This window comes from Lampetra fluviatilis, chromosome 11, assembly GCF_964198595.1.
Source record: "Lampetra fluviatilis chromosome 11, kcLamFluv1.1, whole genome shotgun sequence".
NCBI classification, from domain to species: Eukaryota; Metazoa; Chordata; class Hyperoartia; order Petromyzontiformes; family Petromyzontidae; genus Lampetra; species Lampetra fluviatilis.
Genome location: NC_136285.1, coordinates 14,631,358 through 14,696,643, shown reverse-complemented (window position 1 = coordinate 14,696,643; position 65,286 = coordinate 14,631,358). Strand labels below are relative to the sequence as shown.

Below are 65,286 nucleotides of genomic sequence, written 5' to 3'. Positions count from 1 at the left end.
CACCTGTGTGGGGGGGGGGGGGACACGGTGGAACCCGCTGCATGTACGTGACACACAAAGCTCCGCACAGATAGAGTCAAGAATCCGTCCCGCAGCTGGTCGTGCGTGTGGCGCCCGCTTGCGAGGTTAACATTTTGGAGGCGGGGGTTGGTGGGTCACGCGAAGGAGGTAAACGTGTGCTGGTGACCAGTAAAAGTCAGTACAGCAAGTAGGCTTGTGGCAGCTGCATGGATAGACTGCATTGTTGGGGCTTCCTCCGATATGCCAAAACAAAAATATCCAAAAATTTACTGACCCAAAATTCTTATACAAGGACCCTCTTGAGAATGTGTCTTGAGACTCAGTGAGGCGAGGCTGGGTATGATAATTATTAAGGGTGTATATATGTTTGCCATTGTGTGTGTCTTGTGTGTGTGTGGCGGTTTGCAGACTGCACTATGAACCCGGGCATTCTTGAGTTCAGTTCCCGACGACAGCGAGCACGAGAGACACGTGATTACTAAACTCCTGCCCCACTCACCCCACCACTCCTTACCGGATTGGTGAAGTGTCATGAAAACGGCTTGAGGCGTCCATCCAGCAATGAATCGACAAAGGGATGTAAATGACCATTGTGCCAGGGTGTGCGTGTGGCTGCGTGCATGTATTTGTGGGGAGCGGTACTCCACCAACACCAGTGACGATTATCCGATCCTGGGCTTCCCCTAGGTGTGTAAACTTCAGCACTGGGGAGACAAAGACGGCCGGGCGTGGTGCTGCTTCTCGCTAACAGCACTTGCCCGAACAGTCTGGTCAGGCTATACGGGGATCTTTGTGTCATTAATTATTTATTTCCTGTGCCCTGCGTCGCTGTGGAGTGGATGTGCGCGTGCGTGGAGGAGACGGTGTCCTCAATTGACCCTGCATGCACACTCACATACAAAGACAAATATCCCCCGAATAGCCTTAACAGACTGTTGGGTCAAGTGCTGTTAGCGAGCACCTATGAAGGCCGGCACGGCACACGAGGGGGTGGGTGGCCAACACCACGCCCGGCCGCCTTTGTCACTCTAGTAGCGATGTTTACACACCGCATCAGGGTACTCATTTGAGGCTAAATCAACCTAGGGGTGGCCCAAGACCAGTTCAGATAATCGTTGGCCTTGAGCGGGAATCGAGTTTGTTGCGCAGTGTGCTAACCGCTGCTCGACCACTTCCCATAGTACACACACACACGTGCCCCGATAAATCAATACATGCCTACACAGACACGCACACCTAGACGTATACATAATCCACCGCTGGATGAAGGCCTCCCCAAACCGTCACCATCTCTCACTGTCAGACGACGCACCAATCCGTCCGGGTGCTGCACACGGTCTGATTTCGTCACTCCGACGCCCTCTTGGGCGCGTTTCCCGCCTGTAGCTGCCACTCCTTCGCTCGTCCTGCGCAGTCCCCACTTCCTTTTCTCGAGGGTCAACATGATACCCGTGATTTACATGTGCTCTCTGGTCCATGTGTTCTCTGGTCCACGTGTTCTCTGGTCCATGTGTTCTCTGGTCCATGTGTTCCCTGGTCCATGTGTTATCTGGTCCATGTGTTCCCTGGTCCATGTGTTCCCTGGTCCATGTGTTCCCTGGTTCATGTGTTCTCTGGTCCATGTGTTCTCTGGTCCATGTGTTCTCTGGTCCATGTGTTCCCTGGTCCATGTGTTCCCTGGTCCATGTGTTCCCTGGTCCACGTGTTCCCTGGTCCACGTGTTCTCTGGTCCATGTGTTCTCTGGTCCATGTGTCCCCTGGTCCATGTGTTCTCTGGTCCATGTGTTCTCTGGTCCATGTGTTCTCTGGTCCATGTGTTCCCTGGTCCATGTGTTCTCTGGTCAATGTGTTCCCTGGTCCATGTGTTCTCTGGTCCATGTGTTCTCTGGTCCATGTGTTCTCTGGTCCATGTGTCCCCTGGCCCATGTGTTCCCTGGTCCATGTGTTCCCTGATCCATGTGTTCCTCTTCCCGTCTCAAGTACACGTGCCGGCACGCTCCCCTCGACGCTTTTTTGCGAATTTTAAAGATTTAGTTCCATTGTATTTGTTCCGGGTGGTGGTGGTAGTGGCTACGCTGCACGTGGCTGCCTGTAATCCAGCTCTGTAGAGGCAGCAGCGAGGGGTTGGTGGATCACACACAAAGATGTTGTGACACTCCCTTCCCGTGGGCGTCGAGGAGGCGTCATACTTAGCTTGCCAGGAGAAGTTCCAGATGTTCAACCTGACGGAGTCTGCTGCCCATCGCACGATGACAGATGCAGATGGTGCACCTGAGGACATCATCAGAGATGCGAGACCAGTTATTGCAAAAAGATTAGTGGAGCCGCTTAATAAACATTTATGCAGAACTAGTGTGCCACAATCATGTAATGATGCCTCAGTCATTTGTAGAATTCGGAATTTTTAGACAACTCGAGCGTGAGTATCTCCAGACTCGTGATTATAATTGTTGCGCTTATTTACCCAGACAGGCCTGGTCACGGTGGCAAGGTGTTAACTAGCTCGCCTCGGTAGACAGGAGGTCGTGGATTCAATTCCGACCCCGGCGCCTGTATAAGTAGGAGTTTCCATGTTCTCTCCGTGATTGCGTGGATTTTTCTCCAGGTCCTCCGGTTTTTTCCTCCATATTTAGAATCAACATGCGTTTAGAGTATTTGGCTGCTATGTATTTCCACGTGATAAGCCACTTCATTGGGCTATCACTTGTGGCCAGGTAGCTCTTGAAAATAGCTATGTAGCTCAGTGGGCCTTACCTGGTAAAATAAAATTAAAAAGTTTAGTTCAAATAGTTTTAACTTAGGCCTCACCGAGTCTCACGACGGTTTTACGGGCAATATCGCTACACGTGCGATCGCAACGGAGAAACAGCCAGGTAATTGTTTCTCAACATTGGCATCTTGTTCAGTCAATACCGGTTATATTGTATATTGCATAGCTGTGGCAATAGGCTACAGCAAATCCATGCAGATTAGGGGGGGGAGCATACCAACTGCACACAAGAGAGTCACCCGACTCGAGAATGGAACCCAGGCCCTTCTTGCTGCGAGCCACGAGTTGTAACCACTGCTCTGCCGCCTACCCTGCCACCCCCTTATCATATTTGTGGGTCGTTCACGGGGGTCGTTGGGATCAGCAGAATGGGGAACACGCGGGGGGGGGTGTAGATCGAGCACCCGAGCAAGCCTGGTTTAGGGATTGGGTTTTCCCTCCACATGCAGCCTCTTAATCAGATTGCGAATGAGATAACGCCACATCAGCGCCATGGCGTCCGTCCTGTGTAGACTTTACAAAAGGCATTTGACTCGGTGGAAGTGGATGCGGTCATCCAAATTCTCAAACTCCCGAGGACACACATACAAATTAGCAATGGCAAAAGAACACAACTGTTATGTTTACGAAAATGGAACAGGCAGCGCTGAGATGTCATCTAGTGACAACAGGAGGGGAGTCGTAACACCCTAAACAATAGCAGTGACGTCATCACGCTGCTTGTGCCAGGCTCAGTGCACTTTGTGGCCAGGTGAAATTTCGAAAAGCGCGCTGGCAGGAGGATGCGGTGTAGACTCGGGTGGCATGGGTGAGATGAGTGGCAGGTGCAGCAACTGCACTTCCCACTGCTCCAACAACCTATGCATATTCTGTATACCGATACACACACACGTCAATACATCGCCTTATTAGACTCATTGGGCAAGTGCTGTTAGCGAGCAGCCCATAAGAAGGCCAGCACGGCACATGAGGGGGTGGGTGGCCAACACCACGCCCGGACGTCTTTGTCTTCCCAGTGCTAATGTTTACACACTACAAGAGATACGAAATGTAATACTAAGTAGACCTAGGGGAAGCCCGGGACAGGTTCAGCCACCGATTTGCTGTTGGCTGTGGCTGGGAATCAAAATTAGGTCATTGGGCGCGTACCCACTGCACCATAGCCTCCTCACGCACACAGTCGTCAGCATTCGTAAGACAAAGACCCCCCCCCCCATGTAGACTAACAAGTGCTGTTAGCTACCACCTGTCGAGGTCGGCCCTGCGCACGAGGTGATGGCATGGCCATTATCCAGTCCATTTGTCTCCCCAGTGCTGGTCGTGTGTTCAAGTCGCACCAGGTACTCGTTTAATGCCGAGTCAACCTAGGGGAGGCCCGTGACCCGTTCAGATATTCGCCGCTGATTTTGGCCGTGAGCAGGAATCGAACTGTTGTCGTGGTGTCCGTGGTGCACATAAAGCACTCCACCACCGCTCTCCCACAAGCATTGAGACAAAGATCCTCAGCAGATCGTTGGGGCAGGTGCTGCAGGCGAGCCACTCATGAAGGTCCGCAAGGCTACACACACACAGAGACACACGTGAACCCTACCTGGACACCACGTGTACCCTACCTGGACACCACGTGCTCCCTACCTGGACACCACGTGCTCCCTACCTGGACACCACGTGCTCACAGAGGGAGGGAGCAGGCGCCGGGGGGTAGGGGAGGGGCGGGGGCGACGGGGGATGCAGTTGGGGGGATGGGTATCGACCAAAACAAATATTCTAATTGGTTAATTAATGATTGCGCCGAGAAGCACGTAAACACGCGCATTCCATGTCAATGCTGCCCGGGTTTTGTGGGAGATTGATTTTATTTTTTTCGTTTTAATTCCACGAATTCGCGGCGGCGGCGCTCAGAGTCTGGGATCGAGAGCTGCAGCGGCGCGTCCTGCCACGACCCCGGGCATCGATTCCAACTACACACACCCCCACCGACTCACACACACACATACTGACTCACACACAAACACACTGACTAACACACACACACACTGACTCACACACACACACCGACGCTCTCACACACACACCGACTCGCACGCACACCCACCGACTCACACACACCAACCCTCACACACCAACTCTCTCACACACACACCGACTCACACACACACCGACTCACACACACACCGACTCGCACGCACACCGACTCACACACAGACTCACACACACACCGACTCACACACACCAACACTCTCACACACACCGACTCACACACACACACACACACCGACTCACACACACCAACTCTCTCACACACACCAACTCTCTCACACACACCAACTCTCACACACATACACACCGACTCACACACACCGACTCTCTCACACACACCGACGCTCTCACACACACCAATTCTCACAACAACAACAACCGCCATTCGCCACTAAGTGGCGGTGACGTCACCACGACGCTTGTGCCAGGCCATGTGCACCTTGAGGCCACGTGAAGTGTCGAACGCCCGCTGGCAGGAGGTCACGGGGCAGACCCAGGTGCCACGGGTCGACTGACCGAGATGACCGAGATGACTGGCTGATGCACCACCTGTGCCCCCTACTGTGCCAACTTGCTGTGCTTTAGCCACCCGGCGCTCCGCTCGTTGTTGTGAGCGTCGCTCCTCCGCCCTCCGTTGTTGTTGGAGGGCGACTGCCTCCAACTGCCCAGTAGCGTCCTTCACGAGCCTCCTCCACTGAGGCCGATCTTGACACCGCTGGTACCAGTCATCGGCAAGTCCACTCAGCTCCACGTCCTCCTGTACCACATCACTCCATCTCTTCTCTAGCCCGTGCCGCGCCCGTTTAGCCCCCTCGATCCGGCCGAACAAAAGCTGTTTAGGCATGCGGTGGCTGGGCATGCGGGCTACATGACCCAGCCAACGCAGCCTTGCCTGCCGGAGGAGCTCACTGATGGGACTTTGCCCAGATCTTTCAAGGACTTGTGAGCTCCTCACACAATCCAGCCTGGTTAAACCCAGGATGGATCGTAGGCAGGCCAGCCTAAATGTTTCCAACCGGCGAAGATGCTCCACTAGGGGGGTCCACGTTTCGCAAGCATAGAGAAGGGAGGGAATGACCGTGGCCGAGAAGACCTGAAGCTTCGTGCGGAGCGACAGACCAGGTAGCTTCCACACAGCGTTACGCAACCGATGAAAAGATATTGCCGCTCGACTGATTCGGAGTGAGACCTCTGCTGATAAACTGGAGCCGGTCATGAGCACACTGCCCAGGTATGGGAAACTCTCTACTCTCTCCACAACTGCCCCATCACCGATTGGGAGTTGTGGGGGCGGAGTGCCCGATGGTACAAAATACCCAGGCAGGTGCTTAGTTTTGGTGGGGCTGATGGTAAGGCCCCACCTCTTAGTGGCACGCTCCAGTCTCAGCAGCAGCGTCTCCAACTCCTCTTCTGAATGAGCAGCTATTACCAAATCATCGGCATACATAACGTGGTTGACCAATAGGGAGCCATCCCTTGATCGCACCCGGGCGTCGATCAGCCTCCCATTGTATCTGTACCAAATGGTAATTCCCCCGGTACAGCTATTGAAGGCTTCACGAACTACGCAGTCGAAATAGATGTTAAATAATGTGGGAGCCAGAGGACATCCCTGTCGCACCCCAAGGTGTACAGGGAAAGGCTCCGACTCCCGGCCACGTAGTTTTACCCGGGCCCGCTCACCATCATGAAGGTCCTTAATGATCGTGAGCAGAGGGTCAGGGACTCCGAAAGCACGAAGAACAACCCAGAGCCCAGTCCTACTGATGGTATCATAGGCCTTGACCAGGTCAATAAAGCAGAGATGTAGGTCTTTTTGGAATTCCCTACACCTCTGCTGTAGCAGACGGACAGAAAATATGGCATCTGTGCAGGACCGCCCTTTCCTGAAACCACATTGGGGCTCCGCAAGCCTCTCCTCAGCATGCCTAGCAAGGCGATGTTGAATAATCCTTGCCAGGACCTTACCCGGCACACTGAGGAGTGAGATGCCCCTGTAGTTGTTACAGTCGGTACGGTCCCCCTTCTTAAAGAGGGGGACCACCAGGGCATCCTTCCAGTCCTGCGGAACCCGTCCAGTGGTCCAGACTGTTGTTATGATGTCATATAGGGCAGTCTGTGCACAAACACACACGGACTCACACACACACCGATTCTCAGACACGCACGCCGACTCTCGTACACCAGTCCTGGGCCTCCCCCAGACCGACTCAGCCTCAAAGGAGAACCTGGTGCCGTGTCTAATAAGCATCGCCACATGGGAGACAAAGACGGCCGGTCGTGGCGCTGGCCACTCAGTCGGCGCGCTACTGGCTAGCGACCCTTGCCCCAGAGTGTGTCCAGGCTCCGCGTCTCTCCGCGTCTCCGTGCAGAGACACCGACAGGGGTGGCCAGCGGAGGCCGATGAGGAGGCGCTGTGACCTGAGATCACTCCACGTGAAACGCAGCACTCCCGTGCCAGACACACAAAGACAGACACACTCCGCTGCCAGGTAGCAGCAGCATCTGTTTCAACAGCATTGGCATCAGCGGAATGGGTATCAGCATTATTCAAATCAGCAGCAGGATCTGAATTATGAGCAAGAAGTACAGTATCTTTATGATCAGCAGCAACAGAAATATCTTCATCATCAACAGCTGTAGTAGTAACAGCATGAGTTTCAGAATTTGTATCATCAGTAGCAGTATCTGTATCAGCAGCATCTGTATCTTCATCAACGGTATGCAGTATCAGCATTAGCATCCACATTAGTATCATCGTCGTCAATTAGCATAATCACACACACACTTGTTATCAGCAACGTGAAGAGCAAGCATGAATTATTGTCGTCAGTAAATAAGATCGTGAGCAGCAGCAGCATCATCATCAGCGCGTAATGGAGCACTGCGCACTTAAAATGTCGCAGCTCGCACACTACAGAGACGAAGATCCCCCGTGTAGCCTACACACGCTGCTGGGGCAAGTGCTGTTAGCGAGCACCTATGAAGGTCGGAACAACGCACCATGATAGGGGGTGATGTGGCATCAACCACGATAGCGGTGGTGTGGCCTGGCACCACGCCCGGCTGATATTCATACTTTGCCCAAGGTACTGATTTGAGCCCGAGTCGACCTAGGAGAGGGCCGGCTTCACGGTTCAGTGCGCCAACCACTGCACCACCGCTCCCCAGCCACAGACGCGCGCGCAGGCGAATAAACCCGCGTGAACCCTCCCCAGTTTTACCCCCCCCCTCTCGACCGCGCGTCTCCCCACACCCCCGCTCCTCACTCCCCATACTCCCGCCCCTCACCCCCATACCCCCGTCCCTCACCCCCATACCCCCGCCCCTCACCCCCATACCCCCGCCCCTCACCCCCCATACTCCCCCCTCCCAGAGCCTCCTCCCCCTCTCGCCTCTTACTCCGAGAAAGAATTAGCCGCCTTCCAGACTCCGAGAAAGAATTAGCCGCCTTCCAGGAATTGCCCGAGTAGATGGCGTATTGTTACTGGCAGCTTCGCATCCTGCTGCTGCTGCTACTAAAACGACACACACACACAGCCTCAGTCCACTGAGGCTGTGTGTGTGTGTGCGTCATGGGAGCTATTTGACCATACTCACCACGCTGGTCATTGCCAGTCGGCGCAGGAGCGTAGAAGTACGGTCCAACAGTGTGGATTGCGGTGCACTACCCTGAGCTGCCCACCACACAGTGGCTCTGGAACAACCTGTTTGTGCGCTCTGGTCTCGAAACGGGGCTTGATTGCTCACCAGATATGTGATCTGGCTCGCTGGTAGACGAGTCCTAATGAGGACAGCGGCTGTCGATCACATTCGCCCGAAATGTATTCCGACCTCGGAGAGCGCTTTTGATTTCACGTCACGGCGCGTGTCATTTGGAGCTCGCCGTGGCCTGCAGTTGGTGGCACGTGGCCAGCAAAACCCATCCAGGCACTATCCAGGCTCAACCTCTGCTTAGCTTCTGACCGAGATGGGGCGTGTTCCGCGTGTATTTGGATATCTGCTGATCGCACGATGCACTTAGCCTGGCACGGTGGCGAATAGCGGGGATAAGAGTTCACGAGAGATGTCGACGCTGGGACGCGTTTTATGCTATTGCAGTGTATTATGACCGGATTATTACTCAGTTTAACACGTCGTAGGCTTTCGCGACCAATATCATGTGTGGCATTCATTCACAAAGCCGCACCAAGCCGCACTGAGCAGAGCGGTGGTCAAACAACTCCCACGACTTGGGGGGGGGGAGAGGCTTTCACCCGTGATTGCTCAGGGTTATCCGTCATGAAACGAGTGGCGTTACTAAGGCAGTGTTAATGATGATGGGTGTAGGCCGTGTAGGGGGTTACGATCAGGGCTGATGACCGACCTCACTCCATCAGAGGGCGCTGCTGCGCGGGTGTGGCGAGCGCGTTGTGCCACTTTGTGTGCGCGTGCGAGGGGGGAGCGGTGGCGCAGCGGTGGCGCAGTGGTTAGTGCGCTGCGCCACCGCGTTCATGGCCAACAGCAGTGACGATTGTATGAACCGGTCCTGGACCTCCCCTAGGTCGACTCAGGCTCAAATAAATACCTGGTGCGGCGTGTGAAACATCGCCACTAGGCAGACAACGGCGGCCGGGCGCGGTCCCGGCCACCCAACCCCTCGTGCGCCGCAACAATCAGCGTGGGGGTTGTGGGTACATCGCGCGCTGAGGTCACGTGTTCTTTAAGCAAATGAACATTGTGGTGAACGTAGCGGCCACTCGGGGCTGCGGGATTTCACGTGAACCCACAGCATCGCACACAACAGAGACAAAGATCACCCGTATAGCCTTCCACAGATTGTTGGGGCAAGTGCTGTTAGCGAGCACCGATGAAGGCCGGAACGGCACACGACCAGGACCACGCCCGGCCGCCTTTGTCTCCCTGGTGGCGATGTTTAACACCGCACCCGGTACTGTTTTGAGGCTGAGTCGACCTAGGGGAGGCCCAGGACCGATACAGATAGTCGTCGCTGGTGTTGGGCGTGGGTGGGAATCGAACTCGGTGGGCCGGGACGCCGGGTTCGTAGCGCAGTGCGCTAACCGCTCCGCCACCGCTCCCCACACAACGCACAGACACGCGCACCCGGCCCAGAACAATGTGCTTGCTTGACGCTGCTGCGTGGGCAGTGAGTGGTGCACAACCATCACAACAATCCTCACAGGCGGCAAGAACATCGCTGCCTTAAAATAAACAATTGTAGAATCGGTGACGTTTCGGGCGTTGGCCCTTCTTCGTAGCATATCGAAGAACGAGGCGACATAGCTGTATCGCATAGCTGAAGAATCGACGCTTATCGATTAACGTATGCATTGTTTATATATAAATACGTAGGCTTTCGCGACCAATATGTATGATTTACTGTGAATAACCCAACCAATAATAGGTAGTGCACATTTCTCATATTAACAAGATCCATTGTAACTGAGATGACTGCGTGAACCCCGCTCGGGCCTTCGCATCTGATCGGCTCACGGTGACGACATCCCCTTCACTGCCAGATTTTAAGACCGAAACAGTAAGACGTCTTCACAATTCGGGCTATCGCCTGATGAGGCTGCTTGTTGTAATCACCAGCGAAACGTCACAGTGCTCGAACTGTAAATGTTGTGGGTTTGCTCTCCAACACACCGGTGTGATGTACGAGTAACGAATTGGCACGTTCTGCTTACGTGACAAACCTTTACTAGATGGCTGTGTCGGGTGGTGGCGGGTTTAACGACACATTTATTGTCGCGATTAAACCCAAAAAAGCATTTACGTATGTTGAACTTCTTTCGCACCGTACGTAACCAAAGCGTGCTCTTCGGAGACGCTAAACGGACCGGTTCGTGACTGCAGCGGCGAGCGGCGCGCGCTGTTTGTGGCTCGCGGCATCACCGCTGACTCACGCGGCGTTGTTTTGCCGGGGTGGGGGCAGGGGAGGGATGGGGGGTCTAGAGGGGGGGGGGAGCGGTCTCAGAGCGGTTGGCTGGCAGGAAATAGTGGAATGAATAAGGAATGGGTGAGGAATGGGTGAGGGATGGGTGAGGAATGCATGAGGAATGCATGAGGAATGAGTGAGGAATGAACGAGTGAGTGCGTGGTGAGTGAGGGATGAGCGAGACACGAATGAGGATTAAGCGAGGAATGAGTTGAGGAGTGAGCGAGGAATGAGTTAGGAATGAGCGAGCGAGACTGCGAGAGATGGTTTCTCGTCAGTGCCACCGATAAGGAACGGAGCGCGACGCTGACTCAGCAATTCCCCAGCGGGCCACCACGTGGTTGAGACATCCTGTACAGAGCCCTGAACGATGCTGATGATGATGATCATGATGATCATTATTTTCCCACTGGAATACGAATGCTGATTGTAACCAAGATAGTCCTGCTGCTGCTTCTGATGCTTTGATGGGGATGTTTCTGCTATTACTGATGATGATGCTGCTGCTACCGATGTTGATCATGCTGATGGATAGTTTTGCCGATGATCCCAGTGATTCAGCTGCTCTTCCTGGAACTTCTACTGATAATGATGCTGCTGCTACTGATGATAATGGTGATGCTGTTCTGGTGATGTTGCTGATGATGATGCCAGGAGTGAAATGTGAGCGATTTGTTGCGTCATCGCTACGGGTTCGAACCCCTCCCCTCGCCCCCTCGCCCCCTCCCCCCCTTCCACTCCTCCGCTCAGTCTCATTCCAGACCATTTCATTTGTTGCTTTCGGTTGGGAGTCTGTGGGGAGGTGGGGGGGGTGTGTTGTGGGGTTTCGGGTTAATTTTATAGATCTCGAAAGAACACACAAATATAGCAAATACAGCCAGAGCAAACACGTGTGAAATCCATAGCCATGACAGCCGTAGCAAACACATCGAATACGTATTTTACATCCCATCCCACACACGCAGTAGCTACATCACGCAATAGCATCTCTCACATCGCGCCTCGCAAACAGCCCCTCAAGCACACAGTACCCACAGCGGCTCACACAGCGCTTATCACCACAGCACCAGCAGCCACTCTGCAACAGCATTTTGCGAACAGCCTCTCTAAATTTCCCAACGCAATCTGCTGTTACTCAAGTTGCAGCTGCTGCAGCTGCTGAGTCGGCATCTCTGCTTTCCAGGTTATAAATTCAGCCGCGTCGGCGACACTTGAAAATATCAGTGCACCCGGCACACAACGTCCAGGATAACCCTTGCCCCGCTATGGCTACTCACAGTCACGTGCCACATACTCGAGTCGACCAGCGACCTGTAGACGATTTACGCCCTCGGCACACCGCCTCCAGTATGCGTCTGGCTACGGCCGTGGCTACGAGTCGCATGCCACCTTCCCCAGTCAACTTGCTCCCCGGAATGTATGTCCGCGCCCGGCACACCGCCTCCAGTATGCGTCTGGCTCTATGGCCAGACGCATACTGGAGGAGAACGCGCGGGGAGCGCGAGTCGCGTTACTCGCGATGATCGCAACGAGGACCACTTTGAGTACCGTGTTGAGTACCGCGATGAGGATCGCGTAAATATTGACGCGATCTAACCCCAAAAAAACTTCTATTGTGGGTTATCAACGACCTCGAACACCTGCACGAGGTGCGAAGGAGCTTGTCCCATTCTCTGGGGGCGGGGGGGGGGGGGATTCTGGAGAGGTTGGGGGGTCAGGGTAGGTTGGCGGGGGGGGCGAGGGGGGGTTTGTGGGGGAGGGAGAAGAATTCGCTCTCGGAACGCGCGGGGAGCCGCCGCGTGGCGAGGGTTGAGTCACCCGTGAGTGAGTCAGACCGCGGCTCCACGCGGCTCCCATTGGGCGAGGCGCGACCACTCGTTCAGTCTCCCGCGCACAAGAGAGACGCGTGGTGACACGGGGAGACACGTGGAGAGACGGGGAGACGCGGGGAGACACGGGGAGACGTGGGGAGATACGCTGAGACACGTGGAGACGCGTGGAGACACGGGGAGACACGTGGAGACGCGGGGAGACACGTGGAGACGTGGGGAGACGCGTGGAGAGACGGGGAGACACGTGGAGACGCGTGGAGACACTGGGAGACGCGTGGATACGCGGGGAGACACATGGAGACGCGGGGAGACACGTGGAGACGCGGGGAGAGACGGAAAGACGCATGGAGAGACGGGGAGACACGTGGTGACACGTGGAGACGCGGGGAGACGCGGGGAAATGGGGCCCGGCGAGGCAGCAGCAGAGGCGAAGAGACACGTGGCTCGTGCAGGTGAACTCTCGACATCTCTTGGCGCGCTCTCCCCTCCCCCCATCGCTATTCTATTGCCACCCATGCGCCCATATCGTTCTCCACTGCCCATTCTCCAGGAGTCTCTGAATCTCTCCACTCACTCCCCGCTCTCGCAATGCGCGTCAGCTTTCGCTGCTGTGCCTGCTGCTGCTTGTGATGTTGACCGCGTGCTCAGAGCCGGGGCGTGTGGGGGGGGTGCACGTGTTCGCGTTTGAGTCTCCGCGCACGCGCGCGCCTCAGCGATCTCCCGTCTCGTCTCGCGAGAGAGACGAGAGAGAACGAGAAACTAGGGGAGAGTGCGAGAGTAAGCAAGAGAAAAACACACAGGCGTCACTGCCACGCCGCGCTCCCCCACTCGACCACGTGGAGAGACAGAGAGGTGGGAGCAGAGAGCGGCAGCGGAGGAGGGGGGAGCCGAGGGGATTGAGGAGGTCCTATGGGGTTCGTAGCGGACACGTGTGGGTGCTTATAGGGGCGCCTGCGGTGGGTTATGGGTTCCACGTGGTCCCAGTGATGAAATCTGCAAGTCAAAACGAAAGCGGCGTTGGCGGATGTGTGTGGGGGCCGAGGAGGAAGTCGCGTTAATCGCGGTCGTGATAACGATAGCGTTCGCGGGCGTGATGATAAGTCGAGCTGCACCGGTTCAATCTCCCGGCGCGGCAGCTGAAACGATGGGAACACGTTTCTTAAAGTCCCCACTCACCTCTGTCCGACCGAGCGGTGGAAATAGACCACAGTGCATCGATTTGGCAGGTGCGGCGGTAGGGAAAAGTGTGGGTACTGCCACCTCTTCCAAGACGTACTGCCCATCGTGGAAGAGTAGGCCATAAATAACTCTCTCTCTCTCCAAGACGTACTGCCCTGAGACTCCCTCTAGTGGAGGCGTCTTCCGACAGCAGTGGCGGTCAGCAAGCTCTTTTCACCCACATGTATCCACAATGGTAGTGGTCGTGGTGATGGCAAGAGCGGCCATGGTGATGATGATGATGGTGGTTATGATGATTTGTTTTTATCGACTGCACGTGTTTTTACATTGCCGTGCATTGTAGTCACGCGGGTCAAACAGTCAAAGGGAGAGGTCGCGGCTGGGCCAGGGAGAAGGGACTTCGAGTGGATCTCAAATGAGGAAGTGACACAGGAAGTGTGGGGAGCCGTGGTGGAGAGTGGGGGTGAAGGGGGGTGACATTCACTTCATTCATCATCAACCACTGTCTCCGCTTGCCCGGTTCGTGGCACAGCGCGCTAACCACTGCGCCACCGCTCCCCACTCCCCCTGGTGTCGCGGGTTCCTCTGGCCACGATGCGCGCGCTCAAGGGAACGTTGCTGATGGCGTCACCGATGCTGGATGTGTCGGTGATTCATCCATCCCGCGTGGACGCGAGTCTGGATGAACAAACAACATCATCATCAGACTACTACTGGAGAGTCACCGCGCAATAACGAGCAGCGCGCGAATGCGGGGAAGGAAACAGCCACGCGCGTTGCACGCGTCTCATTCATGAGTGTGTGTAAGAGTGTGAGAGAGTGTGTGATTGTGTGAGAGTGTGTGAGTGTGAGAGTGGTGAGAGTGTGAGTGTGTGTGAGAGTGTGTGAGAGTGTGAGTGTGTGTGATTGTGTGAGAGTGTGTGATTGTGTGAGAGTGTGAGAGTGTGTAAGTGTGAGAGTGTGTGAGAGTGTGTGTGAGTGAGAATGGTGTGAGCGTGTGTAAGTGTGTGTGTGTGAGAGTGTAAGTGTGAGCGTGTGTGAGAGTGGTGTGAGTGTGTGAGAGTGAGTGTGTGTGAGTGTGTGAGAGTGTGTGAGAGTGTGAATGGTGTGAGAGTGTGTAAGTGTGTGTGTGTGAGAGTAAGTGTGAGAGTGTGAGAATGAGTGAGTGACTTATCGTGTGCGGTGTGTGGGAGGGGGTGGCGTCGTGGTTAGCGCGCTGCGCTCCGACAAAGGCGGTCGGTCGTGATTTTGCCCCCCCCCCGTCTCGTGTCCAATGCCAGCCAGACTAGCAGTCATGCTCGCTCACAGCACTTGCCACAACGACGCTGTTCATGTTGTGCGGTGGGGGGTGGAGTGGAGGCACTGTGATTAACGCACCGCCATACGAGTCCGGCAAAGCCCAGTTCGATTCCCGCTCAGGGTTAACATCGGTGGCGAATGTGTTACCCCGGGGGGGTGGGTGGGGGTCGGTCTCTGTGTCATCTGGCGTGGAGTTGAGTGTCGTGACATGGCGATGACTCACACGGGGCTCGCATCGCCACGTGACTCACCCCCCCCCCCGACTCGTCCCTCCGCAGGACGGGGGGCCAGGGGGACCTGAGTCAGTGGGAAGGGGGGGAGGGAACCAATCCGTGGGGGGGGGGGGGCTGGGGAACTCTTCAATACTCCGCCTGTGCACACATAGTGTACACACACGCACGTTGTATAGTGTATAGTGTACACTATACAACTGTGTACACACACAATGTACACAATGTACAAACGATGTCGACTCATGGAGTTAGGACTCGGGTTCGGGTTAGAGTCAGGACTAGGAAAAGGGTTTTAGAACTGGTTGTTTAGAGTTGAAACTATGGTTCGCAAGAGGTTTAAGTCCAGTCGGATCGGAGGCTGAGGGGGTGAGCGCAGGGTTGAGCGACAGTTCGACTTCGGGTTAGGTGGAGGTGGTGGGCAGTGATGAGTTTACTTATCGGGGACTGTCCATGACTGTGTGGGTGATATGTGTGTGTATCATGTCCGGTGTGTAAACATCAACCCTGGGGAGACAAAGGTGGCAGTGTGGTGCTGGCCACCCACCCCCTCGTGTGCCGTGCCGGCCTTCATAGGTGCTACTCGCTTACAGCACTTTGCTTCAACAGTCTGTTAAGGCTACACGGGGGATCTTTGTCTTTTGTTTTGTGTGTGCGTAGGTGGGGACAGGAGGAAACCAGGAGGAGGAAGGAATGAGGAGAGAGGAGAATCGACACAAGTGAAGGCGAATGCTTCGAAATGCACAACACGCACACACTCACTCCAAGTAGCAGCAACTCTATGGCTAAAGAAGCAGTCGACGTTTCGGCCTACGACCCTTCCTCATGCCCTGGCTGACAAGAGGCAGGCGATGGAGGACGCTTGGACGTGGCGGGGGAGGAGCCTCCTACCAGGCTGGTCTCACGTGGCGGCTTGATGTGAAAGTGCCATTCTAGCACCACTTGAAATCAGTGTTGGTGGGCAGAGCACGTGCGCCCACACCCGTGCACACCTTTAGATACAGTGACATACACCCGTACACCGTGTCATACACCTGCACGCAATACCATACACCTGTACACAGTACCATATACTTGTAAACTATAAACGTGTACACAACACCATACACCTACAACACATTACACTTGAACAATATTCACCTACAACACAATTTACCTGCTCACGTCACACTTGTTACCCGCTGCTGCTGCTGCTGCTGCCGCCAGACCACGTGGTGTGAGAGATATCCGACGACGCATTCGTGAGCCCCGTACCGATGGGCAGCAGCTGGAGGAGACCCGAGTAATTCGCCAGAGAAGAACCCTCCGAGCAAGACTCCGACACCCGACTCGTTCACTCGGGACCCGATCCCACATCTGCTGGCCAAACCGGTTTAATCGGCGAAGCTGCCGACTTGTAATCCGGTTTTATCGGATACTCCGAGTGCAGGGTGGGGGGAGGAGGGCCGAGAGAGCGGGCTCCACGAATCCGCTGACCAGGGAAGGGGAAGAGAAGACCTAAGTCAGATGTTGGGAGACTTTCAGGGCAGATCTCTGGGTCTGTGTGTGAATCTGTGGGTGTCTTTATGTCGGTCTATGGGGCTCTGAGTGAATATCACTGTGGGTGACTCTGGTTCTCCCTGAATAAGGCCAGAGGGAGGGAGACTGTTCGGGCACATCTCTGTGGGTCTCTCTGTGAGTCTCTGTGCGGTGGTTCATCCCTTCGCTGTTAAGGGCCATTGCCCGAAACGTCTATTATACACGTTCTTGTGTCGAATGTGTTGATTGTTATTTGAGTGTCGTCAGTCGGGGGGTGAGGCGGGGGTTGAGCTTCAAGTTGATTTTGTTTGACCAGCTGAGAACTCAAGAGGCCAGGGAGTCTCATTTGTCAAGAGTGACTCGGGGTGGTGAGTTGGGGTGCGGCAGGGGCTGGCGGGGGGGGTCCCGTGGGCTCGGCCCGACTCGCGTGACCGATTTCCCTTGGTGTTTAGATGTGGATGTGGTCTCTAGCACCATTAGAAATCGGTTATGCGGGCGGGAATCGTCACCCACGTCGCCATCGTCAGCTGCTACAGCGGTCGCAAGAGGTGCAGGGAGATGGGGGGGTGTGAAGAGGCGAGCCGTGGGGAGCGGTGGCGCAGCGGTTAGCGCGCTGCGCTGCGAAGCCGGCGACCCGAGATCGACTCTCGCTCACGGTCAACACCAACGCCGATGACGATTATCTAAACTGGACCCGGCCATCCCCTAGATCAACTCGCTTCGAAATTAGTACCTGGTGTGTAAACATCGCCGCTGGGGAGACAAAGGCGGCCGGGCGTGGTGCTGCTCACCCACCTCGTGTGCCCGTCCCGGCCTTCAGCGGTGCTACTCGCTAACAGCACTTGAACCAAAAGTCTGTCAAGGCTGTAAGTGGTATGTTAGTCATGGCACAAGATAATACGAAATACATATTGTTTTACATCAAAGTGTTGTGTGTTTTTTTGTCGCGTTATGATGAGAACCTTGCAGTAGACATCATTGGTCACTATCCGTTACTGATGAGTCCCGATGAGGATGAAGCCGGTCGGTGACATCTGCTCAAGTTCATCGCGACGGTGACCCAACACACGAGGACTGCTGTAGGAACTGCTGCCTGAGTGCTTGTTGTGCACGTTGTGTGAAGCCGCACATACAAAGGCAAAGATCCCCCGTGTAGCATTAACAGACTGTTGGGGCAAGTGCCGTATTAAGGCCGGCCGGCCGGCACGGCGCGCGAGGAGGTGGTGTGGCCAACACCACGCCCAGCCGAATTTGTCTCCCGCCATTGCTGATGTTTATACACCACACAAAGTACTCGTTTAAGGTTGAGTCGACTTAGGCGAAGCCCAGGACCGTTCCAAATATTCGTCACTGATGTTGGCCGTGAGCGGGAATCGAACTCCGGTGGCCGGGTTCTGAGCGCATTGCGCGAACCACTGCGCCACCGTTACCACAACCACCGCCACTCGCCGCTAAGTGGCGCTCAAATCACCACGGCGCCTGTGCCAGGCTAGGTGCACCTTGAAGCCACGTGAAGTGTCGAAGTCTCGCTGGCAAGACGTCACGAGACAGACCTTGGTGCTATGGGTTGACTGACTGAGATGACTGGCAGATCCCTACTGTGCCAACTTGCTGCGTTTTAACCACCCGGCGCTCCACTCGTTGTTGTGAGCATCGCTCCTCCGCCCTCCGTTGTTGTTGGAGGGCGACTGCCTCCAACTGCCCAGTAGCGTCCTTCACGAGCCTCCTCCACAGAGGCCGATCTTGACACCGCTGGTACCAGTCATCGGCAAGTCCACTCAGCTCCACATCCTCCTGTACCACAACAGCTCCATCTCTTCTCCAGCTCACCGCTGCCGTGGTGTTCATGGTGAATCCACTCGACTGAGTTCGATCTCTGGCCAGTTCAGTCCAGTTTGGTTCAGTTTATCCTGATGTCCCCTGTGAGCTAAGAGGCTCTTGAATCGGGTTTCATCAACGAAAGCATCGGTTCCCTGGCAAACGTTGCAACGTGCACAACAGGTCGCCAGAAATGTTGGCGTAAAAATAAATGCACAATGAAGAGCACAAACAAAGCAGCGCATATTGCAGATTATCTTTCAAATATTTAATTAAAGTGAGGATTATGACTAAGAAATGTATTGCACATAAGGCATAAGTACCAGTTCGGACCCGTCCCCGCTCCTTCAGTAACTGGCAATGACCAGCGAGGTGAAGTATGGTCACATGGCTACCACACGGCGGGATGGGGGTGGCGGTGTTCACCCAGCAGTGGAGTGAGAATGCGTTATTAACAGCAGGCGGTGTTAGTTACGCGTGTGGCTATTTGAAGCCGTGTTTGTGTTGTTTGTGTTGCCCATTGCTAGGAGAGTACCGCGCAGGAATAATTCGCCACTCCGCCGAGATTCGACTGTAAGATTCGATTCTTTTTTTAAATTTCTCTTCGGAAAATGTAGCGGCCTCTAGCGACTGCAGGGGTCACGCGGATCGCGAGCATGGCATCGATGCCGCTGTGTTGTAGTGGCCAGCACACTGCACTTGCCTATTCTATCTCCCGGAGCTGCAGTTAATCTGACCCCATCGCCTCTATCCAGCCAGCAGTAGAGATCCGTGGGTTACAGCCACAGTGAGTCGATCGAAAGGTTGAACGCGGTGTGTGGGCTAAAATATGGGCACTCCCATGTCTTCCACAACGTGTGACCAGCGTGGAAGAGTAGGCCGAAACACCCTCTCCTCTCGAGAGAGGAGTGCTCTCGGACTCTCCAGAGCTCCCTGTAAGTGTAATCCCTTCCACTGGCAGCGGCGTGATCCGGCACTTGCAGGGCTGCGCTTACATCTTCACAACCCTCCCCACGTGTCCCCCGCGATGGCTATTTATGTTCATCACCTTGAAGCAGCGCCAGCTTGACTTCCCCAGCGACACCCCCCCCCCCCGCGGGGTGATTTTCCGAGTCCTCGTCATCCCCGCGCATCTGCGTCCAAGTTACCCGGGGATGCCGCACCACCGTCAGATCTCGCAGGCTAAGCAGGCTTCCAGCCTGGACATCGCTCGCTCGCTCCGGATGAGCGATGACCCCGCCGGGGCAGCGCCGCTGTTGTCGGCGGCCGCGTGGCTCCGTCGCGAGCGGCCCGGGGCAGGGGGCGGGGGGGCAGTACCGCGAGCGATGGTGAAAAAAAAACCGATCGCGGGCGTCTGAGCCGCACTAATCGGGTACTGGAGGGTGGGAATACAATGGACTTGGCAGCAGCGCTGCGCCTACACTGGGTGCGTTAGCGGATGTGTCGTGAGCCCCTCAAAGGGTTTTCAAAGTCCAATTCAGCCCTCGGGTAAATAAAATAAAATAAAAGTTCCCCACCCTTGCACTGCACACTCCCTTTCTTCGCTCTCCTTTCCTCACTCTCTCCCACCTCCCTCTCCCCTCTCTTCTCCCCACTCTCATCATCCTTCTGTCCCCCGTCCTCTCTCTCTCCCCTCCTCTCACTCCCCCATCTTCTCTCCTCTCGATCCCCTCTCTCCCCCGCTCCCTTCTCTGCCCTCTCCCTACCTCTCTCCTGCCTCCACTCTCTCCCCTCTCCCTCTGCCCCCTCTCTCTCCCCCCTCACCTCTCCCTCTGCCCCCTCTCTCTCCCTCCTCACCTCTCCCTCTGCCCCTCTCTCTCCCCCCTCACCTCTCCCTCTGCCCCCTCTCTCTCCCTCCTCACCTCTCCCTCTGCCCCCTCTCTCTCCCCCCTCACCTCTCCCTCTGCCCCCTCTCTCTCCCCCCTCACCTCTCCCTCTGCCCCCTCTCTCTCCCCCCTCACCTCTCCCTCTGCCCCCATCTCTCTCCCTCCTCACCTCTCCCTCTGCCCCCTCTCTCTCCCCCCTCACCTCTCCCTCTGCCCCCTCTCTCTCCCCTCTCCCCGTTGCTATAGAGACCGGGCCGCCCCCTCGGCTGCGCCTGATGTTGACGTTGGGTCTCTGTTTGTCCCCTTGCGTCATCGCGTCAACACATTGCCAGGGAGAGGCACGCACAGAGACACACAGAGACATACAGAGACACACAGAGACTCATAGAGACACACAGAGACTCATAGAGACACACAGAGACACACAGAGACTCATAGAGACACACAGAGACACATAGCCACGCATAGAGACACACAAAGACACACAAAGACACACAGAGACACATCGCCACACATAGAGACACAGAGACTCAGAGAGACACACAGAGACACACAGAGACTCATAGACACACATAGAGACACACAGAGACACACAGAGACTCACAGAGACACGTAGAGACGCACAGAGACACATAGACACCCGTAGAGGCACTGAGCCACAGAGACACATAGAGACATTCAGAGACAGACAAGCAGGTAGTCATAGACACATAGAGAGACATATACACTCATAGATGCACAGAGAGACAAAGACACGCACATCGACCTGTACACAGAGAGACATATAGAGACCAACAACAGCATCCGCCATTCGCCACTGACTGGTTTGACGTCACCACAGCGCTTGTGCCAGGCTAGGTGCACTTGGAGGCACTCACGCTCGTCACAGACCCACGTGCCATGGGTTGACGGAGCTGACTGGCAAACGTAGACAGACAGAGACATCGATACACACCATCCAAATCGATACACAGACATAGCAAAACCGAGGCAGACATACACACATATACAGGCAGAAGTAAGTAGACACGCACACACACACAGGCAAAGATCCCCCATATAGCCTTTACCAGACTGTTGGGGCACATGCTGTTAGCGAGCACACTCAAACACAGCAACACAATCTGGCTGACTGCCCACTCACTGACTTGCACTGACACACTCACTGACACACTCACTAACACACTCACTGACACTCACTGACACACTCACTGACACACTCACTGACTTGCACTGACACACTCACTGACACACTCACTGACACACTCACTGACTTGCACTGACACACTCACTGACACACTCACTGACACAATCACTGACACACTCACTGACACACTCACTGACTTGCACTGACACACTCAGCACTGATACACTCACTGACACACTCACTAACACACTCACTGACACACTCACTGACTTGCACTGATACACTCACTGACACACTCACTGACTTGCACTGACACACTCACTAACACACTCACTGACACACTCACTAACACACTCACGGACACACTCACTGACACACTCACTGACTTGCACTGACACACTCACTAACACACTCACTGACACACTCACTAACACACTCACGGACACACTCACTGACACACTCACTGACTTGCACTGACACACTCACTAACACACTCACTGACACACTCACTAACACACTCACGGACACACTCACTGACACACTCACTGACTTGCACTGACACACTCACTAACACACTCACTGACACACTCACTAACACACTCACGGACACACTCACTGACACACTCACTGACTTGCACTGACACACTCACTAACACACTCACTGACACACTCACTAACACACTCACGGACACACTCACCACACTCACTGACACACTCACTGACTTGCACTGACACACTCACTAACACACTCACTGACACACTCACTAACACACTCACGGACACACTCACTGACACAATCACTGACACACTCACTGACACACTCACTGACTTGCACTGACACACTCAGCACTGATACACTCACTGACACACTCACTAACACACTCACTGACACACTCACTGACTTGCACTGATACACTCACTGACACACTCACTGACTTGCACTGACACACTCACTAACACACTCACTGACACACTCACTAACACACTCACGGACACACTCACTGACACACTCACTGACTTGCACTGACACACTCACTAACACACTGACACACTCACTAACACACTCACGGACACACTCACTGACACACTCACTGACTTGCACTGACACACTCACTAACACACTCACTGACACACTCACTAACACACTCACGGACACACTCACTGACACACTCACTGACTTACTCACTGACACACTCACTGACACACTCACTAACACACTCACTGACACACTCACTGACACACTCACTGACACACTTACTGACACACTCACTGCCACACTGCTCCCTGACACACTCGCGCACCTGTGTCGTCGAGCGTGTAGAGAGAGAGTCCCATCACTCTCCGCCGCTGACCCGCGGGTCTCACAGAGTGACTCACAGCTCCTCCATTTCAAATTAAACAAAAAGGTCGGATACCGCCTTGTCCACCTCGTCCACCTCCTCCGCCTCGTTCATTCAAAGTCGCCGCGACTTCCACCCGCGGCCGACATGGAAAACAGCGGCCCACGGCGGGGCAGCTACGGCAACAACAACAGCAGCAGCAACAACAACAGCAGCAGCAGTAGCAGCAACAAAAGCAACAACAGCAACAACAACAACAGCAGCAGCAACAACAGCAGCCCACGGGGAGAGCCGCGAGAATTGGGGGTCGTCCCGGGGGTGGACTGTGGGGTGGACTGTGGGGGTGACGCGGCGGGGGGCGCGAAGGACCCCCCCCTGTACGTGCAGCAGCTGTACAGGTGAGCACAGGAGCCGTGCGCAGGTAACGTCTGCGGAGCTCCTGAACTTAGCTGCGTACAGGTGAGACTGGGGGGTCTCGATTTACTTGCGTAGAGGTGAGATTTGGGGGTTCTGAACTCACCTCCGTACAGGTGAGACTGGGGGTTCTGATATCACCTGCATACAGGTGAAAGTGGGGTTCTGAACTCACCTGGGCACAGGTGAGACTGAGGGGTCTCGATTTACCTGCGTAGAGGTGAGATTTGGGGGTGAACTCACCTCCGTACAGGTGAGACTTGGGGTTCTGGTATCACCTGTATACAGGTGAAAGTGGGGTTCTGAACTCACCTGGGTACAGGTGAGACTGAGATTCCTAAACTCACCTGTGCGCAGGTGAACATGCTGATGCAGGCTCCAAACAGGGTGCAAGCAACTCCTACCAGCGCTTGCTATGAACGACTCGTACAGGTGACCGCTCTAAGCGGAATCGACAGGCGATCCCTACGCTGGTGGATTGGGCTCGAGAGTGGGACGAGATTTGTCTCCATCCGTCCTCCTCTATGGAGGGAGGGGCCGGCTCGACGCGACCTCTGATCCCGGGGAACGACCGCGGGTTTCTGTCCCGAGTCGCTGTTGACTCAGCGGCCGCGATTGTTTCCTCTGCCTGAGAACGGCTCCCTGACTCCCGGAGCTGTGCGGAGGAATGCGTGACCTCTAACCGTGACCTTAACCTTGACCTATAACCATGACCTCTAAGCGTGGTCTCTAATGTGGAACTCAAAGACACACCAAGCGGCTATGAGGAACAACACCCGAAACGTCCATGAGCCCGTCAGATCTCGTAAGCTAAGCAGCGTTGCGCCTGGGGATTCGTCGGATGGTCGACCGCCATGCCTAGCAGCAGATATGAAAGATACCAGGAGTAATCGTCCACAGCCCTTCCTTGTTAATCCACTGCTGGATGAGGGCCTCTCCCCACGCTGAGTCGGTCATAGTCGGGGGGTTGTTTGACCTCCCCACGCGCCGGGACAGTGCGCGTTGATGGAGGTGCGGCGAGTCGGGAAGGCGACCTGTGCGCTCCCCTTGCGGGCACGCCTCCACGTCAGCTGATGCTGGGAGAGGGAGGACGGCGATGACGTCTCGCTGTGGTCCCCGCACTCACTGATTCATCTCAGCGGCAACACATCGGAACGTGGACACGTCGAGTGCATAGGGCGAGAGCAATGAGGGTACATTACAATATAATATAGGATAATTGCGAATACGTGTACCTGAAATCTAGTGGTAGTGCCTTACGCCGCTAATCCCTACGGAAAGCCAGCCTTGCAGCGTTCCGGAAATATCGAGCGAGAAATTAGATTTCAAATGATGCTGCCCCCCCCACTCCTCACCCCCCCCCCCCGCTGTCACCACCCCCGCTCCTCACCACCCCCCACCCCCCGCTGCTCACCACCTCCCCCCCACGCTCCTCACCACCCCGCCCCCCCCCCCCCCAGGCTGCTGGGCCAGGCCGAGGCGGACACTTTCCTGTTCCCACGATTGAAGTCGAGCAAGCAGCGACCTCCCAAGGGGCCCCCGCCGAGGGGACCCGCAAGGTGCCAGGTGCGTGGGGGGCGCTATGAGATGTTAACGACCTCTCCCGGTTTAGATTTAAAGCTTTCGTGACTGCATGGATTCATCTTCTTGGTTCTTTCGGTAAAGTCACGTAGAAGGGAAATAATAAATAATAAAAATATAACAATAAAATACAATCAATCCTCAGGTGAAGAACAGGTCTGTCTTTCCGACAGACCTGTTCTTCACCTGAGGACGGCTGCTTGCGTTGTGGCCGAAACGTCGTGAGAATTGTATGTTATTTTTATTTTTATTATTTTATATTTCCCTTCTACGTGACTTTACCGAAAGAATCAAGAAGACCTCTCCCGGTGTGCAGGGGCCGTGGGCTCGATCCCGACCCTGATGTCTGCCGTATATTTGGAGTTTGCGTGTTCTCCCCGTGGTTGTGTAGATTTTTCTCCGGCTCTTGCGGTTTTTCCCCTCCACATTTAGAAACCACGCGTTTCCGTTGAGCTCTCATTTGTGGCCAGGTCGCTTCTGAAAAGAGCTACAGTGGGCCTTGCTCTGTAAAATAAGCAAAAAATGTTTCAAAGTTTAGTTTATAGTTTGAGAGGGGGTGACCTCTCTTGTCAACCCCCAGGGCTTCATCTTAGCCGGGTCTGAGCTAGAACAAAAACAAATTCCCCACCTCGGCACACCACATCTAGTAAACCTCCCCCTATGGTGGCGTGGCGACCACTCACGTGCCACTACTTCAGTCTCGTTACCAGCGCCGACAGAAATACTCAATGAGAAGTTACACCCGCTCAGCCGCACCGCCACGTGACTCCCCTAGTAGCACCACGTGACTCCCTGTAGCACCACGTGACGCCCTAGTAGCACCACGTGACTCCCTGTAGCACCACGTGACGCCCTAGTACCTGCACGTGTCACGTGTGGCACCGACGACACCTGGCATCCGTGTTGTCGTTGTCTGCAGAGCGCGGCGCGCGAGCTGAGAGCGCGTGGCAGGCGATTGTGCGACCGCTCCCGACTCCGCTTCGAGCAACTCCAGCTCACGCAGCCCCTGTGCACTGGTGAGAAGGAGTCCCTCGTGGTGGGGGTCAAGGTCAGGCTCGGGGTCAATGTCACGGGCAGGCACGTGCTTCGTTCGTAAGTCACGGGGAGAGGTTATTGAGCTCAGTTTTGTTTGAGTGAAGCGAAGTCAACGTTTTGTTTCTGACCGAGCGGGTGCCGAGCGGTGCTTCCCCTGGACTGGAGGCTTCTAATCGAGTGGTGTAGCTTCCACGTTACTATGCCGGGGGTCGCTTCACGATGAAAGGCGATGATGAGAGGTATGGCCTTGAGTTGGATCGACATTATTCCCTAAAATAACTGATTCTAACGTCAGCCAGATGGTCCGTGTCTCCCTTGTCCACCCCATGTCTCCTGTCTGGCCCCGTGGTCTCCTCGCGTCTCCAGTGTCTCCCTCGTCTTCGCGTCTCTCCTGCCACAGCCCCCCACCCCCCCCCCCCCCCATCATATCCCCACTCACACTGGTTCCGTGGTACCTCGTGTTTCCAGTGTCTGTGTCTCCCTGCGCCTCCTTTGTCCCCTCGTCTCTCCCGTCTCTCCAAGTGTACCTTCCGCGTCTCCTGCATGCACTGTATGTTGAACTTCTTTCGCACCGTACGTAGCCAACCGTGCTTATCGGAGGTTCGTCTCCACGGTATCTCCCATTGACACTTCTCCCGTGTCTCCGTGTCTCCGTGGGGGTGGTGGTGGTGGAGTCGGCGGAGCTGTCCGCGGTGCTGATCGCCAAGCTCCGCCACCAGGAGGCGCTGCGTCGCTCGCGTCTTCTCCGCCTGCAGGGCGCCAACTGGGGGGCGGGGGTCCTGGGCCGAGACCCCCACCGGGACCCCTTCCGCGGGGGGTTCGGTCCCGCCTGGTTCCTGCTCCCGGCGATCGGCGAGCAGCAGAGGCAGCAGGTGCTTAGACCCAGTCTGTCTATTTATGGTGCAGTAATAACGCCAGTTAGTAATCCTGGAAGCGACACCGAGTCTCAAAGCTGCTTTGAAGAGACTCCTACTACATGCCTGTTATGAGAGGTTAGAGCTATTTAGGTATTTAAACTGTGCACATGGTCACAATCCCAACGCATTAATCGGCCAGCAACAAACAGCACCATGGTCTTGAATTGAGCAAGGTTGTTTATTGTGAGGGCTTGGAGCGGGGGGCGACGGGAGAAGGAATTCCAGAGTGGAGCAGTCGAAGGGAAAGAGTGGTGAGTGGGTGAGTGTGTGTGTGAGTGAGTGAGTGGGTGAGTAGGTGAGTGAGTGTGCTGAATGGGTGAGAGAGAGTGGTGGGTGAGTAGGTGAGTGAGTGTGTGAGGGAATGGGTGAGCGAGTGGTGGGTGAGTGGGTGAGTAGGTGAGTGTGTGAGTGGATTGGTGAGAGAGTGGTGCGTGAGTGGGTGATTGAGCGGGTGAGTGAGCGGGTGAATGGGTGAGTGTGTAGGTGAGTGAGTGGGTGGATAGGTGGGTGAGCGTGTCGGCAAGTGCGCCGTTGTGACCTGCCGTGGTCGTGGTTGGATACAGTGTGGACGAGACGAAAGAGTTCACGTTGGCTTCACGCTGGAGAAGCTCGGAGAGCGGTTTGCTCCCCGGAACAGTGACCCTGCCCGCCCGTGACTCTCCGCCTGCCCTCTGCTCTCTCTCTCTCCCTCGAGGCCATCTGTCAAACGCCCGCCGGTGGCCGTGGCCCCAATCCCCCCACAACGGTGGGAGGCGGGGGCCCAGCGGGGACCCGCGGGGAAGGGAAGTACACCAGGGTTCGCTACAGGTGAGCTGAGATTAACAACCGCCTACCTGTAAAGTGTTGTTGTTGGTTGTTGTTGTTGTTGTTATTCGCACTCGTCACGCATTTGCGTGGATGGGGGGTGCGGGGGGAGCCGTGATGACGTCGGCACACACGAACCCGGCTCAAGGTCGTGGGATGCTCGCCCGTACGCCAGCCAGCAAAACTTGTTTTTCTAATTAAATAATGTAACAGTACAGTCGTGTATGATAAGTTTTAAAACGTATTTAAAATATATTCTCGGTGGCATTCTGCCCCAATGCCCCCGCGCGCCCCACGCAGACCAGGCGCCACTAATGGGCTCCCTTTTTCAGATTCCTCTCGGAGACAACAAACAACACCCCGGTGATCGGGGGCCGCGCCGGCATCAAGGGGGCCGCAAGTTGGGGGGCACGGGACCCCCGGAAGAAAGTCGGCACTCACACCGAGGGCTCGCCGCCGAAACCCTCGTCGATCCCCGCGCAGGCCCCCTCTGGGGACCCCTGCCGAGACCCCCGGGAAGGAGGGGGCCTGTGGGAGCCGCTGTCCCTGCCCGCGCTCGAGGCGCGCGGCCGCGTGGTGCGGGCGCTGGGGCGCGGCGCGTTCCGGAACGGCGCGGCGCGCGTGTGGCTCGTGGACGAGGCAGCCGCTCGCCGCTTCTCCTGAGTGCCGTTACACGGCAAGTCCTCGCTTAACGCGGTAGATGCGTTCCTAAAAAATGTAGCGATAACGTTCGGCGAGATAGGACGTACAACTACGCACACACGCAGTGAGATGGCGTGACAAATAACTGAGGGTACGCCGCGCGTTACTGTATCATTCCGCGTGCTGTATCGTAGCGCTCAGCCGCGCAGCCTAAGAAAGTAGTTCCTTGTCGACTACTCATGCACCGCGTTAGAAAAGGCGCGTTCCGCGTTATAATGGTGCACGTTCGGCGTTGTGGGAAAGCGTTTCCTTATTGAAGAACCGCATTGTAGCAAGAACGCATTGTGTGTGAACAGCGCGCGTTAAGCAAGGACTTACCTATATCACCTGAAAGTTAAAGTTACAGACTTGTTTACGCCACGCTCGGGTTTCCTTAGACTCAGAGGCGCGGGAAACTACAGACAAGCGGGAGAGGCAGCCAGAATCGGTGCTACGAACAATCACCCAAGCTCTGTGATCCTACACTTGGATGTTTGGCCAACTCCGTGAATGCGCGGTGATACCACACGGGAAGAGAGCCGAGTGCCTAGAGAAGGCCCAGGGGGGTGATGCTCAATCACAGATGGAGACAGACGGAGATGAATCCACCGCCTTGTCCTGTCGAGCCAGGGCATGGGCACATCCTCGACGCCCACGGGAAGGGAGTTGCACAGCCCATCTGTGTGTGATCCACCAAGCCCCGCTGCTGCTTCCACAAGTGCTGGACTACAAGAGAGCCGCGTGCAGCGGCAGCGGAGCCACCGCCCTGCGTGGGTTCCAGATTCTAGAGGGTTTATTAAATCACGTGAAGATATACGTTGTGGAAAATCAATATTGTACGAGAAGGAATCAAACGTAGCAGTAAATATCACGCCAGCCAGAGCCTGGCCACATGGCTCAGTAAATATGAACAAGGCCCCTCCCGTGCCGCCCGTGTGCCAGGTCGCGCGTCTCTCCTGCACCGCCATGGGTAATTAAATTCACTCACACTCGCCTTGGGATTTGCTTTATTTTCCTTCCAAACGGATTGTGTGCTTACTTCTACAATGATATGTTCTTGTGTTTAGTTTGTTCGATAGTAACGGTGCCTTCTATGGCCAGATTCTGTGCCGGGAAGGCGCCACAGATTCACGAATACACATCGACTCGGCTTGACTCGTCCGGAACATCGTGGTGTTAAAAGAAAAGAAAAAAAGCACATATATACATGATGATCGATGACGTTTCGGGTGCAACGCCTCGCGTCGTCCACCAGGAGGCGGACGACGCGAGGCGTTCGCAAGAGTCGGCCCTCGTGGGCCATATTCGAAATTTACGAAACTCCAAAATGACACCGTAAATTACTCAATGTGGATTAAACACAGCAGCAACCATCGCCCCCTGCTCGCATAGCCGTGCCCCGGGTCACTCAAACGGGACCTGGTCCCTTGAGTACTCACCACCTCGTGTCCACCCGCTGGACTGCTGAGAGGCGAGGTTCATCCACAAGCACCCGGGGATCAAACCCGCACACTTTGTTTTATTTCGCTACCCATATCGCCCTGACGACACACACCACGCGTGACGAGGTAGAGGCGCAGCGCTGCAATTGCTGTGCTCGCCCCACTGCTGGCGGAAGGGCCTCCACTGGAGGAAGCTGTCGAAGGGCGCCAGAGTGGCTAGGAGATGTTGACGACCTCGCCTGGTCGACAGGAGGTCGTGACGTCTGCTGCTGTGTATTTGGAGTTTGCGTGTCGAGTGGATTTTTCTCCGGGTCCTCTGGTTTTCCCCTCCACATTTAGAATCACGTGTTTAGAGTATTTGGCTGCTGTAAATTTACACTTCGTTGAGCTGTCATTTGTGGCCTTACTTGGTAATATGCAAATAGAACGAACCCCCTCTAGAGGGTAGTTGGCCGCCTCTTCCACTCTGGTCAGAGCGTCTCAGAAGAGGTGGGAGTACCGACACTTCACCCCCCCCCCACCGCCACACTGACCTGCCGAACTGTGACGAACTGTGACGAACCCATTCACACTGCCGCATCGGGAGATCGACCTGGCGGCCTTTGGATTGTGCAGTCTGCTGACCGCCGCACCACGGAAGCATCCATATCGTGAATATCGTAGAAAAAAGACAAATACATCCAATAGAGTCGGCAAAGACTGTTGGGGAAAGTGCTGTTAGCGATCACCTATTGAGGCCAAAACGGCGCACGAGCAGGTAGCGTTTTCAGCACCACGCCCGGCCACCTTTGTCTCCCCAGTGCTGATGTTTAAACGCCGCAGTGGGTTCTCATTTGAGGCCGAGTCGACCCAGCTGAGGGCGGGGACAATGTCGAGTTAGTGGTGCAGTGCGCTAAACCACGTGCGCCACCGCTCCCCACACACAAAGACACACAAAAACACACACTCGCAGAAGGCACTTAGACCCAGAGTGGAGACCCCACGCGGTGCAGAGAAGTGAGGTCACCTGCACAGGACAGGTGTGTCCAGGTGAAGCTGGAGGCTGAGAGGCCTTCCCCGCTCCCCTCTCCCACGATCATCCCTCCCCGTGCTCAGTGTTGCTTCCAGGTGAAAATCAAGTGTTGAGGGGGAGCACCACCTAAAGTGCTGGGGTGGGGGCCGCCCATAGCCACACTCCACTCCCAACTCACACTCCACCCATAGCCACACTCCACCAACCAACAATCCACCCACACCTGTACGCTCCACGTGTACGCGCCGCGTGTGTGGGCGTCGGTACAACGTGGATCGCGTGGCTATCTCTGCTCAGTCTCATCGCGCTGCGTGGGATGAGACTGTGGGGTGACACCGTGGAGGTGACGAGGTGTCGACTGTGAAGCAGCTGCCAAATCTGGCAGAAGCAAGGAAGCCATAGCGAGGTGCGGTGGTGGTAGTGGCATTTACTGCCGTGATCTCTTGACCTTGATGCCTCTTCAACCGACTGTGAATTGGGGGGGGGGGCACTGTGGGGGAGGCGGCACTGCTGTTCATCGGCTGGGGGGGGTATGGACCTCCCCCTGCCGTCACCCACCACCAACACCCCCCCCACCACCACGTGACAATTTCAAACAGACCCCCACCCCCCGTGATCACGTCTCAATATCATCCGAAACTCCACGTCCCTCGACGTCTCTTTGCTCACGCGTGCATTGACATGGTGGAAATTCCACATTGCTACGACGGGAGCGAGTCCATCTCACATGTTTAACCATCGTTGATTACATCCGGGCACCGTTAACTCCCCGCCCCCTAGTAGCTCGCCACCACCACCACCGCCACCACCTCCACCACCACCTCCACCACCACCTCCACCACCACCACCACCGCCACCACCTCCACCACCACCACCACCGCCACCACCTCCACCACCACCGCCACCACCTTGGGAGCCTCACTTCTACCGGGCGCACTTCCGCGAGGCGCGCGACTTCCCCGCCTGCTGGGGGTAAGACGCGCGCCCGGGGGGTCCCGGGGGAGGCGGGGCAGCGTGCCGGGGCAGGTCGGGCAGCGGCAACGCGAGCACGGCGATGGGGATGCAGCCCGGGGGCAGCCCCGCGGGGGCAGGCTGCCCCGGGGCGAAGGGGAAGATCTGGTAGCCGGCCGAGCAGAGGGTGGGCAGCGCGTCGTCCGGCCTGTGGGCAGCGGTGCATCAGCAGCAGCGTCAGAAGGATCATCCGGATCAGGCATCATGATCATCATGCACGACGCCTTAAGTAGCAGCAGCATCGTACATCATAATCAGCAGCAGCAGCATCATCAGTTGTGAGATCGATCGAGGTGCATCATCGCCAAGAGATCCGCTGCTGCCTCGCGTGTCCCCTCGTGCCCCCCTGTCTGCCCCAGGGCTCCAGGTATGTTGAACTCTTTCGCACCGCACGGAGCCAATCGTGCTAATCGGAGGTGCGGGGAATGACAACAAAGGTGCCGGTCTCCCGTGTCCCCCCTTGTCCCCCAGTGTCCCCCCGTCTCGCCTCGTGCCGTACCCCCCCCCCCCCACTCCGTACCCCCCCCCCCCCCGCTCACCCGTGGAAGCCGACGTTGTCGTACCCGCGCCCCCGCGCGCGCTCCCTTCCCGTGCGCCCTCCCACCTCTCGCTCCTCCACGAACTCCATACTGGGGACGGGGTGATGGGGGGGTGAGAGGGGGGGGGGGTGATGGGGGGTGAGAGGGCGGGGTGATGGGGGGGTGAGAGAGGGGGGTAATGGGGGGGTGAGAGAGGGGGGTGATGGGGGGGATGAGAGGGGGGGGTTGCGGGTGTGAGCGGTGGGTGGACGCCCACGCGTTCCAACTCGGTGTATTCGCTGCATGAACAACGAAGGAGGCGCAGACCCCCCGCGTAGCCTGCACGGGCTGTGAGCGAGCGCCTATCGAGTGAGACCTGCACGTGGGTGGCCGCTGGGCAGAACCACGCCCAGCCGCCTTTGTCTCCCCAACAGTGATGTTTACACACGGCACCAAGTATTCATTTAAGGCTAAGTCTACTTCGAGGAGGCCCAGACCCGGTTTAAACATCACTCGCTACTGATGTTGGCCGTGGCTGGGAGTCGAACACAAGTGGCCGGGTTCGTAGCGCGGCGAGCGAACCACTGCGCCACCGCTCACCAACGTGGGAACACCGTCCCACAGCTTTCTTTAGTTTCACCACCGCCAATTGAACTCCATGCCCAGTGACATTATGGTACTCCAAGAAAGGGCCATTTCCTGAAACGTCGTCTATTATATAAATGTTTTAAAGCCACAGTGTTGACACAGGACGTGTTGGGTGGCTGTCGTCGGTATTGGCCGTGCTAGTGCACCACTGCCAACTCAGCAGCAGCAGCGATCCCGAGGTAATTTTGTCCTGGTGATGAGGTCATTGGGCGCCACAGTGGCTGGGAGATGTTAACTACCTCGCCTGGTAGACAGGAGGTCGTCGATTCAATGACAACAATGGCAACTGTATATTTGGAGTTTGCATGTTCTCCTCGTGGTCGCGTGGATTTGTCTCTGGGTGCTCCGGGTTTTCTCTCCACGTTTAGAATCAACATCCCCACGCGTTTAGAGCATTTGGTTGCTATAAATTTCCACGCGATAAGCCAACTTCGTTGAGCTGTCATCTGTGGTCCAGGTCTCTTCTGAAAAAAGAGCTACATAGCTCAGTGGGCCTTACTTGGTAAAATACCAAGAAAATAGTTGATAGTTTAAGACCGCAGGAGCTTCTACCTCCGGGGATCGATTCCAGCACGACCTCTGCGAACGCCGCGGTGCCCGGAGAACTCCCGCTCCTCCGGGTGCTCCACCGGGTGCCCCCCTCCGTGACCCCCTCCGTGACCCCCTCCGTGACCCCCTCCGTGACCCCCCTCGTGCCCCTCTCCGTGACCCCCCTCGTGCCCCTCTCCGTGACCCCCCCCCGTGCCACCGCTGCTGCTGCTGCAGCTGCCGCTGCTGCTGACGTTGCAGGCGACGGCTGCGCAGGCAGCAGGAGACGAAGGCGGTGGAGAGGACGAGGATGAGGGCGCCGCTCACCACGGAGGCCAGCACCGCCACGCGGTACCCCATCTCGTCCTCTAGGGGGGGGGGCAGGGCCAGGGGGTGAAGGCAGGCGCAGCGTGATTGCCCTTGGTGTCGTGGTGGTTGTATGTAAATACCGAGTGTGTGTGGCACGCGCACGGAATCTGCCACGTGTTTGGAAGATATCCGACACTCACCGGGAGGTGTTCATACTGGGGCGGTATTTAGACTTGGGGGGTATTTACACCTGAGGGGATGTCCACTCTGTGAGAACCCTGCAGGTGCTTGAGAAGGGGAGCTACGCTAACACAAACTTGGGGGGGGGGGTAGTTCTGGGTGTCCGAGACACGTGTTGGCACGTGCTAGACACGTGTTGTGTGGGGTATGGGGCAGGTACCCTGGGAGGCGTAGGAGTAGTCACCCAGGCACGTGTTGCAGTGTCTCCGCTAGGACATGGAGGAGGGGGGGGGGTCCTGGGTTACCCTGGCAGACGGGCGGGGGGTCGCTCCACGTGGGGGTCCCATCCCGCAGGGAGCACGTGATGCGCGCCCCCCCCGCGAGGCGGTGCCCCGCGCGGCACGTGAACAGCAGCACCGCTCCCGGGGCCAGGGCCCCCCCCGCCGCGCCGACCCCCACCAGCGACTCGTTCCGCGACTCCAGGGAGAGCCAGCCCCCCAAGGGGGGCGCCACCTCGGGGCACGAGACCCCCTCGCCTGGGGTGGAACGCCCAGACCGGGGGGGGGCAGTAGGGGTGGGGGGGGGGTCCGGGACGACATGGGATAGAGTCAAGGGGTGAGGGGGCCCGTGTGGTTGTAGAGATGTGATCGATAAGGGGGTCCCGGACCCCCCTCCCGCCTCCCTATGCATCCCTGTTTGTTGTTGTTGTGGTTTAAGAGTCAAGGCGGCGAAGTAGACGCCATCATCGTCATCATCATCATCGTGTTTACCATCACCACCAGCAACATCACCACCAACAATATCACCATCACCACCACCAACAATATCACCATCACCACCACCACCATCCTCCTCCTCGGCCGCTATCAATGTCGGCCACAGCTTAAGTGGCACAAGCGCCCCCCGCTGTGACCTGAGCTCTCCTTGCCCCCCTCCAATCCGCTTAGCTGGGGGGGGGGGGGTGGGGGGGGAGTGGTGGCACACAGTGTCCGCTGCCCTCTCCAGATGACCATGGCGAGAAGGCCCCCGCTAACTCTGCGCCAGGGCTTGGTGTCACACTCGAGATCTCACCGCGTCGCTGGCGGAGACTGCGGTAGGTGGAAGTAGCCTCAAGTCCATCGCGAGAGCCATACTGGTAGGGGTGTGCCGCCAGCCGCGCTATTCCACTGTCGGCCTTGAACTGCACTCATAAGCTCGCGACGCCACGCATCACGAGTCTATATAAGGAACGGAACTGATGGACTTCTCCAAAAATCTGGCTATCGCCTGATGAAGCTGGTTGTAATTACTGGCGAAACGTCGAACTCGGATTGTAAATGTTGTGGCTTGGCTCTCCAAACACACCAGTGTGCTGTACTAGTAACGAATTGGCATGGTCTGTTTACGTGACAACCCTTACTAGTTGGCTGTGTCGGGTGGTGGCGGGTTTAACGACACATTTATATATTGACGCGATCTAACCCAAACAAAAACTCTTATAAATAAACACACATAGTCCCCACCACAATCACCAACTCACTCACCAACCTACTTACTCACCAACCTACTCACTCACCAACTCACTCACGAACTCACTAACTCCCCAACCCACTCACTCAAAACACATTCACTAACTCACCAAACTACCTCACTCACAAACCCACTCACTCACTCACCAACCTGCCGACTCACTAACTCACTCACCAACCTACTTACTCGCCAACCTACCCGCCCATCCACCCACTCACCAATCTTACAGTACGTCCTCACCAACTCACCGACCTGCTCGCCCAGCCTGGACAGTCCCCCCTTGGCGTCTGTGCCACGTACCTATCGTGAAGAGCGCGGGCGGCACGGGGTCCGTGGGAAGGTGTCCCCTCTCACGCCCCGGGGGCGCCGGGGGGGGGCCAAGGGTCCGAGAGAACCGAGGGGACCCTGGGTCCCACTTCCGGCCGCGTCGACCCCCTGCGAACCCAGCATCGCGAGCAGACAGGGGAGAAGCAAAGGGCGCGTGGCCAGCATCGGTCCTGTGGGTCGGTGGCGAGGGGGGAGGCGCAGCGATGGACGGGGGAAGTGGGCAGCGAGAGACGGGGCAGTGGGCAGCGAGAGACGGGGCAGTGGGCAGCGAGAGACGGGGCAGTGGGCAGCGAGAGACGGGGCAGTGGGCAGCGAGAGACGGGGCAGTGGGCAGCGAGAGACGGGGCAGTGGGCAGCGAGCACAGATCGAGCAGGTGGCGAGTGCAGCACCGAGCGGAGTCGCCCCGCGACCACGCGCGTGATAGCGCAGCAGCTGAAGAGGCCTCGCACTGTGGACACGCGGCTGTCTACGCCGGGCTGTGTTCACGGATCTCTTCTACCGCGTCCACGAGTGGCGGGTGAGAGCTCCTGAGCGCAGATGCTGCACCCCCCCACCCACCCCCTCCCTGCTACCCCCAAGCAGGCGTCCAGGACGCGGGGGAAGACGCGAGTCACGGGTGGGGGGATTGGTCAATCGACTCCGGCAAATCCTCCATCCTACTCATCTCCCCCCACGTCCCTCCATTCTACTCGCCACCCTCCTCACCTTTCTCCCCCCCCCGCCACCCTGTCCCTGCCCCCCCGCCACCCTGCCCCCCCCCCGCCACCCTGCCCCCCCCCCGCCACCCTGCCCCCCCCCCGCCACCCTGCCCCCCCCCCCGCCACCCTGGCCCCCCCCCCCGCCACCCTGCCCCCCCCCGCCACCCTGCCCCCCCCCGCCACCCTGCCCCCGCCACCCTGCCCCCCCCCCCGCCACCCTGCCCCCCCCCCCGCCACCCTGCCCCCCCCCCGCCACCCTGCCCCCCCCCCCGCCACCCTGCCCCCCCCCCTCCGCCACCCTGCCCCCCCCGCCACCCTGCCCCCCCCGCTACCCTGCCCCCCCCCCGCCACCCTGCCCCTGCAAGCCAAGTTGACCCTCCGGAGCGACTCAGGCTCACGGAGGCTGCGGCTCGCTCGGTGTGGGGGGCAGGGTGGCGGGGGGGGCAGGGTGCGAGGCAGCTGTTGCTGCGAGGGCTATGGGGTCGGGGGTAAGAGATTGGGGGAAGAGTCGGAGGTGCTGATTAGAGTTAGAGACGAGATTAGGGGCAGCTGGAGGTAAGGGGATATGTTTAGGGGTAGAGGTAGGATTTAGGGTCAATGGTCCATGTCCCCCGTATCCCTCCCCCTAACCCCAGCGATTCGATTAGAACACATATTCGATTACAATATACATTTAAAGTACCGTCTCGTTTGTATTGCTTCGCCTTTTCAATTCCTTCCCAGAGAAGGGTACCCATGGAGTTCGCATCTGGCCTTAATCCAGCAGTGGATTAGAAAAGGATTGTAAATTATTGATATCCGTTTCCTATATATTTATGTTAAAATATATGATAGCAATACAATAAAATATGGAAAAAATATGTATTATATATTTCTGTGTATTCCAATGGTATCAGTTCAAAGTGAAAAGTTGATTCCTCAAAAAAATCACGCGGAACTTTAAGGTATCAAATGTTTCCCGATAAACCCGAAGACGCCTTCACAGCCGAAACTTCGGTTGATAAAAAAGAAGCAATTAATGACCCACACGCGCCCACGTTCTCAAGTACGTATCGGTCAATAATCGACAGGGTTGTTAAACGACAACCGAGGGCCGTGTTCACAAGCCGCCACCGCTTCCCCAGCTGTGACACCTGCAGCAGCAGCGTCGTCATGAGACGCGCCGCGTTGCTTTCAACTGCCGCGCCGGGAGATAGGAGATCGGAGTCGGGCCGGCGGCTACCGCGGTGACCTCGTGACCCATCGACAGAGCCGCTGGTTAGACACCACGGCACGGCCGAGGAGGGGAGAGAGAGGTTCGCTTCAGCACGGCACACTCACCTGCGACCAGCGAGCTTCCGCGGATTTCGAATTCCGAAAGTCGCCAGCAACAGTCGCGTGGCTGGCTCTGTCGGACGCGACTTGTGGCAACCGCGACTCAGGACCAGAACCCGCTCTGCGCTGCGAGCCAGGAGTCAATAATTAACCCCGACCATTAAAACCAAATTCCACAACCGTTGGCCCTAAACCCCAATCCTTAAACTTAACCAGATTCCCAAACCCCTAACTATACACCCTAAGCCCAAACTTAAACCCTAAACTTAAACCCTAAACTCAAATCTTAAATCCGAACCCTTCACCACCATAATCCTTAACCCCCGGCTCTTAACTCTAAATCAAGAAGAACGTGTTTCAAAACACAAACGCCGGACTGGTTTCGCCTTTCCGTGGCTCATCAGCAGCACCAGGTTCGCTCAACGACAAGACCGCTCGTGTAGCAGGCCTTGTTATATTGCGAGAAACCTCCCCCCTCTCCGTGGCCACAAACAACAACAACAAAGATCCCACGTCCCGCCTTGAACAGACTGTGGGCGCAAGGGCTGGTCGCGAGCAGCGCCTATGAAGGCTGCCGGCACTGCGGCACACGAGGGGGGCTGGGTGGCCAGCACCACGCCCGGCCGCATTTGTCTCCCGAGTGGCGATGTTTACACACTGCCACCAGGTACTCATTTGAGGTCGAGTAGACCGAGGGGAGGTCCAGGGCCGGTTCAAATAATCGTCACCGGGGTTGGCTGTGAGCGGAAATTGAACTCTGGTCCTAGATTTGAAGCTTTCGTGACTGCAAGGATTCATACTCTTAGGTTGTTTCGGTAAAGTCACGTAGGTAAAACATTTAAATTAATAAAAGTAAAATAAAATAAAAATCACGACGTTTCGGAGGCAAGACGGAAGCTTGTGTTGCCTCCGAAACGTCGTGATTTTTATTTTATTTTACTTTTATTAATTTTAATGTTTTACCTACGTGACTTTACCGAAACAACCTAAGAGTATGAACTCTGGTCGCCAGGTTTGGAGCGCAGCGCGCTAACCGCTACACTACCGCTATGTAGACACAGACACTACACACACACTACACACACGCCACACTACACACACACCACACACTACACACACACACTACACACGACACACACACCATACACACACGACACACACACTACACACACACACCAGCACCACGGAGCGAGACAGGGAGGCCACCACAGTGGTGGGTGGGGAGCGTGGGGCCCGGCCCGATGTTCAAGGTGAGCGGGGCGATACTCTTCAAGTCTGCCGATGATTACAGGGTCGTGGTATCTCTGTCACCGAGACTCCTGCGTGCACGCGCTGCCACAGAACAATGGCGCTATTCACTAGGGGGTGCAAGGGTTCATTCCCCACCCGCCCCCTGCGATTCGACGAATTATCCGCGACTCAATTAGTCGCGACTCAATTCAAGAACGCGGTGCAATCGGTTTGTCGCGGGAATCTATTGCATACAAAATGTTGCCATCATTGTCGTCAGCCATGGTCAATCCACCGCTGGATGAAGGAATCATACTCAGGGGGGGGGACTTTTCGCCAGGGTCAAGGCGCGAATACAGGTGGAGGAGTCGCCACTTACAAGGCACTGGGGTCTACACAAGCACACGGCCTCGTGGTAAAACACGCGAACATGCTTCGATCGGCTTCTGTGGAGGAGGCTCGTGAAGGACGCTGCTGCTACTGGGCAGTTGGAGGCAGTCGTCTTCCAGCAACAACGGAGGGCGGAGGAGCGACGCTCACAGCAACAAGCGGAACGACGAGCAGAGCGCTGAGCGGCAAAAAACGCAGCAAGTTGGCACAGTAGGTGGCACAGGTGGTGCATCGGCCAGTCATCTCAGTCGGTCGACCCGTGGCACCTGCTGGGTCTGTCCCGTGACCTCCTGCCAGCAGGCGTTCGACATTTCACGTAGCCTTAAAGTGCACTTAGCCTGGTAAAGGTGCCGTGGTGAACGTCACCACCAATTGGTGGCCAATGGCGGTTGTTGTTGTTGTTTGCACAGACGTGATGACGCGCCTTTTAATCGGTGTACATTTGACGCGTTCAGGCGTCTTGGACACCTCCTGGATGGACGCCAGCCAGGGTGATGAGGGCACCCTCCGCCGTTCAGCCATCCTCTCCCGAGTCATCTCCAACGCTCCATCTCGCGATCCGGTGATCTCACGATCCGGCGCCTGCGCACCGCGATCCGACTTCACCGCTCCATCTCCTCGCGGGCGCTTTCCACAGTCCCGGGTGCCGCGAGCTTGCCGCTTGTTGCAGGGATTCGCGGTTCGGATCCGGACAGGCCGGCCTGGTTAATGCTGTGGTGGGTGGGTCTATGGATCTTCGTATGTTTCAGACCGTCTACATCGCAGTGGATATAAAACATAAAAATCGAAATCCCTGCCACGTTAATTTCTGCACCTCCAAGATGCTTACCCTATACTCCTTCATTCTGACCAAGAGTCCCACCCAACACAACAACCTCCTCTCGATTACATCTACACTTTCCTGCCACGTTCCAAACAGACATGACCATCGCCACCACCACTCAAGTTGCGACAAGTGGCGTCTTTATTCCATTGAACGAACGTTTGTTTACATCTCATATCCCCGTTTTTTAAAAAATGATCCCGGACCCTGCACGAACACATGCACGCACCGGACCGAGCGCGAACATCGACAAAGCGCGGAGGACGGACGGACAGACGGACGCGGTCCGGGGTGGATCCGGAGTCGCGATGATCCACCCCGGGCTTTGGTAAAAATCGAAGACTATCGCGAGCGGGGGGCGGCTGTGAAATCCCCCCCCCCCCCCTTGGAACTAAGGCGAGAGCGAAGAGGCCAATCAGAGATTAGCACTAACAAAGCTGACCAATCAGAGATAAGTGCGTTCATGACTAGCCAATCAGAGATTAACCAAAACCACGACAGACTGGACTTCGCGCTAACAAAACTGGCCAATCATAGATTAGCGACAGCCATATTGGCTCTCACCACAATAGCCAATCAGAGCATAGCTTTAGCCACAATAGCCAATCGGATCATAGCTTTAGCCACAATAGCCAATCAGAGCGTGGCTATAGCCACAATAGCCAATCAGAGCGTGGCTTTAGCCACAATAGCCAATCAGAGCATAGCTTTAGCCACAATAGCCAATCAGAGCGTGGCTATAGCCACAATAGCCAATCAGAGCGTGGCTTTAGCCACAATAGCCAATCAGAGCGTGGTTTTAACCACAATAGCCAATCAGAGCGTGGCTTTAGCCACAGTAGCCAATCAGAGTGTGGCTTTAGCCACAGTAGCCAATCAGAGCATGGCTTTAGCCGCAATAGCCAATCAGAGCGTGGCTTTAGCCGCAATAGCCAATCAGAGCGTGGCTATAGCCGCAATAGCCAATCAGAGCGTGGCTTTAGCCGCAATAGCCAATCAGAGCGTGGCTTTAGCCGCAATAGCCAATCAGAGCGTGGCTATAGCCGCAATAGCCAATCAGAGCGTGGCTTTAGCCGCAATAGCCAATCAGAGCGTGGCTTTAGCCGCAATAGCCAATCAGAGCGTGGCTTTAGCCGCAATAGCCAATCAGAGCATGGCTATAGCCGCAATAGCCAATCAGAGCGTGGCTTTAGCCGCAATAGCCAATCAGAGCGTGGCTTTAGCCGCAATAGCCAATCAGAGCGTGGCTATAGCCGCAATAGCCAATCAGAGCGTGGCTTTAGCCGCAATAGCCAATCAGAGCGTGGCTTTAGCCGCAATAGCCAATCAGAGCGTGGCTATAGCCGCAATAGCCAATCAGAGCGTGGCTTTAGCCGCAATAGCCAATTAGAGCGTGGCTTTAGCCGCAATAGCCAATCAGAGCGTGGCTTTAGCCACAGTAGCCAATCAGAGCGTGGCTATAGCTGCACGACGTGATCAGATCATTGCTCTGAGCCAATCAGATAATTTCTCTGAGTACACGAGCCCGAGACAAGCGCCAGCCAAGGCCAAGCTAGCCAATCATAGGCGAGTGCTAACCCGCGGCACACTGGCCAATTAGATGCAAGCCCTCTCCACTTGTTACGCGGGGGAGTTCACAGCGCCCAGCCACATGCAGAGGAAACGCGAGTTCCTGGCTTCAAATCCCGACAACAAAGACGCACACACACACACATAACGCACACACAATGCACGCACACATATTGCACAGGCTTCTCACCAGCACTACCCATACTCTACACAAACACTAACCCTACCCATAATCCTAACACTACCCATACACTAACACCACCCTTACCCTATGCATAAAACTACGACTCTCCATACACTACCACACACACAGTACCCATACATTGACTATCCCTGACTCTGATGCGGACTCACCGCCGCTCTGCCCGCCGAGGCACCCGGCCGGCCCCGTCATCGCGAGGGGAGGTGGATTTGCATTCGCAGGACATTCCTTCAATACCCCAGCATCCTGACGCATCTTACACCTCACCGCAACGATCCCGGCGCCCTGTTGTAGTTTGATCGATCGTCGTCGTCGTCTTCGTCGTCAACATCTGTGTCAATACTGAGGCACGTGTTTCCATGCCCAGTAGGGGCCGTTTGGCAAAGCTCCATTGCTCCGCCGGTCCTAATCCGGCGGTTGACATTCCGCGTTCCTATGGCAGGACCGAGTAGACCCCCCCCCCCACGCGACACGGGACGATCGCCGCGATCTTCCCTTTGAGCAGCGCAGCTCGGCAGATGGTGGGTCGCGACCGTCGTGACCGAGCTCACGTCGACTCGGACGCTATGACAGCTGTGCAATGACTTTGTCGGTACATCATCGGTGTCATCGGCATCATCGGCATCAATGGCACCATCAGTAACCATCCATACCATTGGCATCATCCGTACCATTACCATTGGCACTATCAGTACCATCAGCACCAACAATGTGATCAGTACCATCATCGCCATCAGCAGCAACAATACCACGGTGACGTCACCACAGCGCTTGTCCCAGGCTAGGTGCACTTCGAGTCCACATGAAGAAGCGTCGAATGTACCATCGAAGGCATCATCATCATCGTCGCCATCGTCGCCATCGTCGCCATCAGTCTGCACCATCGGGTCCCGCCTCCGGCCCGTCGCTGTCGTCCGAGAAGCTGTCATCCTCATCGACGCCCGGCACCTGGCCCAGCGCCGCCTGCTCCAGCGCGCGTCTCCACGAGAGGAGCTGCTCGTCCGTGTCGGCCGCGAGGCCCAGGCGGCGCTGCGACTGCGCCAGGACGAGCGCCCGCCGGCCGTCCACGCCGTCGCCCGCCGCCGGCGACCGCACCTCGTAGCCCGGCAGCGGCAGCGTCTTGAGCGCCCTCACGTCCTGCGGGCGCACGCGCACACGGTCAACCACCTCGCCTGGTGTGCAGGAGGACGCCGGCCGCACGTTTGGAGTTTGCGTCTCTCTCCCCGTGGTCGCCTGGAGTTTTCTTTGGGGCCTTCCGGTTTTTCCCCTCCACATTTAAAATCAACGCGCCTTGAAGAGAATGTGGCCACGATACATTCTCACACGGTGACGAGCCACTTCTCGTTGGGCTGTCATTTGAGAGAGCCAGGTCGCTTCTGAAAAAGAGCTACATAGCTCAGTGGACCTTACCTGGTGAAATAAACATAGATCAGTTTAGACGGTGTACTACGTTGGGAGGCAGCGGATTGGAGGCAGTGGTTAGCTGCGGGGGGTGGTGGGGGCAGTGGGTGGCGGCAGTTAGCAGAGGGGGGGCAGCGGTTAGCGGAGGGGGGCGCTGGCACCTGCGGAGCGGCGTAGACGTAGAGCACGAGTGGGTCGCTGCGCGGGATGACGCACCACACGCGCGCCCAGCTCTGCCGCCCCCCACACTCCAGGAAGTGCAGCGAGCCGCAGATGATGCTCTCCCGTGTCGCCTCCTCGGCACTCTGCTTCTACCGGTGTGGTGGGTGGGACGGGAGGGGAGGGGCGTGACTGAAATGTTTCCCAATCTGATGAAGCAATCAGAATCGTGTGTTTTACCCTTCCTGGCAATAAAAGAGTCGTTAAGATGTTCAAACACCAAACAGAAACCTTTTTTGCGAGGCATCAAGTCGGCATTAACCATACGTACTTGTGGCAAAACATGTAAACAGACATGCCTGATAACATTCGCATTCTCTTTGAGTCTGATTGGCCTACACCAGAGACAGCCATGGCCTCGTCTCACCAGTGTGAGACCAGAGCACACGAAGCCGGACGGTGGTGGCTACGCTCCACGTGGCTGCCAACGCTGTGGAGGCAGCCAGCAGCGGGGAGGAGCTGTACCCCGGCTCGCCAGGAGGAGGCGGTACAGCAAGTGGACGAATCTCCATCTGTTTCCATCTGTACGGAGATGGAGCGTTGTACCCCATCCGCATGCTCCGGTTTCCTCCCACTCAACTAACTGTCCGAACGTATCTTAAAACAAAAACCCAATGCAGCAGCGGCGGCAGGAGCAGCAGCAGCAGCAGGACCCTCCTGAAAGCAGTCCTAGCACTCGGTGTAGGCTCTCCTGGCTGAATAAGGAACGTGCACGAGAGTCGCCAAAAACTACTAAAAGTCACGTGCAGCAACAAAGCCAAAAGCAATCGGCGCAAAAACAAACAAACCGCATCACACGAGGAATCTAACGCATCGCAAACACAACGGCACAGCAGCCCGGGGCGGCGGGCGCACAAACGAAGGGTGCGGCGTGACACGGGGGAGCCGGCCGCACCTGCAGGATGTTGCGGTTCTTGATGGCCGCCGTGCTGGTGCGCGCCTCCTCCGTGAGCTGCGCGTAGCAGGCCCCGCACACGCGCTGCAGCTTGCGCGGCTCGTACGCCAGCAGCACGCGGTGGTCCGAGCACTTAAAGCACACCACCTGCGGGGCGAGCACACCGCACGCGGCGCCACCGACGATCAGCACGGTCGGCTGCGTACCGTGCGAAAGAACTTTGCGCACGTTGACTACCTCGCCTGGTCTACGGGAGGTCGCGGGTTCGATCCCGACCCTGACGCCCGCTGCTGTATACTTGGAGTTTGCGGCGTCTCTCTCCCCGTGGTCGCATGGATTTTTCTCCGGGTCCTCCAGGGTTTCCCCTCCACATTTAAAATCAACATCACGTGTTTTAGAGTGTTTGGCTGCAATAAATGTACACACAATGATAAGCTACTTTGTTGAGCTGTCATTCGTGACCAGTTCGTCTCTGAAATTGAGCTATACAGCCTTACCTGGTAAAAGAAAAATACATACACCACGTGGTGGGGGGGGGGGGGGGGGGGCACGCCGCACCTTCCCGCAGGCGCGGCAGTGGTGGCGCCTGCGCGTGAGCGCCGTGAAAGGATCCTGGCAGGCCATGCACAGCGTGACGTTGACGTCGCGCACCCACATGGGGGCACGCTGGCCCAGCTCCAGCCCCTGGGTCGCGGGGGGGCTCTGAGGGGGGAGGGGAGGTCAAGCAAAGACACTTAGTGACACATAGAGACACAGTCTTACGGAAAGACAGACTTCCATAGAGACCCAAATAATTCCACAGAGACCCATAGACTTGCATGACGACCCACAAACTTAGAGACCAATAGACTTACGCAAAGACGCAGCTGAGTGATTTGCGGTGTCATTTTTCTGATTTAGCAAACCTGCACCGCGGCGCGGGTACACAGTGGCCGAGTGCTCGTTTCGCTTGACGTCACGGGACCTTTAACGTCCACCGCAAAGCAGACGGCGAGCACGAATTTACCACACCAACACGGCATTAACCAGGGCAGCCTGCCGGAGCCTAACCGCCAAATCTCTGCAACGAGCGCCGAACGCGCGACCGCTGGGCAACGTCGGAGACATTCGCAGCAAAAAGAAACGTGCAGCACCAGACGTCATCGTTGCGCTCGTCGCTGGCTCACCGACACGCTGGGGCCCTCGACCACGTCCTTCTTGTGGCCCATGAAGGTCTCCTCCTTCTCGCGGAATGTCTTTATCACCTCGTTAATGGCCTGGAAGTGTGGCACCAGGTTGCACCGTCAGGGTCGGACTGACCGAACGCGAGCCCCGAACCCAGGGTCCGTCTACGGCTCGTGCGTGCGTGTGTGCGTGCGTGTGCGTGCGTTAGTGACACTAGGTGGCATTAGAGTGGTATTTGTAGTCGAGACAACGCACGTTTCTGGGAGGCTCAACCATGACACGTGGTGGTGCTGAGCTGGAAGCCCCACCCACTTTCACTTAGCCACGCCCTGCTCAACCATTAACTCCGCCAACACAGCGAGCGGATTGCCCGTTCTCACATTGGCCCCGCCCACTACTCGGGTAACCCCGCCCACTGCCTGGGTAGCCCCGCCCGCTGCCTGGGTAGCCCCGCCCACCGCCCAGGTAGCCCTGCTCATCGCCCGCATCATGAGTTGAGCACGAAGCCAGAAGCTTTGAACCAGAGACAAAAACCCGATCGTCGCCAACGCTCCGGAGGGGACACCGGGACAGAACTTTCTGAAACTGCCGCGAGTGGCCCGGCCGAACCGAGTTCGATTCCAGCTCACGGCCAACACCGGTGACGATTACCTGAACCGGTCCTGGGCCTCTTAGAGGGCGACTCAGCCTCAAACGAGTACCTGATGCAGCGTGTAAACATCGCCACTGGGGAGACAACGGCAGCCGGCCGTGGTGCTGGCCACCCACCCCCTCGTGTGCCGTGACGGCCTTGATAGGTGCTACTCGCTAACAGCACTTGCCCCAACAGTCTGTTATGGCTACACGGGGATCTTTGTGAGGAGTGACACTCAGTATCTGAGTGTGACACAGTGCAGTCTACGAGAGTGTACTTTGCCCGAGCTGTCTGCTCTCACCTTCATCCACTCCTGCTTCTCTTTCTCCGTCCTTGCATCCAAAGGGAGCGGAGGGGGAAGAAGGGAGGGAGGTGGAAGAGAGAGGGAGGAACACCGGGTCACTGTGAGTGCGAGTGTTCCACCGTTTAACTCCGTGACTTCAATCCCACCGTTAAAACTCTGGTTCCTCCTCCCTCCTCCTCCTCCGCGTGGCTCGAGGAGGAGGGGGAGGAGCAGGTGTGAACTCCGCACACCAAGAGTGAAAGGCAACACCTGGAGAGGTGACGGGCGGCAATGGGAAGGAGGGGCGAGCAAAGCATTTGTAGCAGAGCAAACTTGCCGGCCAAATGCACTCCCTGAAGCCAGCCCTCGCTCGTGAGCCACGAGGAGCAGGCCCAGCCCTTACCAGCCAGAGAGGCAGCTGTCACCGACCCGAACCAACCAGCCAACCACACACTCGCAGTGGCAACTCTTTAACTTAACCTACTGGCCTGAACCCATCTCCACGACCCCAGCCCCCCGTCATTACCGAGCCTGGAAGTCAATGGTCCTCTGGACTCCGCAGACCTGGAACGTGGGGACCTGGTCGTGTTGGTTCACGTCCTTCACCTGCAGGGCCACGACATCATCACCATCAGTAGCATGATCATCATCAGCACGAGTTTCACCTTAAGCAGCAGCAGCAGTAGCAGCAGTAGCAGCAGCAGTAGCAGCAGTAGCAGCAGCAGTAGCAGCAGTAGCAGCAGCAGCAGCAGCAGATTCGTCATCAGCATCACCATCAGCAGGAAAAGCAGCATTGACAACAACAGGAGAAATATCGCACGCATCCACAGAAACATCAGCATCACCATCCACAGCAACATCAGCATCACCATCCACAGCAACATCAGCATCACCATCCACAAAAACATCAGCATCACCATCCACAGCAACATCAGCATCACCATCACCAACATCAGCATCACCATCCACAGAAACATCAGCATCACCAGCAGCTGGTCAGTGCAATTTGGCGAAAGAAAGGGAGGGGGAGCACGTGGGGGTGGGGGCGCTTTCGGACGTCGCTCGTCGCTTCTGTGAGCCGTGAACGAGAATCGAGCTCTGCCCGCGGAGCTGGGGAGCTGGGGAGCTGGGGAGCTGGGGAGCTGGGGAGCTGGGGAGCTGGGGAGCTGGGGAGCTGGGGAGTTGGGGAGCTGGGGAGCTGGGGAGTTGGGGAGCTGGGGAGCTGGGGAGCTGGGGAGCTGGGGAGCTGGGGAGCTGGGGAGCTGGGGAGCTGGGGAGCTGGGGAGCTGGGGAGCTGGGGAGTTGGGGAGTTGGGGAGTTGGGGAACTGGGGAGTTGGGGAGCTGGGGAGCTGGGGAGCTGGGGAGTTGGGGAGCTGGGGAGCTGGGGAGCTGGGGAGCTGGGGAGCTGGGGAGTTGGGGAGCTGGGGAGTTGGGGAGCTGGGGAGCTGGGGAGCTGGGGAGCTGGGGAGTTGGGGAGTTGGGGAGCTGGGGAGTTGGGGAGCTGGGGAGCTGGGGAGCTGGGGAGCTGGGGAGCTGGGGAGTTGGGGAGTTGGGGAGTTGGGGAGCTGGGGAGTTGGGGAGCTGGGGAGTTGGGGAGTTGGGGAGCTGGGGAGCTGGGGAGCTGGGGAGCTGGGGAGCTGGGGAGCTGGGGAGTTGGGGAGCTGGGGAGCTGGGGAGCTGGGGAGCTGGGGAGTTGGGGAGTTGGGGAGCTGGGGAGCTGGGGAGTTGGGGAGCTGGGGAGCTGGGGAGCTGGGGAGCTGGGGAGCTGGGGAGTTGGGGAGCTGGGGAGTTGGGGAGCTGGGGAGTTGGGGAGCTGGGGAGCTGGGGAGCTGGGGAGCTGGGGAGCTGGGGAGTTGGGGAGTTGGGGAGTTGGGGAGTTGGGGAGCTGGGGAGCTGGGGAGCTGGGGAGTTGGGGAGCTGGGGAGCTGGGGAGTTGGGGAGTTGGGGAGCTGGGGAGCTGGGGAGCTGGGGAGCTGGGGAGCTGGGGAGTTGGGGAGTTGGGGAGCTGGGGAGCTGGGGAGCTGGGGAGTTGGGGAGCTGGGGAGCTGGGGAGTTGGGGAGCTGGGGAGTTGGGGAGTTGGGGAGTTGGGGAGCTGGGGAATTGGGGAGCTGGGGAGCTGGGGAGCTGGGGAGCTGGGGAGCTGGGGAGCTGGGGAGCTGGGGAGCTGGGGAGCTGGGGAGTTGGGGAGTTGGGGAGCTGGGGAGTTGGGGAGTTGGGGAGCTGGGGAGCTGGGGAGCTGGGGAGCTGGGGAGCTGGGGAGCTGGGGAGTTGGGGAGTTGGGGAGCTGGGGAGTTGGGGAGCTGGGGAGTTGGGGAGCTGGGGAGCTGGGGAGCTGGGGAGCTGGGGAGTTGGGGAGCTGGGGAGCTGGGGAGCTGGGGAGTTGGGGAGTTGGGGAGCTGGGGAGTTGGGGAGCTGGGGAGCTGGGGAGCTGGGGAGCTGGGGAGTTGGGGAGCTGGGGAGCTGGGGAACTGGGGAGCTGGGGAGCTGGGGAGCTGGGGAGCTGGGGAGCTGGGGAGCTGGGGAGCTGGGGAGCTGGGGAGTTGGGGAGTTGGGGAGCTGGGGAGCTGGGGAGTTGGGGAGTTGGGGAGCTGGGGAGTTGGGGAGCTGGGGAGTTGGGGAGCTGGGGAGTTGGGGAGTTGGGGAGCTGGGGAGCTGGGGAGCTGGGGAGTTGGGGAGCTGGGGAGCTGGGGAGTTGGGGAGCTGGGGAGCTGGGGAGCTGGGGAGCTGGGGAGCTGGGGAGTTGGGGAGCTGGGGAGTTGGGGAGCTGGGGAGCTGGGGAGTTGGGGAGCTGGAGAGCTGGGGAGCTGGGGAGCTGGGGAGTTGGGGAGTTGGGGAGCTGGGGAGTTGGGGAGTTGGGGAGCTGGGGAGCTGGGGAGCTGGGGAGTTGGGGAGTTGGGGAGCTGGGGAGCTGGGGAGCTGGGGAGCTGGGGAGCTGGGGAGCTGGGGAGCTGGGGAGCTGGGGAGTTGGGGAGCTGGGGAGCTGGGGAGCTGGGGAGCTGGGGAGTTGGGGAGTTGGGGAGCTGGGGAGCTGGGGAGCTGGGGAGCTGGGGAGCTGGGGAGTTGGGGAGCTGGGGAGCTGGGGAGCTGGGGAGCTGGGGAGTTGGGGAGCTGGGGAGCTGGGGAGTTGGGGAGCTGGGGAGCTGGGGAGCTGGGGAGTTGGGGAGTTGGGGAGCTGGGGAGCTGGGGAGCTGGGGAGTTGGGGAGCTGGGGAGCTGGGGAGCTGGGGAGTTGGGGAGTTGGGGAGCTGGGGAGCTGGGGAGCTGGGGAGCTGGGGAGTTGGGGAGTTGGGGAGCTGGGAAGTTGGGGAGTTGGGGAGCTGGGGAGCTGGGGAGCTGGGGAGTTGGGGAGTTGGGGGGCTTGGGAGTTGGTCTGTGGGGACACCGTGGTCGCTCTGTGTCCTCACCTCGAGGTCTCTGACGTTGATCCGCGTCCTCAAGCTGTAGCGCTGGCCCATGGACCACAACTTGGGCACGCAGTGCAGCAGCATGGTGTTAAACTACGCCAGGTTGGGAGGGGGGGGGGGGGCAAAGTGTCAGGGTGGTGTGAGAGTGCAGGGTGCAGCAGGCAGCATTGGTGCCTACGACGTACTACTGATGAGTCCTACTAAGGATGAAACCAATGCATAGTTTGTGTACCTCAGTTTGTAGAGACCCATAGACTTAGAGTCCCATAGACTTAGAGTCCCATAGACTTAGAGACCCATAGACATAGAGACCCATAGATTTGCATAGAGGCTCACAGACATCTCGAGAGTGACTGCCACTGTCCGGCAGTCACAGTCACTCAAATGTATTTTGACGGTGACCTAAGACCACAATGTGCAGTTCTGGAGGAACTGCTGGTGGTTTTTTGCGTAATGCGCAAGGCTGAGCGCTGTTGACGCGTTTTTGGGGGTTGTTTGAAACCCACCGCTGGGCACGTGACAGCCCTCATCCCCAGCCGTGTCGCGATTGCGCCATCGCGTTCATGCCGATCATGAAGTTTGCTCCTGATTGTGCTGCTGATGATGGCAACGATGGTGCTGCCAATGCCGATGAGTCTACTGCCGATGCTGATGATGATGTTCTTGATGAGTCTGTTGCCGGTGATGATGATGACCCTGCTGCTGCTGTTGTTGGCCTCACCAGGAAGAGGTAGCGCTCCTGCGGGACACCGATGCGCACGGAGCGCTTGAGGATAATTCCCTCCTTGAGCAGCTCCGTGTCGGGGCACACAATGTCCGTCACCTCCCCGCCCAGCATCTCGTGGACGCGCAGTAGCGCCTGCATGTGCTCCTGGGGGGGGGGGGGGGTGGCAACACGCGGCAGACACGGTGAGACGAGTGGGGACACGGGGGGGGGGGGGGGGGGACACACACCGAGACACGCAGGTACAACGCACAGGGAGTCACGTGGGACACGTGGGGACACGCGTGTAACACATGGCGGACAGCTCGCGGGGACACGCAGAGAGGATGGGTGGGATACATACAGGGACACACACGGGCTAAGCACGCAGAGACACGTGGGGACACGGGGAGGGACACACGGCACATCTCATGAGGACACGCGAGGACACACAGGTACATGTGGGTACGTGTGGAGACACGCTGTGGGGCGAGTGATGTGTTTGCGGCGGCGAGTGTGAGAGAGGAGAGAGAGGGGAGAGAGATAAGAGCGGGGCTCACGTTTCGCCTGATGGCGCTGTTGGAATGCGTGGCGGCCGTGGCGATGAGATCCAGCGATTCTGCACACGGAGCAAAACACACACGGCGCAGGACACACGCACGTGCGCACGCACACACACACGGTTTTGGAACAGAACACGTGTCATGTAGAACAAAAGAGATGGAACAGAACGCACTCCATGTTAGACACACACGCATCACACACAGCTCTCAAATGAGCACACACCGCGCAGAACACAGAGATCAGAACAAAACACGCGCATCTCTCTGACATGAAGAGGCTCGTGGAATGAAACGTCAGACATCGTGCCGAACAACAAGCGCGGTACGACCCGAGAACACACCAGCGAGATACGCAGCAGCACAACCGTGAACACGCACGGCACGGAGCGCAACTTGCGCCAGCATAGAGCACACAGATCAGAACGGAACATGTCGTTTGGAACAGAACAACCACCGTTCGGAACAAACTTTAGGTATTTAATTTGACCGATTTACAAGACGTAAACGTTATGTTCCTAATATCGGACTGAATATTTCCCGGGTCGCTGGTGTAGACTGGGGCATGCGACGGGGTGACTCTGAGCAGCTTTGCCCAAGGCAAGGGGTGGCAAGGGGTGGCAAGGGGTGGCAAGGGGTGGCAAGGGGTGGCAAGGGGTGGCAAGGGGTGGCAAGGGGTGGCAAGGGGTGGCAAGGGGTGGCAAGGGGTGGCAAGGGGTGGCAAGGGGTGGCACACGGAACGCGGCGTGTGCCAGGCGCCTCACTCTCGGCGTCGGGGCGGTCGGGCGCGCCGGGTGCCAGCCGCTTGAGGTAGTCCTGCAGCAGCAGCTGGTAGCGTGGGATGCGCTGCACGGGGCCCAGCATGTGGTTCTGCAGCGTCAGGTTCATGCACTCCGCCTGCCGCTGGGGTAGGGACCCCGGGATGGAGAGGGGAGCGGGGGCGCGGGGAAGGAGGAGGGGGTCCCCAGTGGGTCCCGAATAAGATGAGGGAAGAGGGGAGGGAAGAGGGGAGGGGGGCAGAGGAGAGATGAGTCCGTGGGGGTCCGATGTGACAGGAGATAGGGTGGTATTAAGGATTGCACGTGCGAGTGTGTGTGCGAGTGTTCTTTATGTGCACGTGCATCATGGGGAGCGGTAGTGTAGTGGATAACACTGCGCTACGAACCCGGCGGACCGAGTTTGATTCCCGCTTCGTTGCGGCAAATACCAGTTGTGAATATTTGAACTGGTCCTGGGCCTCCAGTGCCTGGTGTGGTGTGTAAACATCATCAAGGGGAGACAAAGGCGGCCTGGCGTGGTGCTGGCCACCCACCCCCTCGTGTGTCGTGCCAGCCTTTATAGGCGCTCGTGAACAGCACTTGCTTGCTCCAGCAGTCAGCTAAAGCCTATACGGGGGACCTTTGTCTTTGTGTGCATGCGCGTGCGTGTGCGTGTGTGTGACAGACAGGGGGTCGTTTGCGGTCCGTTTCAAGGTGGCACATGGCGGGGCCGTGCCAAGCGGTGGTCACCGCATCGCGTGCTTTCGGATGCGCTTCTGCGGCCGTCTGGAACGCTCTTCTTTCTGATATTAGGAAGCCACTGGCGCTATGCACTTTTAAATCAAGATTGAAAACGAATTTCTTGAGAACTGCTTTTTGTGTTTAGTTTGTAGTCCTTCCCCCCGCACCTCCGATGAGCACGGTTGGTAATGTACGGTGCGAAAGAAGTTCAACATACACACACATACAGAGGTCTCAAACCAGGAGGGCTCGGCACGTGCTGTTTGCGAGCAACGTGGAGATGTGGCTCTGGCTACAGCGAGTCCGACAAAGGCAGGGGGGGTTGTGGGGGGTACGCCCCCCACACGGAGATGGAGCAATGAAATAAAACGCGTGTGCAGGCAGGTGCCAGGTGCATTGTTGCATCGCAGGACTGCGGAGTGGGTCGGGGGCCGTGAGAAACGGAAGTAGCGGGACCCACGCTGCGTCAGCACGTGCGCGCGTGCGTGTGTGCGTGCGTACGTACGTGTGCGTGCGCATGTGTGTGCGTGCGTGCGCATGCATACGTGTGTGTGTACGTGTGCGTGTGTGCATGCGTGCGTGTGTGCGTGCGTACGTGTGTGCGTGCGTGTGTGTGTGCGTGCGTGTGTGCGTGCGTACGTGTGTGCGTGCGTACGTGCGTGTGTGCGTGCGTGCGTGTGCGTGCGTACGTGTGTGCGTGCGTGCGTGCGTGTGTACGTGCGTGTGTGCGTGCGTATGTGTGTGCGTGCGCATGTGTGTGCGTGCGTGCGCATGCATACGTGTGTATGTACGTGTGCACGCGTGTGTGCGTGTAAACGTGCGTGCGTGTGTGTGTGCGTGCGTATGTGTGTGCGTGCGTGCATGCACCTGGATGTCGAGGACGATGTCGGCGAAGCGCGACGACTGGGTGGTCCAGGTGGACACCAGCTTGTGGGCGTCGTCGAAGTTCTTCACGTAGACCCCGTACATCTTGAGGAACGGCGCCAGCTTCTGCAGGATGTCCCCGATGCGCGGGTTCGTGTCCCTGGGGCGGTGAGGCGGAGACCAGGTCACGCAGGGGTCGTGGTAACGATCAGGACTCATTAAACGTCCCTGCTTGCGATGCAGAGCCTCGGGCTACGTGTCTAAGCCACTCCAGTCTTCACGGCCCACCATGGTTACGCCATTTTGCATTTGCCAATCTTCTCGGTTGACGTGCAAGTTAGGTTCTTGCAAATGAAGCCGGGGCGATGGTGGCGGCACTGCTACGTAGGGCCGCCTGTAACCCAGCGCTGCGGAGGAAGCAGCGAGGGTTGGTGGATCGCCGCGTGAATGTTGTGAAACTCCCTTCCCGCGGGCGCATGAGGAGGTTCCGCTCTGCCCTGGCTCGCCGGGATACGGCGGTCCAGGAAGCGTGGAATCATCTCCACCTGCCTCATCCGTATGGGAGATAGAGCGTTGCCCCCTCGCACACGCGTCGGTTTTCTCCGGGCGCTCTGGTTTCCTCCCACGTGTACTATCAACACAACTCATCATGAATTGGCTGAAAAGCATCTTCATCCACGCGCGCCTCCGTGTGGGGGATTGCGCAGCGTTTATGAGATGCAGTGCCATAAATGTCACTGCCATAAAACGACCGCAATAATATGTATTAATACACACTGCACTTGCCTGATGATTGGTAAACAAGACCAAAGTAGAAACACACACACAGTCTCTATCCTAATTTGGTCGCGAGATGTTAACTACCTCGCCTGGCATGCAGGAGGTTGTGGGTTCAATCTCAGCCCTGACGCCTGCTTATATTTGGAATTTGCATGTCTCTCTCCCCGTGGTCGTGTGACATTTTCTCCGGGCCCTCCGGTTTTTCCCTCCGCATTTAGAATCGACATCACGCGTTTACAGTATTTGGCTGCTATACATTTCCACGTGATAAGCCAACTTCGTTGCGGCCAGGTCGCTTCTGAAAAAGAGCTGTACAACAGCTCAGTGGGCCCATCGTGGTCAAATAAAAAGAGTCTACAGTTTTATTATGAGACTGCAACCGCTGCCCGCGCCAACGCCGTGGCCGCCGCACGCACCACTCCTGCATGCGCTGCTCGAGCTCGGGCAGCAGGAAGTCGCGGTGGAAGCTGTGGATGGAGGGGAGGTTGGAGAAGAGCCGCGACACCACCTCCACCGGGAACGACCCCTTCTCCGCCTCCTCCCGCAGCTGCTTGTGGAACACCTGCGGGGCGACCCACGGGCAGGGCGGGTGACAAACTCTTGACCTCGAGAGACGGCGGGGAGAGAGGTCGGATCATCAGCTCGCCGGTTCGTCCGCTCTGCGCGCCATTCTTACGGCATCGGGCAGCCCATCGGCGTTGGTTCAAGTCAGCCTGTCTCTGTTGATGAGACACTGACTGTTGAAACCAGTCTTTGCCGATGAACATCAGGTAACTCCCCAGCGTTGTTTCAAGCCAACCTGACTGCTGATGAGGCAATGAATGCCTAAACTGGCCCAGAGTTTTGCTTGCGTTGACTAGCCAGTGCTGCTAAACGTATGCACTCCCAGATGGCCGTGTGAATGATGGGATGTGTAAAGAACGCAGTGCTGTACACGACAACGCCCCTCATGATGCTGCGCGAGTCTCGTGGTGCAAGGCTCTCACGAAGGGAGGAACCATCCCGGGTCCCTCTTGCAAGCGACGCTCACCCGGCAATCTTGAGTTCTCATCCCGTTAACCAGACACACTCCGCAGTGGGGGGGGGCAATCTGGACATCTGTGAAAAGAGCTTCATAGCTCATCGGATTCCTCCACTCTAAATAAAGATTCTGATGCTGCCCCGGTCCCTTTGCTTCACTTTGCATGCAATACCCCGCGGTGTCCACCAGGAGGCGCCCCTCCCACGGCAGAGTGATGGAGGGACCCCTGACCCGACCCTTCTGTAGGTGCATGTGCAGGTGCCGAGTGTAGGTGTCGGTGCAGGGTGCTGGGTGTAGATACGGGTGTAGGTGCAGGGTGTAGGTGCAGGGTGTAGTGGCAGGATGTAGGTGCGGGGTGTAGGTGCAGGGTGTAGGTGCGGGGTGTAGGTGCAGGGTGTAGGTGGGGGGGTGTAGGTGCAGGGTGCAGCGTGTAGGTGCAGGGTGTAGGTGCGGGGTGTAGGTGGGGGGGTGTAGGTGCAGGGTGTAGGTGGGGGGGTGTAGGTGCGGGGTGCAGGGTGTAGGTGCAGGGTGTAGGTGCGGGGTGTAGGTGCAGGGTGCAGGGTGTAGGTGCAGGGTGTAGGTGCGGGGTGTAGGTGCGGGGTGTAGGTGCAGGGTGTAGGGTGTAGGTGCAGGGTGTAGGTGCGGGGTGTAGGTGCAGGGTGCAGGTGCAGGGTGTAGGTGCGGGGTGTAGGTGCAGGGTGCAGGTGCAGGGTGTAGGTGCAGGGTGTAGGTGCAGGGTGTAGGTGCGGGGTGTAGGTGCGGGGTGTAGGTGCAGGGTGCGGGGTGTAGGTGCGGGGTGTAGGTGCGGGGTGTAGGTGCGGGGTGTAGGTGCGGGGTGTAGGTGCGGGGTGTAGGTGCGGGGTGTAGGTGCGGGGTGTAGGTGCAGGGTGTAGGTGCAGGGTGCAGGGTGTAGGTGCAGGGTGTAGGTGCAGGGTGTAGGTGCAGGGTGTAGGTGCAGGGTGCAGGGTGTAGGTGCAGGGTGCAGGTGCAGGGTGCAGGTGCAGGGTGAGCACCTCATCCAGGAGGCTGAGCCTCTTCACGTAAGTCCTCTCCGTCTCCAGCAGCTCCATGGCGGTGAGGTGCAGCTTCTGGAGGAGGGGGAACCGACGGGGGGACGTCGTGACGAGGTCGGCGAGGTGGTGGCCGTGCCAGGTTCACAGTGGCCGTGCCAGGTTCACAGTGGCCGTGCCAGGTTCACAGTGGCCGTGTCAGGTTCACAGTGGCCGTGCCAGGTTCACAGTGGCCATGCCAGGTTCACAGTGGCCGTGCCAGGTTCACAGTGGCCGTGTGAGGTTCACAGTGGCCGTGCCAGGTTCACAGTGGCCGTGCCAGGTTCACAGTGGCCGTGCCAGGTTCACAGTGGCCGTGTCAGAGACACTCGGACAGGATGGCCGAGGTCCTGGGTTGGGATCTGGGTCTGGCTGCCTGTGAGTGAACCGCACAGACGCCTATGGACGGACATAACCCCGTAGACTCGCACAGAGACCCATAACCCCGTAGACTCACAGAGACCCATAACCCCGTAGACTCGCACAGAGACCCATAACCCTGTAGACTCGCACAGAGACCCATACACCCCATATAGACGGAGCTGTGGTCCAACCAGGTTCTCAAGGGTCGCCAGTTGATGGCCTCAGTTCGATTACCAATAACTCGGAGGTCGATTCACAACACGCTCCTGACTCACATAGAGAGCCACAAACCTACAACGGAGACCCATAGTCTCACAGCGAGACCTACAGACTCACATAGACAGCCAGTGGACTCACACAAGAGAGCCAACGACCTACACAACAGACCCATAGACTCACAGAGAGACCTATACAACAACCGCCATTCCCCACTAAATGGCGGTGACGTCACCACGGCGCTTGTGCCAGGCTATGTGCACGTTAAGGCCACGTGAAGAGACCTGTACACTCACACAGAGACCCACAGATTTACACAGACCGAGTTGTGATTAAACCGGTTCCACGAGTGTAGTGAGTTGGTGGCACCAGCCTGGTCACCTATGAGTGCACAAATAAGCCCCCCCCCCCCTACATCACTTCGAATTTGTTTTCAAAATGCCAATTTGTCTGTCACGTGGCACACAAGAATCTCTGTGGCTGGGCGAGGGGCAAAGCGTTGCCCCCCCCCCCTCTTCTGTGGGGATGAGAGGTCACCCTCAGGAACCCCCGACAGGAGTTCTATCATATCTACTTCCACGGACCGTTCTCGAACACGAGGTGGTGATGCGCCGCTCTCTTTGAGGGTTCCAAACGGATCTGCCGTCACGTGACAACAACAGCGCTAATTAGGGAGGCGATTTCAAATAATAATTTTACGTTATTTTATTATTATTATTTCTCAAGATTGTGTTACATGTTGCTGCCTCTCGTGACCGGAGGGATTTACAAACCCATTCCATGCGCCACAAAGACAAATATCCCCTGTGTAGCCTTCACAGAGTTCTGTGAGAGAGCACCTATGAAGGCCGGCACGGCACACCAGGGGGTGGGTGGCCAAAACGACGCCCGACCGCCTTTGTCTCCTTCGTGGCGATGTTTACACAACGCACCAAGTACTCATTTGAGGCTGAGTCGACCTACGGGAGGCGCTGGACCGATTCAGATAATCGTCACTGGTGTTGGCCGTGAATGGGAATCGAACCCGGGTTTGTAGCGGAGCGGAGCGGAAACCGCTACACTACATACGCCACACAGACACACACAGACAAACACAAACACACACAGACACACACAGACACACACACAGACACACACACAGACACACACAGGCGCACAGCAGACACACACAGGCGCACCCGGATAAACATTCATTGTGAAACTAGGAATCAGTTTGATTACAGCCGCAATGAATCGGCATCTGGGGGGTAATCTAACGGGGGTGGCTCTGCTGATGAGACCCTGAAGGTCGGGACCGGTCCCGGGGTCGCTCGCGGGAGCAAGTGCTGATGGTGGATAGCGACGTTGGCTATTGAAGGCCAACAGGCTGATGGTCCAACTCACGTGTTGACTTATCTGTTACGACGCAGCACGAGACTTTGTTTGTTCTCATCCATAATGAACTGGGGACATGCGGGGGGGGGCAGTGTGATCCCCCAATCCCCACCGCAGCCCCCCCCCCCGGCCCATCCATTGCTTCCGTGTTGACCAAGTAAGCTTGCCGAGTACACAAGTGTGGATTTGACAGCATGCAAATAATACTGCACGAGTCCACCTCCTCGCGTTGCCTCCAGCAGACTGGGGGGACACGTGGTCTGAGCAAGCACCGATGAAGGCCGGCACAGCACACACAGAGACACAGACACAGAGACACACACACAGTAGACACACACACACAGATACACAGACACACCTCAGAGCCCCAAAAAGACACACAGAAACACAAATGGTACAGAGACACCAACATACAAAGACACACACACAAAGACCCGCACCAAAGACAAAGGTTCCCCGTATAACCTGATAGACTGTGGCGGCAAGTGCTGCAAACGAGCACCTATGAAGGCGGGCATGGAACACGAGGGGGTGGGGTGGCCAGCACCACGCCCGGCCGCCTTTGTCTCCCTAGTGACGATCTTTACACACCCCACCAGGTACTCATTTGAGGTTGAGTGGACCTAGGAGATGCCCAGGACGGGTTCAGATAATGAATCAGTCACCGGTGTTGGCCGTGAGCGGGAATCGGGTTTGTAGCGCAGCGCACTCACCGCTACACTACCGCTCCCCACGTACTCACTCAGACAACACAAAGACACACAGACAACCTCACACACACACACAGACAACCTCACACACACACAGACAACCTCACACACACCCCACCAACTCGCCACCTGTGTGTGTCCCCTCCCCGAGTCTCGGTGTGCACACAGCCCCGGGACTGCCGAGTCAGCATCGTGGCAGCCCCGAGGGGAGGGGGGGTGGCTGAAGCACAAATAACCCAGACCCCCCCCCCTACTCATCACCCCCCCCCTACTCATCACTCCCCCCCCTACTCATCACCCCCCCCCCCTACTCATCACCCTCCCCCACTTCCCCGTCCAGGCAGAGTCGCCCATAGGGGGGGGGGGTGGTGTGGGGGGCCCGGGGCAAACCCCATCCTGTGTGTGCCTCCCCGCGACGCCTTCAAACTAAGCCGTGACGTCGAATCGCGGAGCCCCCCCAAAGCGTGGGGCCCCCCCAAAGCGCGCCCCCCCCCCCCAAAGCGCGCCCCCCCTCCCAAAGCGCGGGGCCCGGGGCGGTCGCCAATCACGTCTCACGGTTGGTATCGGGGCTCAAGGGGCGTGGCCGTGATGGTGATCGTGATGGTGATCGTGATGATGATCGTGATGATGATCGTGATGATGATCGTGATGATGATCGTGATGGTGATCGTGATGATGATCGTGATGATGATCGTGATGATGATCGTGATGATGATCGTGATGATGATCGTGATGGTGATCGTGATGGTGATCGTGATGATGATCGTGATGATGATCGTGATGATGATCGTGATGATGATCGTGATGGTGATCGTGATGGTGATCGTGATGATGATCGTGATGATGATCGTGATGATGATCGTGATGATGATCGTGATGATGATCGTGATGATGATCGTGATGGTGATAGTGGGCGCCGCGACGTGAGTGTGTGCGGGTACAACGCGAACGTGCGGGTGAGGGCTATAGATAGGGTTCGAGATAGGGGTTGGGGTATGGGTAGATATCGTCAGGGTTAGGGTTGGAGATGGGTGGGGTTAGGGGAATCGTTGGGGTTAGGGGGTGGGGCTAGGGTTGGCCTGTTTTGTTGATGTTAGGGTCAGGATTATGGTGAGAGTTCTTGTTAGACACGAGGATTCGGGTGAGGGAGAGGGTTTTGGCTATAGGGTTAAGGTTACCGTTGGAGTAGGGTTTGCGTTTTGGTTAAAGATAGGGTTAAGATTATGGTTGTACGTTGAACTTCTTTCGTACCATACATGACCAACCGTGCTAATCAGAGGTGCGGTTGGGGCTGGGGTTCGGGATAAGGTTGGAGTTGTGGTTAGAGAGCAAAGCGAACCTCGTGGTTGGGGTTAGCCACGTAGATTAGGGTTGGAGTATGGGCCACGATTAGGATTATGATAAGTGACCGTCTTAAGAGTTAAGGTTAGGATTAGGGTTGGAGACGGGAATGGGGTTTGGGTGTTAGGGTTACGGTTAAGGGTTAAGGATTATGGTCTAGGAAAGGGTTAGTCACATGCTCTTGAAGTATTGAGTCTTTGTACCGAATTTAAAAAAGCCTCTTTCTTGTTCTTCTGCTTGCCGACCCCTGGTCTGGGATTAGGGTGGGGATGAGGTCACCACGGTTTAATTTCCCACTGAATATTCTGCGGGTCGCCAGTGTCGACTGGAGTAGGTGGGCAGGTGACTCGAGTCGCGGCCACAGTCATAGCGAGATGTGGGCATACTGGGTGTGGTGTGCCGGGCGTGGAAAATATGTTCTGGATCTCTGACCCAGACAGAGGCGGCTTAGATGAAACCCTGCCTGTAGTCATCGTCTTTGTCTCCGTTCATCTCGTTTGTATTGTCCCACTCGTTTGTATTGTCCGACTCGTTTGTATTGTCCATCTCATTTCCATTGTCTGTCTCATTTGTATTATATACCTCGCTTGTATTGTGAGTCTTGTTTGTGCCTCACTTTCATTGTCCCACTGGCAGTGTTCGTCTCGCTTGCTCCCACTCGAGCTCGCTTGCTCCAGCTCGCGCTCGCACGCTTCCCCAGCCACCGGGACGAGACAAGGGCCGCCAACAACGAGCCACACGCAACGCCGAGGGATCGCAAACACCAGACTGGTGTGATCGGAGCGCGGATGCGTGGCCAAGGTTTTCATATCGCCTCCTTCGAATTTCCATTTGTCTTCATGAGGGTTCAAGGCGAACATGACAGCCATCGGCCAACTCCCATCATAACAACAGCTGTGAGATGAGCACAATGACCCAAAAACTGGCTCTGCCGGTGGGGCGGAGAGACGGGGGCGGGGGGTTTACAAGTTCACGTCCCGTTCGGTAAAGCCCGGCAAGCCGAGAAGCTCTTTCTCGAGAGCGACTGGGCCGGCAGAATTGCGCAACGCCGTCACACCAAAGCGTCACCCAATTGTTGTAATATTCGGAAGAGGGCCATGAATAACATTTGTATTTTGACCCCCTACCTCGCCCCTCCCCGCCCCCCTCCACGGAGTGAGAATCCTACGGGGGTCAAACTACAATCTCACACCGGCGCTAATAGCTAACAACACCCACGTGCCCCGCGCAGGGCAATCGCTGTACGCGCGCGTGTGTGTTCTGTTTCCACTCGGGGGGAGTGGAGGCGCAGTGGTTAGCGCAGTGCGCGCAGCCAGCAACACGCACCAGAAACCATTACAATAAACCGGTCGTGTGCCTACACCTAGATCGACTCAGCCTGAGATGAGCTACCGTGGCCACTCGCTAGAGGCGAGAGCGGCCCGGCGTACGTGGTGCTGGCCACCCCCTTTGTGCACCGTCCCGACCTTCACAGGTGCTCCTCGCTAACAGCACTTGCCCCAATCGTCGGTTGTAAAACTATACGGGGGATCTTTGTCTTTGTTTGTCTTTGTGTTTTCACACCAGGCGATCGCTCAGAGCCCCGGGGCTGCTTCGCGCGCCCAACACCGGCCTGGTGACGGAGGGGGCGGCGATGATGATGATGATGGTGGTGGTGGTTATAATGATGATTGTGGTGGTGGTGGTGGTGGTTATAATGATGATGATGGTGGTGGTGGTGGTTATAATGATGATTGTGGTGGTGGTGGTGATGATGATGATGATGGTGGTGGTGGTTATAATGATGATTGTGGTGGTGGTGGTGGTTATAATGATGATTGTGGTGGTGGTGGTTGTTATAATGATGATTGTGGTGGTGGTGGTGGTTGTTATAATGATGATGATGGTGGTGGTGGTTATAATGATGATGATGGTGGTGGTGGTTATAATGATGATGATGGTGGTGGTGGTTATAATGATGATGATGGTGGTGGTGGTTATAATGATGATGATGGTGGTGGTGGTTATAATGATGATGATGGTGGTGGTGGTTATAATGATGATGATGGTGGTGGTGGTTATAATGATGATGATGGTGGTGGTGGTTATAATGATGATGATGGTGGTGGTGGTTATAATGATGATGATGGTGGTGGTGGTTATAATGATGATGATGGTGGTGGTGGTTATAATGATGATGATGGTGGTGGTGGTTATAATGATGATGATGGTGGTGGTGGTTATAATGATGATGATGGTGGTGGTGGTTATAATGATGATGATGGTGGTGGTGGTTATAATGATGATGATGGTGGTGGTGGTTATAATGATGATGATGGTGGTGGTGGTTATAATGATGATGATGGTGGTGGTGGTTATAATGATGATGATGGTGGTGGTGGTGGTGGTTATAATGATGATGATGGTGGTGGTGGTTATAATGATGATGATGGTGGTGGTGGTTATAATGATGATGATGGTGGTTATAATGATGATGATGGTGGTGGTGGTGGTGATGATGATGGTGGTGGTGATGATGATGATGATGGCGGTGGTGGTGATGATGATGATGATGGTGGTGGTGGTGATGATGGAGGGGGAAGCTTAGTGGGTGGGTGGGGGTCATCACTGTTTGCTTTGGTGTCGAGTGGCATGTGGCGAGGCGTGGGAGTTGACGATGTTACACGGAGAGCGATCATGACAGTGAGTGTTTTATGACGATGATGCGAATGTGTGAGACGATGACAATGTGTGTGTGTGTGATAATGCTCGTGATGATGATGTGATGTGTGTGATGTGAAGTGTGTGATGTTGGTGAGTGCTTAACAGCACTTGCCCCAACAGCCTGTTTAAGGCTATGCAAGTTGATGTGCGTGTCACGAGGATGTGTATCAAAATTGTCATCACGATCGTGAATGTTTTATGATGATGCAGATGTGTGATAATTATGGTGGACGATGATGGATCTGCTGATGACCGTGATTCGTGCTTGAGGAGGAGCGTGATGACAGCGATAATTAATGAGTCTCTGATGATGATTGGTGCCTTGAACTCTCATAAGGTCACTTCAAGCCGACTCAACCACCAACATAGACGCTGCAGTATAGGGGCAAGTGCAGTTAGCGAGCAACTATGAAGACCGGCATGGCACACGAGGGGGTGGGTGGCTAGCACCCTCGTGTTTAAACATCGCATCATGTACGCATTTGAGGCAGAGTCAACCTAGAGGAGACCCAGGACCGGCTCAAATATTCGCCACTGTTATTGGTCGAGGGCAGGAATCGAACTCGGGTCGCCAGATTCATAGTGCGGCGTGCTAACCGCTACACTACCGCTCCCCCGACACACACAGACAGACACAGACAGATAGACACAGACAGATAGACACAGACAGACAGACACAGACAGACACATACATACATACATACACAGACAGACAGACACATACAGACATAGACAGATAGACAAAGACAGACAGACACACACAACATGGGGACATGCGCGTCGTCACCTGAGCCGCGCTTGCCATCGGCTCCGGAGAGTTCGGCGGTTCGGGTTGGACCCCACACCCGGGAGATCCCGGGAGGCCCTGAGTCTCCACGCCACTGTCCCGGTTCGAGTCCTTGTCCCGGTTCGAGTCCTTGTCCCGGTTGGAGTCCCCGTCCGCGTCCCCCTCGGGGTCCGGCGCTCTGCCCCCGGGCCACGAACCCAGCAGCGACCGCAGCGAGGAGGCGGAGGGCGAGGAGGACGGGAGCGACGGCGACAGCAGGGAGTCGAACTCCTCCGCTCCGCACTCGCCGGTCACGCTCGCGCCGTCCTCCCTGCTGAACGGGCGCCGCTCATCGTCATCGTCACCACCACCACCATCACCACCATCGCCGCAATCGCCCCCGTCACCCCCGTCACCCCCGTCACCCCCGTCAACGCCGTCACCCCCGTCAACGCCGCCATCGTCACCCGCAGCCCCGTCACGCTGCCCGCACAGCAGCAGGCTGCTGCCCGCGGCGCCGCGCCACGCTGCCCTCCCGTCCGGCCCGTGCGGGGCCTGCTGGGGCTGCTCCGGCCCGCGCAGGCAGTGGCACCACCATCGCCGCCTGCGGCCAACAGCGCCTGCGGAGCGCGCGTCCTTCATGCCACGTCGAGCTTGACTTTAAAAATGAAGGTATAATAATAATAGTAATTGTGACGATGATCTCAGAGTGATCCCGGGCTCCCCCGCCTCCTTCACCGAGAAGCCCTCTGCAACTCGTGGCAAAGGCGGCTGCTGCGTGGAGCGTTCACTCCAAGGGCAGCGGCTGCCCCCTTTTTCAATAAATCACTCCCGGCGCTTCCCCGTCTCGTGCAGGTGAGAGCCACGCTCCAGCACCCGCAACCCCCCTTCCCCCACCCGCCCACCCGCCGCCTCCCCCACCACCCCCAGCCTCGCACGCGTGGCCGCTAAATTTGTCAGGCCGGGTTCGACTCCCGAGCCGAGCGGCGCTTCTCGCTGCGCTCAAGGGCGTCCCGCCGCCGCCGCCGTCGCCACCGCGAGCGGAGCGCGGACAGCCCCCGGTCCCCCCACACGCGGGGGAGGGGGGGGGGGGTGAAGAGGCGCGCCGGCTCGGAACGCGGTCCGCTCCCGTCGATCCCAGCCACCCACGCCGCACGCGTCACAACGACGCTCCACCGTCGTCGCCGTGGCTGCCGCCGCCGCCGCTGCTGTGGGCGCGTGCCGGGCGCCTC

The 65,286-nt window shown here is 57.2% G+C and overlaps 3 protein-coding genes across 3 annotated transcripts in view; 2 read left to right on the top strand and 1 right to left on the bottom strand.

Annotated features, from left to right (window-relative positions):
* Window positions 1–22,689: 22,689 nt before the first annotated feature.
* On the top strand, window positions 22,690–26,333 carry LOC144934707 (uncharacterized). The gene is made up of 3 exons (XM_078860755.1): window positions 22,690–23,359; window positions 24,836–24,941; window positions 25,876–26,333. Exons 1-3 carry the CDS (start codon window positions 23,109–23,111, stop codon window positions 26,050–26,052), a joined length of 534 nt encoding a protein of 177 aa, XP_078716881.1. The 5' UTR covers window positions 22,690–23,108; the 3' UTR covers window positions 26,053–26,333.
* On the top strand, window positions 26,221–29,422 carry LOC144934908 (uncharacterized). The gene is made up of 4 exons (XM_078861177.1): window positions 26,221–26,230; window positions 26,592–26,863; window positions 27,603–27,715; window positions 28,045–29,422. Exons 1-4 carry the CDS (start codon window positions 26,221–26,223, stop codon window positions 28,373–28,375), a joined length of 726 nt encoding a protein of 241 aa, XP_078717303.1. The 3' UTR covers window positions 28,376–29,422.
* A 13,238-nt stretch (window positions 29,423–42,660) lies between these two features.
* LOC144934706 (FYVE, RhoGEF and PH domain-containing protein 2-like) overlaps window positions 42,661–65,286 on the bottom strand; it is a 25,485-nt gene continuing 2,859 nt past the window's right edge. The window contains exons 2-16 of the mRNA XM_078860754.1: window positions 64,076–64,385; window positions 56,546–56,620; window positions 54,928–55,073; window positions 53,735–53,891; window positions 52,133–52,271; window positions 51,369–51,427; window positions 50,827–50,976; window positions 50,106–50,198; window positions 47,227–47,306; window positions 46,719–46,749; window positions 45,786–45,875; window positions 45,178–45,321; window positions 44,620–44,766; window positions 43,667–43,810; window positions 42,661–43,241 (exon numbers count right to left, since the gene is read on the bottom strand). Coding sequence (XP_078716880.1) covers window positions 42,975–43,241; window positions 43,667–43,810; window positions 44,620–44,766; window positions 45,178–45,321; window positions 45,786–45,875; window positions 46,719–46,749; window positions 47,227–47,306; window positions 50,106–50,198; window positions 50,827–50,976; window positions 51,369–51,427; window positions 52,133–52,271; window positions 53,735–53,891; window positions 54,928–55,073; window positions 56,546–56,620; window positions 64,076–64,385 — 2,032 coding nt within the window. The 3' untranslated portion in view covers window positions 42,661–42,974. The remainder of the gene's footprint in view (window positions 43,242–43,666; window positions 43,811–44,619; window positions 44,767–45,177; window positions 45,322–45,785; window positions 45,876–46,718; window positions 46,750–47,226; window positions 47,307–50,105; window positions 50,199–50,826; window positions 50,977–51,368; window positions 51,428–52,132; window positions 52,272–53,734; window positions 53,892–54,927; window positions 55,074–56,545; window positions 56,621–64,075; window positions 64,386–65,286) is intronic.

Bases quoted from the DNA above. Each gene is read 5' to 3' on its own strand.
- LOC144934908 (XM_078861177.1), top strand. The intron at 26,864-27,602 runs GTGCTTAGACCC...CTCTCCCTCGAG, and splicing joins GCGAGCAGCAGAGGCAGCAG to GCCATCTGTCAAACGCCCGC. The intron at 27,716-28,044 runs GTGAGCTGAGAT...TCCCTTTTTCAG, and splicing joins TACACCAGGGTTCGCTACAG to ATTCCTCTCGGAGACAACAA.
- LOC144934707 (XM_078860755.1), top strand. From the start codon at position 23,109: ATGGAAAACAGCGGCCCACGGCGGGGCAGCTACGGCAACAACAACAGC. The intron at 23,360-24,835 runs GTGAGCACAGGA...CCCCCCCCCCAG, and splicing joins TACGTGCAGCAGCTGTACAG to GCTGCTGGGCCAGGCCGAGG. The intron at 24,942-25,875 runs GTGCGTGGGGGG...CGTTGTCTGCAG, and splicing joins GGGGACCCGCAAGGTGCCAG to AGCGCGGCGCGCGAGCTGAG.